A 67,581-nucleotide genomic window follows, 5' to 3' on the forward strand; every position below is an offset into this window, starting at 1 on the left:
TACAGGCAGAGTTGCGTCGTCGTCTTAATCCTCGACATATTTTTCTTCATCATCGGCAACACACGGTCGTTTCGCATACCTGGTCGGCGCTTTGGTTGACGCTCAAACGAGGGTCCTGGAGCACTAGCTTCTTCCAAACCGGCGGCAGCCTGTTGTGGAGCGCGCGATCGCTTTGGCATACCGTGAGCGTTACTTGTGCGGGACTTGTGTTTCCCCGCCTGCTTGAATTCCGTTGGACCCGCAGTTTCAGCGTCGTTGATGGTGAGAGAGTCGAGGTCGAGATCGGAATCTGCGTCGTCATCGCTTGGACTAGCCGTCGAAAACCCAAAGTTTGAATCGTCGAAATTGACATCGCGACTGATCGCCACTTGCCCAGCCTCGATGTCATAAACTTGATATGCCTTCGACACGGCTTCAGAACCCATGGTCAGCCCTGCGCGAGCCTTGAGATCCCACTTGAGTCTCTTCTCCCTCAGAGTTAGGACGTACGTCCGACAACCGAACACACGCATGTGCTTCACACTTGGTTTGAACTTGTACACGATCTCGTACGGAGTCTTGTTTTCGATCTTAAGTAACGGCAGGCGCTTCTTAGCGTAGATATCAGCCATCGCCGCTTCGCCCCAGAAACACCTCTCCAACTTGGCATGGTGCAACATGCTGCGACCAATCGTGACGAAGGTCCTGATAGCTCGTTCGGCAGTGCCGTTCGTCTAGTGCGCGTACGGAGCCGTGCTCTGCTGTTCGATGCCTTGATCTTCATAGAACCCCTTAGTGATTTTGTCGTGAGCTCTCGAGCTCCGTCATGGCGTACGAACTTAACCCACTTGCCAAATTGCGTATGTACCTTCGTGATGTAACTCTTGAGGCATTCTTCAGCATCCGACTTGGTTCGTAGGCAGAAAATCTTCATGCATCCACTGGCTTCGTCAACAATGAGCAACAAGTACTTGCTCCCTCCTCACGATTATTCTTCCATCGGGCCGCAGATGTCGAAATGAAGAAACTAGAACATATCGTAGCTGTGTTTGTCGCGCTTACTGGGGAACGGTCTCTGGACCATTTTCCCTTGCTGACACCCGCGGCAGATACTTTCTCCACTTGAACTCAAAGGTGCCTTGGCATCCTTGACCATGCCGTTGTTGACCATCTTGCCTAGCAAATCGATAGGAGCATGGCCCATGCGCGCGTGCAAGTCAACGTTCGACTTCGAAGTCACTGCGTTTACCGAGCATAGTGGTGTGCGCTGCCAGTACAGCCCGTACACGAGGTCTGCTGTAGTCGCCACTTCCTTCGAATCCTGGCGCGCAACGTGCATGGTTTCACCGTCGAACACCACTTGAAAATTGCCGCTCTTGTTGATCTGCGGCACCAATAGCAACTTCTTCTTCAACTTCGGCACGTAGAGCGCGTTGTTGATCTCGATCTGGCTCTCATCGCCGTTGGGAAGAACCACGCGCTCGATGATGGCTCCCACACCCTTGGTAGCAACGTTAGTGCCATCAGCGACCTTCGGCTCGCCTTTATCTCGTTCGCTCAGCACGACGAACTGAATCTTGTCATTGCAGATATAAGCTAATTGGGATCCGTTAGCTTGTACCTTTCTATTGACGGCTTACCCTACAGCACGGTGGTGTCGGACGGCTGTCGTTGTTGCTTGCAATTGGCGACGGGCAGCGTGACCACTTTGGCACTAAGAACCTACTGCAGCTTCCTGGAGGCTGCTTTCAAGCGATTTTATTTCTTGTCAGAGCAAGTACTGGGGGACGCGTTCAACTCCGCATACTTTATGCGTTCCTCCATGCGCTTCACGACAACAGCACCGCTGCCGGCGGCAAGGAAGATCTCGTCAGCAGCTTCGTCCGCTTTACCAGCAAAACGTGGGAGCTCAGCGATCTCGCACTGTTAGTAACAATGCATGACGTCTAGCTCGGATCAGCCAAGGTCAAAGCTGTTATCACCAGCAGGATCGAAGAAATGTACATTGCAAACACCAAGCCGATGGCGCGGTTCACCATGTCAGACACCACGCCCAGTACCGGAAAGCCTCAAGAGTTTTTTTATCACGCTCTACCAACGGACTGTGTGACGGAGTTACATGGTGTGGAGCACACAGGGGTACGAAGTACCCGGAGAGTTAACAAACTCTTAGTACATAAGATGGAGAGTTAACAAGGTCTCTCAGTACGTTGGCTGAGAGCCACACGTTATGCATTTGATTAGGTTTAACTATGATATACAGTTAAACAGATACATTTACCCCTAGGCGGCTTGGCCGCAATAATAGTAAATAAATCACTTCTGGTTTTGAAGCATAAAAGTTAAGGTATTAACTTTGAGCCCTGGTCTTGGGCTGTAAGTGTCCTTTGGATAAGGAACTTAGTATTAGTGACTCTTTGAGTCGAACGTCATCCTCTGACGCTAAAGCTACGGCAGTCCCGCGGCACTTGGTAGCACTTGTAGTCAATCCCGCTCCTGAGTCGGCTGACTATATCCTCTGCGAGGATGGGACACCCCGTGTTCGCGAATTTGCCCCCGGCGCAGCAGGACGCACTAAGCTTACGTCCTTGCTTGGTCCGAAGGGCGTGGCTCATCTTGCATCGCAAGGTCCAGATGCGGTCACCGCCAGGCTGGAATCGTTCTCCCGCTACGAGAACGCGCTCTTGGAGCACGTCCAAGAGAAGATGAGCGCCGCAACGGCGGCAGCGTCGATGACGCGTGAAGAGTCTATCAGACTGAAACCGCTCATGGTGAGCGTAAAACCCTTCGAGGGGAAGGATGGAGAGAATCTCCTTCTCTGGACCCGTGAGGTCGAGATGGCCATGGGATCGGCCCTGCTCCAGTCTGAGCATCAGCGCGTGGCGTTGGCTATCGCCAGGCTTGGCGCTCGCGCTCGCGAATAATCACTACCGTGCGGCACGTCTGTTGACGCTGCATTCCCACCTGGGATCAACTGAAGCAACAGCTTTCGCGCGTGTTCGCGCCGCCTAATCAGGTGTACCGTATCCGGTCGAAGTTCCTTGCTACCCGTCAGGGTGAGGAGGATTTATTGGACTATGTCCAAGAGCTGAGAACTCTTATCGCCGGAATGGCGGCGGACCCTCTTACGGAACTGGTCAGCGTGACCGTGTTCATGGAGGGACTTCGTGTGAGCGCAGCTCGAGCGGAAATGCTCCGTGTACACCCTAACTCTTTCGAAGAGACGGTGGATGTGGCATTAAATGCCGAGCACAACTTCAGGTCGGCTCGACCTGGTTGGAGCGCTGGTAGCGCAAGCTCTTCGAGCGGTCCAGAGCCGATGGACCTCAGCTATGCTGAAGACGAAGAAGCAAAGCTTCTTGCTGCGGAGCAGCGCGCTGGTATCCGCCGATGCTTTGTGTGCAATAGCACTAAGCACTTGCGGGCCTATTGCCCTCTGCGCAAGAAGCGCGAGGCTCCGGCGAGCCAACCCTCCGGGTCATCGCCAGGAAACGGCAACTCCCAGTAGGCGCGGGGCGGCCTACTGGGGAAGAACTGAGCTCTGTTGTGCCTCGAAGAGGTAGAGGGCAACGGGGCTCAGCCCAGAAGAAAGCTGAGCTCTCTTACGAGAAGAGTGTGTGCAAGCCGGGCTTGCAGGTCATTCAAGCGAGCGTGAAGGGCTTTGCAGAGCCATGGAGAGTCTTGATTGACTCGGGAGCCTCGAACAACTACGCCCGTCGCTCCACCCTAGAAGGGAAACAGCTGTATGCTGAAGCCCTGGAAGTGCCAACGAGAGATACGATCTCTGTCCGTCTCGCTACGGGGACACTGGTAACTGTGTCGAAGGTCTCTGTCGACCTTGGAGTGAAGTTTGAGAACTTCGATAGCGTGGAACGCTGTTTGGTCTTAGACCTGGATGCGAGGTATGACCTCATCCTTGGCATGGCGTGGCTGGAATGCCATGAGCCATGGATCGACTGGAAGTCGAAAACGCTGGGTGCGTCGCACCCTGCTCTTAGTGGACCTTTGGTGAGTCATGAACCCACCTCTGCTAGGAAGCAGAAGCGCTTTTGGTGCGAGCACGAGGCCGAGGCGGCCGTAGTACTTGACATTGGTACGTCCGAAATTGTTAGCAACGAGGTTGCTGTTTGCCCTGAGGGCGTACGTGGTGCGACACGTTATCCGCTGAGCGGTGCAGGTCAGGTCAATGACCAACGGCTGGGTCCTGGTGAGGACGAACGCGGAGTGGCGCGTAATCCACTGAGTGGTACGAGTCTGCTCGATGACCTACCGCTGCGTGGCCCGAGGGTCGTGGTTGACTGCGAGTCGACGCATCATGGGCGCGGCCTAGGAGATGCAGGTGAAGTGACACCTAGCTCACTGTGTGAGGGTCAAGGACCTTTTGGCTCTCAGCCGAGTGTCTTGTGAGACACTGTATCCTCTTCGAGGAGTGATGGTGCTGCTGCACCCGGTGGTGGTGATGGAGATGTCGCCACACCGCCCTCATCCGGCCGGGCTCGGTCACGGAGGGAGAGGGGAAGAGGACGCAGGGCGTCTGTGACGTCTTCGACGTCGGACGAGGTGCCCAACGTGACGAGCAGTGAGGCTCCACGTGATTGCTGTGAGCAGCTGTACACACTCGTGAACGGAGTGACGGGTGAGGTCGAAGGCTATATCAGCCTTGCCACTCTGCCCGCTGCAGACGCTCTGCTAGAGCTGGATGAGATGTCCATTGCCGAGTTTAACGAAGCCTTGAAGGCAGGCGAGCTAGCCGAGGTGGTCCTGCTGGGACCTGAGGAAAAGTTGAACTCCTCATCCGTCGTGGACGACGCGATCCTTGAGGACACCAAGAGGGCGCTGAGCGCGAGATGGGGATCGACGATCCTAAAAGATCCATCGGATCCCTTTCATCCTGTGGTGAAGGAGTATGGAGACGTTGTCTCGAAAGACCCACCGATGGGCCTGGCTCCGGATAGAGGCGTGTGTCATGAGATTGACCTAGTTCCTGGAGCCAAACACTGCGTAACAAGGCAATGGCCTTTGCCGAGAGAGCAGTGTGACGTCATTGACGCATTCTTCCGTGCGAAGCACGAGGCAGGGATGGTGCGTAAGAGTAAGTCTCCGCACTCGACACCCACTTCGGTGTCAGAAAGCCGAACGGCAAGTGGCGCATTTCTCATGCTTTAACAAGCTAAATCAGGCCACTATCCCGACGCAAACGACGATTTCTCGCAAGGAAGTTCCGCAGAGCAACATGGAAGGCTGTACGTTGTACAGCGCGCTCGCCTTGGTTGATGGTTACTACCAATTGCTCATGAGAGCGTGCGACATTCCGCTGACAGCAGTGAGTACTTCGAGCGGTATGCTTTGGGAGTGGCTGGTCATGCCCCAGGGGCTGTCGAACGCACCAGCAACGTTCAATAGTCTTGTGACGCAGCTGCTTAGGCCCCACCGGGCGTACGCTCAAACGTACGTTGATGATATAATCGTCCATATTCGTGCTGAGCACGGAAAGTCAGACGTGGAGAGCCACATTGCCACTTGCGAACGGTGCTTGAGTGCATGCACACTTATATAAGTTGTATGCCAGCTTGGACAAGTGCGTCTTTGGCGTGGAGGATATACCTTTGCACGGGTGCATCATTGGGAAGCGTGGCTTATGGACAGATCCTGCCAAACGCAAGGCCATCGTGGACTGGCCGGTTCCCAAGAGCCAAAAAGCCCTGGGCAAGTGCCTAGACTTAGCCAATTACTTGCACAAGTACAGCGCGAGCTACGCGGAGATGGGTCGACCATTATCAGATCTCCTTAAGAAGGACACACCATGGTGATGGAACGTCGAGCACGACAAAGCTTTTGAGGCTGGGAAGGAGAGCCTCCTACAGGCTCCGATCCTTGCGCTACCGGACCCGGATCGTCCGTTTAGCGTCGTCTGTGACGCCTCCGATTTTGCAATTGGTTGTGCTTTACTACAAGCAGACGCCGAAGGGCGTGAACGCGTGATTGCGTTTGAGTCTCGCTAGCTCAAAGCTGCAGAGAAGATCTATCCAGTTCATGACAAAGAGCTACTTGCAATGAAGTATGCTCTAGTCAACTTCAGGGTACACCGGCTAGGCTCTAAGCCTTTTGTGATCATTACTGATCATGCGTCGCTACGCACAGCGACACAGTCGCCTCATCTCTATCAGAGAATGGCAAGATGGCTTTCCTTCTTTGCCGAGTATAACTTCGAGGTGGGGTACAAGACGGGGCGGCTTAATGTAGTGGCCGATGCGCTCTCGCGCAGGCCGGACTACGAGTTAGCTCATGTCACGACAGTGACGTCGTCAGTGCCTGACTTGATACGCAGAGCGTATGCACAGTACGCGTAGCGCTGCTACGGGCTCTTAAGAGTGAAGAGTTTAAAGACTCTGACAAGGAATTGGCTGGGCGCTTACGCGCGAGGCTGCATCGATACTCGCTCGATGGCGGCCTGCTGTAATACAGCACCGACTCTGAGGATAACCCTCGTGTAGTCGTTTCTCATGATGAGGATCTAAAGTATCGAATCATCTATGAGGTTCATGATACGCCCGTGGGCGGGAACTTAGGTCGAGAGAAGACCGATGGCTCGGTGAGCTCGATGTACTGGTGGTCCAAAATGTATAAGTGGGTCGGCACCTATGTGCGCACGTGTGAGACGTGTCAACGGACAACGTCCGCGCCGAGAACGGCAGCGCCATTGGCGAGTTTGCCTGTCCCCAAGGGATGCTGGCAGTCAATGAGTATGGACTTTGTGTTTGGCCTTCCCAAGGATAAGGCGGGAAACACGGGTATTGTGGTCTTTGTAGACCGATTGAGCAAGATAGCTCATTTAGAGGCGGTGCCGGGCACCATTGATGGTGAAGGTACAGCTTTGCGGTTTTTAGACCGAGTCTTTCGCCAACATGGCTTGCCTGAGGCAATTGTCTCGGGTCGAGACCCGCGCTTCACCGCCTAGTTCTGGACGTCCCTCTTCAGAGTGCTCGGCACTCGTTTGGACATGTCCACAGCGGACCATCCGCAGACCGATGGTCAAGCCGAGCGCGTGAATCGCAATGTGGAGGATACCCTCCGAAGCGTATGCGCTGAGGCGCCAAAACGCTGGGGTCAGATGCTCCCACTCGTTGAGTTCGCATTAAAGGATGCAGTGCACGCCCCGACAGGCTAAACTCCGTTCTATGTGAACGGCTTGGTTAACCCTCGCGTCCCACTGACGCCGCCACGCAGTGGCTCAGGGCTTGATGGGGGAGGGATAGCCGAGCGGCTAGCTGATGTCAGCCCTGTTGCGGTTCGCAATCAAGTCGGTGACTTTGTCTCTTTGAGACTGAGCGTAATGCGTCAAGTACGCGACGCTATGGCTGAAAGCCAAGATACGCAGAAGGAACATGGCAGAAGCAATGCTGACAGGTTTGAGGTCGGTGACCAAGTTTTATTAAACGCAAAACCCCTACCTACTCATGCAGTGTATGCAGTCTTCAAGACGAAGTTGAGACCTCGGTTCATAGGACCGGTCAAGATCGTGGCCAGGAAGGGCCTAGCGTATACGCTCAACCTTCCGCAGAAGATGCGCACGCATCCGGTCTTCTATGTTGGCTTGCTTAAGCCATATCAAGATCCTGCTCAGGTGAGCGCGGAGGCGTTAGCGCCAACGGTGGCTGGACCACGGACACCTGCAGGGCAGCAGGTGGTAGAGCCACGGGAGGCTGAACGACAGCAAGTGGTGGACCCACAGATGGCTGATCAACAGCATGTGGCAGAGCGACAGGTCGCGGAGCAAAGTGCTCGAGATGCAGGAGCAAGGCAAGCTGAACGTTCAGCCGAGCGACTGGACGCTCAAGGTCCGAGACCTGGTTGTGAATCAACAATGGTGGCTCTTACCTATCCACAAGGTGGATCATCTCTTCGAGATCGCCCGATGGGCGGTGAACGTGAACGTTCGCGTCGTGGGCGCCGGCGTCGTATGGACGCAGACGCCGTTCCGGCAAGTGCTGATTCTCCCCACGAGAGCCCGGCTGAGGCAAAGCCTCCTTCCGCTCTGCTCGATGAGCATGGTGAGCTCCACTTTCACGTGGAACGCCTTGTGGCGCGGTGTAGACGGCAGGGTCGTACCCAGTACTTGGTGAAGTGGAGGGGTTACCCTCACTCACAGAACTCATGGGAGTTTGAGGTTATCCTCCGGCAAGATTGACTTGACGTCGTTGACGCTTACGACCGGGCAGATCATGTGCCGAAGCGCCACCATGGCGTGCGACAGCGTTGCCAGGCGCTGGGCGACTCCCACTAGAGTGGGGAGCGATCAGGTCAGTAGTTGAGCTCAGTCTCTGACCAGGCTGCAGCAGCCAGCTCGTACGTATGAGCGGTGCTCGCAGCGGGAGAAGGAGGTAGAGAGACCTCGTGGTGCTACGGACATGGTCCCGAAGGAAGCAGGTGCTTCGTGTTGTGCTGAACAAGGTTCAGGCACAAGCGTCTCGATAGACGCATAGTTGTTTTGAAGCAACTTGCTCGATGAGCATGATCCAAATGTGGATGCGCTGTAACAGCGAAAGTGGTGTCCCGGACGGGGATCGAACCACTGGCCTTTGGCTTGCCAGGCCGGAGCTCTACCATTGAGCTATAAGGGCGATGCCCGTACGTCAGTCCGAGAAGGGGCTACTCATGGTATGAGAGGGCTGCACCCGGGTGGATTTGAACCACCGACCTGTGGCCTCCAAAGCCAACGCTCGATCACTGAGCTAAAAGGGTGTTGCCCTTAAGCTTGTCCAAGCGTGGACAATCGCTCATGGAACGAGAGGGCTGTGCCCTGGTGGGCTCGAACCACCGACCTGTAGCTCTCAAAGCCAACGCTCAACCATTGAGCTAAAAGGGTGTTGCCCTTAAGCTTGTCCAAGCGTGGACAATCGTCGAGAGGGCGACGCCCTCGTGGGATCGAGCCACCGACCTATCGCTTGTGAAGCGAGTGTTCAACTGCTGAGCTGCTGTCGACGTCTTGGATGAGTCAAGAACATAGCTCTAAGCGGTTTGCAACTCTTGGAGTTGGCGCGGAGCGCGAGCGTAGGTCTGAGACCGCTTGAGAGCAAGATGCGCGCTGCGCTTGGAACATTTTGTCGCGGAGAAGTTGGGCATCAACGATGCGTAGGCGTTTGTGAGCTCATGGAGCTATACAACGCTGGTGTGAGGTGTAGTAACCTCCGCCGTCTTAACAAGACGTGACCTCGCTGAGGAAAGTTTCGAGAACGGAATGTTCTCATCTTAGTGGGGGAGAGTGTAACGAGGTTACATGATGTGGAACACACAGGGATACGAAGTTCCGGAGAGTTAACAAACTCTTAGTACATAAGTTGGAGAGCTAACAAGGTCTCTCAGTACGTTGGCTGAAAGCCACACGTTATGCATTTGATTAGGTTTAACTATGATATACAGTTAAACAGATACATTTACCCCTAGGCGGCTTGGCCGCAATAATAGTAAATAAGTCACTTCTGGTTTTGAAGCATAAAAGTTAAGGTATTAACTTTGAGCCCTGGTCTTGGGCTGTAAGTGTCCTTTGGATAAGGAACTTAGTATTAGTGACTCTTTGAGTCGAACGTCTTCCTCTGACGCTAAAGCTACGGTAGCCCCGCGACAGACTGAACGATACATGGCCTCAACTTTCTCTCATTGTTACTGGATGACATGATGGTGGATCTAGCGAACGGAAAGCAATATAAAAGGTGTCGCTTGTGCACTGTTAGTGGGTCATTTTCTGAAGGCGCTGCACTGATCAAGAAGGTCAGAATCTTAACAGCTTTTTTACTCGCCACAGAGGGCGGATCGTCTTAGCAAGGTCCAGCAATTCTTTTGTCTCCTCGAGTTGAGCCCCTCGATTGTGATACTCGCGCTCCATCAACGGTTACGCTACTCCAGAGAATCACTATCAAATACGCAGCACTTAAGGCTGATTTCCAGCATTGTGAGGCATAGACGACTCAGACGTAAACGGCAAGCTCGTGTACGTCTACTTATTAAAATGGCGTGCACTATTAATACATTGCGTTGAGTGATCTGGACCTAATCAACGTGCAAAGGAGCTGCCAGGTCTCAACCGAGCTAATGAAGCTCACGCTGGATTTGCTAGCTACAAACACTTGCCAGATCTATGAATTTGATGCAGTGATGGCTTCAACAATAAACGAGCTCTCGCTCCCACGCCACGCTGCCCACATTAGCCCACTGCCCTCAAACGCTAGGATACGTGTGCATCAAATTGAGGGTCAAGTTGCAAAGAAATTGCGTATGCACGCCAGAAGCAGTGGTCATCCTGCTATTGGATTCTCAAACGAATTTCACCGTGGCCACGCTTGCTCAGCCGGCTTGGCTCGAGGACACTACCACTTCTGGCAGGGTGTTGGCAGTGGAAAAATCAGCATGGGTACCATCGCGGTCGACAACTCATCAGCGAGGGCAAGGCAATACTGTGTGCACACATAGAGGCCTCCGTACCCTTCACTCCATCAGTATGAGAGACCGACTGGACCCTGATGTGGGCGGGTAGCGAGCGTTAGCACATCTTTGCTATTTTGAAGCATGTTATGCAACTCGTGTGAAAACCGCACCGTCAAATAATAAAAATTATGGGTACTCGGTGTCCAGGAGTGTAGTAGTTTTAATTTTAGTACATGAAGTACGTTAGTACAGTCCTGGTGCGGAGTTATACATGAAGTACGTTATAATAATACAGTCCTGGTGCGTAGCTTATAATTATTAAGCTTTTAATAATTACAAAATAATTAATCCGATGCTGTTTAAAACCGAAGATGCTGGATCAGCGGCACGCGTGTGCGCTTCTTCACTCGGCGCTTGCGAGCAAGTAGGTCGCTCGTAACTAACATGTATGAAATGTGAATTTGTGACCCTAGCGATATTGTTATTTTACTACAGGGGCCTGGACGTGTTAATCCCTTCGTCGGTGGAAAGCTACAATCGCTATTTGGCAGACCAATCGGTCGAGGCGGCGTCTCCACTCACACGGTTCCAGCTGAAAATTTCGGAAACAAATCAGCCCATTTGTTGGTGCTGGTGGGCAATTCCAGACTATTATGGGACCCATTTCTCGACTTTGTACATCTCGAGATGCAGCAAAACGAGGGTCGAGTGTTGAAAGACCCTGTGGACCGATACGTCCAGCAGACGGTGAATAACTCACTAAAGGAGCTGGCTACCAGGTGCACAACGTTCGAAGACGCAAAGGTGACCAGGATGAAAAGTGAAATGCTTAGTTTGGGTAATTTATTAACATGGAAATACTTGCATATTGTAGATATACTGGGTAGCGGACACGGAGCCGGGCAAGATGATTCTAGCGCAAAAGGTGGCTCTCGCCGCTCGTGCAGTTTCCCACTGCCCGGTAAGCTTACGTCCGGTTCATGTTACTTTACATAATAATCGTCTGAAACTAGTTGCTGGCTTCGCAGGCGTCGCAGCTTTGTATGCACCCAGAGCTGGGGGCAGGGCTCCCGATTATGGCATTGTTATATAATGGGAACCCTTTTTAACCATAAATAATGGCATTGGGCAGCTAGTGTCATCACATACATTATGTCATGTACTGCGCACAAACAATAAATAAGAGCATAATGTAAAGCAAACCAGCACCATGTTAATAATTAGCGAGTGGCCTCGTCGACAGTCTGAGCTGACCAATACTCACCATTTTGGCGTAAGAACAGCACCATTTCTAATGTAATAGGCTGCAAGCTGTGGCGCTCTTGCCCGTACGTCGTCCTAGTGACGCTAAAGAACCTCTCAACAAGGTTAGAAGTAGGTGGAATGCAACTAAGCAGGTTGTACCGCGGCTGAACTGCTGCTAAATGGCGACGTTTTTGTAGACTCGCCACGAATGAGCCTTCGTCTTCACTTTCCTTCGGTTTGCTGCAGTGCGTGCAGGTTCTTCTACTTCTTCCAGGCAGCGGAAGGGCTGCAGCACTGCCTTATCGGCCCTCGTTAGAATTTGGCTCCCTCCCAAGACACGCACACAGTAACCTGGGCTGGCGTGAAGGTGGCGTGGCGGGGGAGCGTGGCAAGGACCACAGTAGCTTAGCGAGGGGCTTTGTTCGAGTTGCTCAAATTAAAAAGTGAGGACGTGAGCAAGCTGTGTCGTATAGCTGGCTTAGAGAAGTGCTGGTAGCAGAGAGCTTAAGTACAGTAGTGAAAAGTCATGGTTGGTTGTGAGAGGTACATAATGATAAAGAGGTTTTGCTCATAAATTATGTCGGATGATTCCTTAAGAAAATAAATTATTAAAAACATCCAGGTAATCGAAGAAATAAATAATTTTATGATTTCATAAGAAATAATTGAAAAGACCATGCCATAATCGGGAGCCCAGCCTGGGGCCGTGGATGGCATTCCGATGTGCTGTGGTACTAGATATCGAAGGCGCGAATTCTATCGAGGAATTAACAAGCGAGAGTCAAACGAGTTTGTTGATTCGTGGGCGATACCTCAGTCGGACGCGTGCTCCCATGACGAAAAACTGCACGTACTTGCTGGGCAGATGGAGAAGGCGTTCGCTCAAAGTGCCGCTACTCCGAGGAACGGGAGTGTTCCACCAGATGCGTGGCGTGCGTGGGCTCTACCGCGTTTGTCGTTAGCTCCCAACCACCCTTAAATGTACTCATCCGATCAAATACTGTACCATTACACTAAGGACGTGCGGATCCTTCAGCGGTCTGTGCGTGCTCGTAAAGAGAATTTGTGTCTGGATTACGTCCGTGCACCACCGTCAGGGAAAGTTATCGAGTGCCGTCGATTGCTCCAAGAAGCTCTTCGTGAGATCCGTGATCGTTTTCCCGATGGTATCGATGCTATTTTGCTCAGCGCTGGGCTAGATACCTCGATCTTGTCCGAGGCGAGTGCCCAGGACTTGTCTGCAGAAACGGATGACGGGTTTATGACGATCTCACTCGACAAGGAAGGAAAGGCACGTCCAATACTTCGTTTTCGGCATGCATTGACAGTTCAGGCCGATCCCAAGGCCCAGGACGCTGCCTTTGCCGCTAACATCTTCAAACGCCTGGAAAGTGTGTCAGTTGAACAGCATCATGTGCTGCGACTAGCTTTGGATGATTTACTAAAGAATTCCTCGGAGGTAGCACAACTATTGTGTACTTGTGATCCGATGGAACTGCGCAACTCCCTGGTTATCTATGAGGCGCTGCGAGAGGCCTCAGAGCTCGGTGTCAAGCATCTTGTGACTGGAGACGCAGCGGATGAGGTGTTTTGCGGGTACTCGTTCTACCATGGAATGACCGAAGAGGCTTTAAGCAGATATCGAGAACGTATCACTGCCACTATGCAGTTCACTACGGCCAAACTTGCGGGGGAACTTGGAATTGAGGTAATCAGTCCATATCTCGATGCTCGCATAGTCAACTTTTCCAAAACCTTGAGCAAAAGTGACATGGTAGGTGGGCGAACTCCAGTTCCACTTGATGGAGAGCAAGGCGCTCATGGCAAGTTGATCCTGCGTCAAGCTTTCCCCGAGAGCTTCTCCCAGTGGCGCGCCAAAGAGCCCATTGAGTCTGGTTCGGGCACTACTCGACTACGTCTCGGGTTCTTCGACTCGCATTGGACCGATATGGAATTCGCAGAGCAGCAGCGCTTTGTCTGCCGAGAGCATAACGTGTACATTCGGGATCGAGAGCATTTGTGCTTTTTCCAGGCCTTTTTGCGAGCTTTTGACGGAGACCTTGCGAATGTGCCGCGTCGAAGATTGAGCGAGTCGACTCAAGTTGTGGAAGCTCACGGACAAGAGGAGACAGCGGGCAGCCCGAACGTATTTTGTCCCGGATGCGGATTCGAGCTCTCACATCCGAAACAGGACTTTTGCGTCACTTGCGGCTGCTGGCCAACGTGCATCTCACCCACCAACGACACGCGGGGATACGCGACAGAAGCACTTGCCAAACTTAAAACCGAGAAGGAGCGTCTCCTACAGCACTAGAAAGTTTGCCAAAGGGTAAGATCATTGGAGTATCAAACTGTTATGGCCAAGCTGGCTGGGCTTCCCGTTAGTTTTCATCTTTCTAGACGATCCCTTAATCTTAATTAAGGGAGAAGAACGACACTTTTACCGCACACTCGAAGCCCAGTACTGCTACAGCGACAATGTCGGAAGGCCGTTTTCCGTCACGTGGAAGAACCAGCTGAAAGCTGGCATGTTTGAAGGCTACTGGGCCAAGATTGCCTTTTACATGTATTCGGCGCATGGCTGCAAGGAAATCTGTCGAGCCTAGCTCACTACGGAGAAGGACTTCCCCGCAATTCTGGCGCTGGGCAGCATCGACAATAAGATCAAGTCGTTTATAATCGGGCATGGGAGCGACGACGTGGATGACCTCCCCAAGCGCGAATTCTTCGAACTGAAGAGTAAAATGCTCATCTCGTTGATTTCAGATCGACGTGGGCCTAGCAATAATGAAGTTGGCAGCTCGTCGAGTATATTTCAAAGAGGGAAGAGAAGGGTGTATTTGATTTGTCTTCAATGCGAAGAGAGCTCTACTTTTTTTTAATTGGAATGTTGCGGCCTCAAAGCGTAATTTCAGACTCCAAATTGCTGGGCGCAGATCTACCAGAATCGTGAAGGGGTGCGTCGTCTTGGCAGCACAGCTAGTCGCGCGTTACAAGGTGCTGCAACATGACGGGTTCCTTAATGACGATGCCCATGCTGATCGTCAACATGGGCGCCGAAATGATCTACGTGCTGGACCAACGTCTTAAAGCTCAGAACATTCCTCGAGACAAGAGCTCCAAAGGTACGAGCCGCCCCTACTTCGTGCATCGTAGCAAACCAAGTAGTAATCCGTTCTCCTTGTGCAGTACTGGAAGACATTGTCAAGACAATGCACAACGATACATTCATGAGTGAGCTCTTCAAGCCTCACCGCATGTATTCGAACGTCTCGACGCGCCAGATCTTCGATCGCTTGGCGCATTCGTCCATCATGCGACTCAACTCGAATAGTATGGATAAGGTAGTGTGACTGCAGCGTCAATTGACAAGATCTTCAGACACTTACTCTATTTTCTGGGCTCTGTCGCAGCTCTACGACCTCATGCGCATGGGCTTCAAGTACCAAGTATTGTCATGTGCCTCGGCCGACGAGTTACTTCAAGTGACTATGAACCATCTCGCCAACATGAAAAACCTCGTGGACTCGGCTGCAGTCAAGCGACAAGTGGACGAGACTGTCCAACTCACCTCGGACAACTTTGGCAGCATGAGTCCGGCAGACTTCTACATGCTCAAGCAATATCTCTGTCGCTTCTTCCAGGACACGCGTATCAAAGTGTCGCTCTTCCTCCAGAACGGCATTCAGGGGATGGACGGAACGCTGGCCATTCACTACGAAGGCTTCACGGCTACAGGCGGCAAAGTGCCGGGTAGAATTCGCTACTTTGACGCGTCGAACCGTGTTGAGGAAGAAAAAACGTTCGCTATTGCCAGTGCGGAGGGATCTGTTGAAGCGCCCGAAGGACCGGTACTGGAACGGGACCAGCTGAATGCTCATCTGGGCTTCAACATGTACGAGGCCGACTCCAAGGACGGCACTGGAGGCTTCTCGCGCTCTACTCGCCAGCTCTTCGCCGACAGTAAAGCTCGCGGTGCTGGCTCAAGTTCAAGTGCGAAGGGTGTAAATGCGCCAAAGCACCAAAAGACTTTTAAAGCCACCGCAGCGGATGGACTCAACCTGCTCGCTGATCTTGTGGGGAAATCTTCGTCCGCGAAGGATGTCGAAGGGGACAACAAGGCGTTGCGTATCAACCTGTTCCCAGACGACCCCACGAAGCCTGGATCTGGTGGAGATGACGACGACGATAAAGAAGTTCCTACGATTTGGATTGACGCTGCGAGTGACCGCAAGACTTCGACTGATGCGATACTGCAGGACTTCAAGATGGACGAGACCAAACGCGAAGGTAAAGGAGGAGGCGACGACCTGCTCGACCTCATGGACTCAACTGGCTGATGCTTGAGATACCTGCCCACTCACAAGTCTGACAAGATGAAAACAACGCGCAGTGAATCGTGTTAACAGAATATCAGCGACAGCATACTAACCACGCGGAAGAAATCTTGTTGATCCAGCCCTGCATCATTCTAGCCGCAATGGCCGATTCAGCGCGTTACGTACATAATCTCCCTTCGCAACACTAAACAGATGAGGAGGAACAGCCCCGTACTACGATAGTCGCGTCGTCTGCAGGCACTTCATACACTTGTACGCTCTGGCACCGGCAGGCAGGCTCAGCAGCGTGTTACAATTCTTGCATCGCATCATTTCTTGAGCTGGACGGTGTGCACAAAAACGGTTAGAAAAAAGAAAAGTGAAAGCACCATACTGCAGACGATAAAAAAAACTTACTCGTCGTGGTCGACAGCTTGGAGACTCCGTGACACGATGGACATTTCACTGCAGACGCTCCGTTCTTCACGATCAGATGTTTGGCGCAGTGTCCACAGCTCACCACCTTGGTGTCCCGCACGTCGATGCCCGATATGGACGGGTCTTTGGGCAAACTTGCTCCTGACTCCACAGAGTGCACCGACGACGCTGACGACCGTTTCTTCTCGCTACTAAACGCTGGCAGCACTGACTGGCTTGTCTTCTTGACAGACGCGAGCTGTAGACAGTGCGGACACACGATCTCGGAAGGGCCGAGACCATCGGGAAGTTCGAGCACATTGTTACAGTTGACACAGACAAAGTCGGATCCGTCTGAGGAGATCTTGGACAGTGCTCCGTCGTCGAGAGTGATGCTGCCATTGTGCTCCACGACGGACGGAAGCGTGTCGACAGCTGAGTAAGAGCTATCGGAAGCGACCGCGACCGCCTTCTGACAATACGGACACGGCATGACGCATAGATTGGCTAGCAAAGGGGCATGCACCACCTGGCGACAGTGGAAACAGCGCGTCGCGCACGTGGATTGTTCACTGTCGCGGTTGCGGAACGAACTGGCCGTGGATGCTTGTAGCATCGGCATCGTTCCTCTGTCATGACTCACATGTTCCATCGCGCCATCCTCTCCAAGTAACAGCAGCATACTCAGCGCATACTTACGCCATCGTCGCCACTTAGAATCTTGAGCGAAAGCCACCAAAATCTCCACAAGTCGATCGTAGTCCACGTGTTCGTACAAGGAGTTGCGAATCGTTGCAGACGAGCAGAAGCGTCGCAACAAAGTGAACAGCACCGACACATCCAGGTCGTCTCCAAAGACGTCGAAGTTGAAGAGCGCGTGGAGCACTCCAGCGACGAGCCACGAGCTTCGTGCCGGTTCCTTCTCCTCGTCTGGCGTCACGGCGCGAGCAGGAACCACGGCGACTGCGATCTCCAACAGCGCCACCACACAGTCCATCGAGTAGATCGCTGCCTTGAGAGACTGGAAAACCTGCTCCTTCAACAGCGTCTCCAGCTCCTTCTGTCCCTCCTCCGCCAACACAGACGCGGCACTGTCACTGAAGAAAAAACTCTTCAGTCCTTCGCACGCAGTAAGGAAGAGGTCCGATGCCTCGTGGCCATCTGCAAATGTTCTTAATGTCTTGCTGTACACACTCAAAGTGCCCTTGAAGAACAGCTCCTTGTCCTCGGACTCCAACAACGATCCTTCGACGGACACTAGAGCAGCTTCAAGGAAGGGAAGTCCCGACGCGAATATCAAGCCGAACTTCGCCTTCAGCTCCGGCGTCACGGCCTTGTCGTTCGTGGAAAAGATGGACGGGAACCATGCCAGCATAGTCACAATGTGCTGCATAAGAGCTGTTTCTTTAAACACTCGTTCACGGTATCCACCACCACGCGCGAGTAGAAACACCAAGAGACACAGTCCACACGCCACCTCCATGTTGGTGCTTCGGCCGTCGAAATCAGTTCCGAGAAGGTGTTCAGTCAACGTATCGTGCCCGTCACTGAGGTCGCCGCACACTGTCCTGAAACCTCTGGCTAAGCTGGAAAGGAAGCCCTCCGTATCCATCAGCGCAGATTTACCAGCTGAACCACATTCCACAACAGAGTTGAAGGTCTCCAGCATCTCAGCCACGCGCTCGGAGCCTTCGTCGCTGTCCTCGTCATGTTTCATGACAGAGTCCAGCAGAATCTCCACGCCATTACACGCAACAAGGCGAGGAACTTCGTGGACGCACAGCTGCTTCAGTAGACGACGCGTTTGATCGACCACCAGAGCTGACGGCTCTGTCGCCTTCTTCTGCTCGTTGAGCACAAACGCCAGCTTCTCGATCGCGTCCTGATGCACCAGTGTGGAGTGGAAGGAGCTGGATAACACCAGCACGGCCAGGAAATCGGTGATGACGAGCAAGAACTTCTCCCTCATCTTCTTCTCCTCAGCGTCTTCATCCTCATGCTCGGATTCATTGCCTTTCTCCTCCACCAAGTCGAGTAAATACGCACTCACCTCTTCAATGATTTCCATGCAGTCACTCGGCAACGCATCGTAATCAGTCTCTTGGAGAAGACCTCGCAGTAGCCTGCATCGCTTGAACAGCCCCTCAGGGTTCGACTTAGTCTCTACATCAAGCAGCTGCTGGCCCAGCTCCAACAAGAACGCGGTCTCCCGTTGCACCGACGGCGCTTGTAGCTGCTCGTAAAACTTCTTGAGAGTAGCCGGATCCGTCACGCCGTCGTGCAAGATCTTCACTGCGTTCTCTTGGTGGCGCTCTGTGCCCTTCTGCATCCAGTAAACCAGCGACACAGTGCCATCCACCGCAATCTTCTCCATCTGCTCGTCGTTTAGTGTTTGCCCGTGCTTGAGCAGAAGCGTCAGAGCGAGAACGCCCACCACAGACGTCCGCGGGTCGAAGTCGACGAAGAAATCGATCAACATGGACACCAACGAGCTCTTTTCTTCCGGCGACAAGCCCGACTCTTCATCATCGAGAATACCCGGGTGGGAGAAGACGATGTCAATGAGCTTTCGAGCTGCCGTGACCTTCACTGACGGTCGCTTTGCCACCACCACCACACGGAACACCAGGCGCACATTAGCGCTCTCGATCAGATCAACCCACAAGGGACACGTAGCGAAGTCCGACTCGACGAGGTTCAGCACGATCTCCTCGGCAGTCTCAGCGACCTCGGCAACGGGGGACAGAATGTTGCCCAGAATTGTGCTAGGTAGAACAGCTCGGTGGTCGTACAAAGTCTTGCGGAACTCCAACGGGTCACTGGACAAGTGGATGAGAATTCGGCCGAGATCCTGAGCGATCAGTTGACGTGCGGGCGACGACTCTGCGTAGTCGTCCGTTGTGGCCTCATACGCAGTCACTAAGGCGTCCAGGGCGGTGCCAGCCTCCAGAATGAGCAACCGAATCCGACGCGAGCGTGCCAGTAGGTCCAAAAGCTCGAGCGCTCGGGTCACCACGTACTCGTGACTCTCCTCGCTCTTCTCATCCGCCTCGGAGTCAACCGAGCCTTGTGTTTTCCTGATACTTTCTCGCACAGCGTTGTCCCGCAGTAGCTCAAGCAGCGAAATGTGGACACCGGCGCTAATGATCAGGTTGACAATCGCATCGTTGGCCATCGCAACGCCACCTTGGTCGTCGTCTTCCTCGAACTGTTGCGGGTCTTTGATGAGCTCCTTCAAAACAGCGACCGAGTCGTCGAACACTGTGTTCTCACTGTCCTCTTTCGCCGTTATGCTGGACTGTTCGATGCCGTTCATGAGCGCTTGCAAGAACTTGAGACCCGTCGAGGTCGATTCTACAGCATACAGCGCAACAAATGAATCTTTCCACGCAGCGTGCGTGATAAGAAGACGGATGATACGGATGCCCATGACCAGTCGACTGGGCTGCGACACGATGAATTCCGTCACGACAGTCACAAGGTTCGTCACTTGGTCCTCGCCCATGGACGCGATACGTGAAGACGCCATCTTCAGCACCAAGTACAAGAGCTGCAACAGAGCCTTGTTTAGCTGCATCTCCACGGGTGTAAGTTCATCTGCCGGCACGTCCATCCATCGACGCAGACCCATCCAGAAGGCCCGCAGCATCTCTTGGTCGAGCATGCGAGCAACGAGCTCCTCTCCGCCTCCAACAGCACAGCTTAGACACTTGATAGCATTGCTGCGCATATCCGTATCGCCTGAAGAGCACGCGATAGTCATCAGAACGGGAAAATACGCCACACCAACGACGCGTTCCTGTAGTTTCTGCACCATTTCCCCAATTTCCGGAGTCGGAGGCTCCTCCAGTGGCTCGAGCACAGCTTCAATGGATTTGACACCGCTCAGATGGGCAAGCACGTCCAGACTGCCGGCCTTCAGTACCTCGTCTCTCCCGGACGCCATCAGGAAGAGTGTGTCCAGTACGCCAACAGAGAACGGCCGCTTGTTGTCAACAAGAGCGCGGAAATAACGTAGAGCTGAGAGCCGATTCTCGTCGGGAGGTGTCTGCAGTAGACGATGGAAGAAATCTGACACGTTTCGGTCGTACAGTTCGTCGAAGATGCTGGGGTTGAACTCGCAGAGATTCATCAAAGTCTGCGCGCACAGCGGGATCAGTCGCTCCTTGCGGGACAGCAAGAAGGCCGACAGAGTGGGCACACAGTTGCGCGAGCAAATGAAGTCCACGTACGCCGCAGACTCAGCGCTGTAGCTCATTGTAATTCCAAGTAAATTCCTCTGAAACGTGATCTCACCCACAAGCTGCTTCTCGCCCACAACGCAAGCGTTCAGCTTCTTCAGCACAAGATCGAACACTTCCAAGTCGTAAATGACCTTCAGAACCTGCTCGTGTGCGTCCTCCACGTTCTCTCCAGGGGCAGTATCGCTCAGAGACTGCTTAGGCATCGTGGAGCAAAGCCCGCACAGAATTTCCGACGCGACAGTGTAGTCTTCGTCACTATCGAGCATCCACATGATTTCCTTGATAAATTCCTGCTCCTTGGCCAAGATCGTAATGAGCGACGGCTCCTTCGACACCTGAATCAAAACTTGTGACGCCAGCATGCGGTTCACGCGATCTCCCTTCTGCAGCACCGTAACGAACGAGTGGATGCTGTCCGAAGGAATCTGCTGCACGCCACGTTGCACCTGTGACGCTCCATTGTCTGCAAAGTGGATACATTCACAGATGGTGCTCAGAATGGCCTCCATCCCGACTTCATGCGACTCATCTCGAGGCACTTCAACTCCGCTATTGCCTAAAGAGCTGCCAGCGCGCAGCTCGATAAAGTCTCCCAGTAGAGTACACAGCAACGACACGCCCTTGTTTTGAGTCATTTCGGTGATGTTCTCAGCATTCTTCTGCACAAAACGCTTCAGACAACGCGCCGCTTCCACGCGCATCTCCAGAGACGAGGGCGAGTCTACCGACAGCAATTCCAGCAATCGGGAGCCTCCACCAGCTCTGCGCAGTGCGTTCTGGCACGTTGTCGACTGACAGAGGTGGTACACAAGACGAAGAGCCATGCGCTCCACCTCCGGACGCACGCTGCGGCCTAGCTGCTGCTCCATCACGCGGTTCCCCATGACTTTCACCAATTGCGCACACGCGCCTGAGTTCGCAAAGGCCTCGCCAGCCGACAGTTCATTGCCGGCGCTGTTCTCAAGCTCAATCAGGTTCGCCAGCATCTCCAGTGCAGCTTGTTGCAGTGGCTCAACATCAGTCTTTAGCAACTGGCAAAAGGACGCCACACCTCCAGCTGCTTCCACGTCGTTGAGCTGTGCGACGCGATGCAGTCCCATGTTCCCGTCCGTCTCCGGTCGCCCAGCCGACAAAGTCATGGCCAGTTGCATGATCTGTTCGACCCGGTCATCGACAGTAGACGACGGATCGTCCAGCTTGTGACGTAGCCCCACAATACTGAAAAAATCGCCTGCTTGCACGTTGCGGAAGCAGCGCGTGCACACTGGCTGTTCCTTGTCGTACGAAGGAGCTTCAATGGGAAGCTTCACTTTGTTGGTCGTACAGTCAGCACAGTAAACATTGCCGCAAAGACGACAGTGGTGACGGCGCCGAAAGGTGCCGAATCGCATACTGCACTGCCGACACGCCGGGGATTCGTCGTCGCGCACGAAGTTCGGCGCGAAATAACGTCGCAGCACCATCTGGACGTCGCCCGTGTTGAAGCTGCTGCCTCGCGCACCCGACACTCGCAACTGTTGCTGTTGGTGGTGCTGCTGGTGGTCGCTCTGGGCCAGATCCTTCTCTTCCTCCACTACAGAGGACGATGCAGCCGTCTCCTCTCCTTGTACGTCCGCAGACGACGTCTCCTCCTTCTCCGTCGTCGCCTGTTCCAGCTCTGATTCCTTCTTCTCTCCACTGGAGCGCCTCGACAAATCCTCCGAGTGGGCTGTGAACCACTCCTCAGCATCAACGGGCAGCGCTGTCGACTCGGTGGTCTGCATCACCGCTGTGTCGCCCAGATTGGCCTCGTCCCTGTATCTCTCCAGAAGCGTGGACGTGTTCATCCGGATCGTTTGGTCGGCCGTATCCCTCGGAGCACCCAATGACGACGGAGAGCCCGCCGATAAATTGCCTCCACTGCTCTTGCCGCTGCGAGTGAAGCTGTTGCTGGCGGCGTCTGAACGGGATCCGGCGCTGCCGCCGGACGCGCGTCGCGGGTCCTCGTACGTCGGTGAGCGTTCTCTAGCATTGTCAACCGGAGGAATATTATTCCTTAACGGAGTTCGCGATGACGCCACCGACTGGCCGCGTGTACGGCGTCGGGCGGCGGCCACACGGGGGTCCATCCACGTGGTTGTACGCGAGTTGTGGTTCGCAAAATAGACTCGTCCCTGGCCGTCAATGAGCTCCTCCCAGCCCGGTGGAAGATCAGCTGTAGGCAAGTGCCATGACGTCTCGCGGGTCGCGTGGTTCACGTAGAAATAGCGCCCCTGCGCGTCCTGCACGCGCTGCCACTCGCCTTGGCGGCTGCTCATACTCCCAATGTTTTTTTTTATACTGACGCTGGAAGTGCACAATGCCAAACGGGACCTTCTCTGTACCCAACTCGTGTTGTCTGAACGAGCGGACAATCTCGATAGTTTAATTAAGATAGACGTGGCAGTAAGATAGACACAGATGTGTACTGTACATGAATTTGGACGGTGGTGGACCTGCAAAGCTCGACAAGACGACGGCGATGTTCGTGTTGAAGGCGCATTTGACTTTGGTGTCGCTGACGCCGCCTCTATCCTGCCCAGCGTACGTGTTATAGATCGCTGCGGACAAAAAGTTGCAGCACACTCGGCTGGCGCACACGTTTGAGCTTTGCGCCCGTGCCAAATTCGAACTGGAAGCCGGTGAGTGCGAGCTCCGTCGCCAGAGTCCAGGCTCCCGCAGCACCGTCGAGATCCTCAAGCTGCTTCAACGTGTTCTCGACAAATTCGCGCCGTGAGCACCTTTCCGGCACGATGAACGCGATGATGCGAGCTCGCCAAGTTCTCGCGGCGTGTCGGAAAAATTGATGCACGCGGTCGCTCCCATCGCCGCCTTTTGCACCAAACGGCGGGTTGCCAACCGCAACAACGAACTTGTCAGCAGGTACGTGACTCTTGGACGCCAGGAAATCTCCCACACAAACGTGGGCTTGGACAGTAGAGACTTTGTCAACCGAGGAGACGTCAAAAGCAGCTTGTTGAACATTCTTTTTCGCAACTACGTGCAGCTTCTCGTCAATCTCGTAGCCGACGACGTGCTGCGCTCTAGCTCGTAGGAGTGTCGTCAGGAACCGGCCGTCACCGCAGGACGGCTCGAGCCACACGACTTCTCTCTGCTGCTCCACATTCAAGTGCATCATCACCGTCTTCACCACCAGATCCACAAGCTCGGCGCTGCTAAAATACTGCTGCATATCACGAGCGTGTTTGCTTTCCGCACGCTCGGACGCCCATTTGCGCTTGGTCGCGGTGTACAGGTCGTCGTCTAGGAATTCCTGTTGCAGCGCTGACGGTAGGTGCACGACTGCAGTGTTAAGCCAGTCCTCGCACACGCTCACATTCTTCTGCAGCTCTATGCGCCATCCAGATGCGCGATCACCGCGCACCCAATTACTGGACATCAGCTTTCGCAGACGCTTGGTGGGTAGTCGCTGCAGACCGGAGGGGCCTCTGTTACGTAGCTGACGGTCCAATCTCTGCAGGTCCACTAGGTCGCGCTCCAGTACGCGGATTGCCAGTGCATCTCCTGAGCACAGGTCCTCGCTATTGTTGCTAGAGCCAGTAGTGGTGCGTGGCACAGTCAGCAGGAAGCGGCCGCGACCGGCACTAAAGCCGTGCAACTCCAGCCAATTGACAGACATCTGAGCGAAAGGAAGGTACGAATAGGGTACGGGACGTGTACCCCATGTACCCCCAAAGGGCAAGTTGAAGCTCTACTAAGGATCCCCCATTTCAACTACAGTCTGTAGCTGACCAACTTGTTCAACATGCGGGCACGAAAAACTTCCTGCAAATGAGAACCTTGAGCACTGGAAAACTTCAACCTAAGTCTTGAGTCGGCATGGTCTGTGATCCTGCTGTCTGGGCTAGCGGAAGTCGATGGGGACCGTTTCGACCCGCAGAGGTTTCATCACCATACGATATCCGCTTGACGGTCGCCTCCCACTCTCTAGCCTAAACGCCAACGGATCATGGTATCTGCTCGTCGCGAACTGCGCTGTTTGCTGGAGCTAGCGGTGCCCAGCGCACTGTCCACCTACTGCTTCTTCGCCGTCTCCATCACTGAGTTAAGTGTTGTGGGGCATCTAGGTGTGGACGAACTGGCGGCCGTGGCGTACGCGCAGATGTGCATGGACCTGTCCATCCTTGTGAGTATGCAAGGCTTTAATGCCGGTATGAACGCGTTGTGCTCGCAGGCCTTTGGCGCCAAGAACTATCACCTGCTGGGAGAGTACGCACTGATGACGAGTCTTCTGCTCACTGTGGCGTGCGTTCCGCTGGCAGTGCTCTGGTGGAACCTAGGTGATATCCTCCTGCTTGCAGGCGTCACCGATCGGGTGGCAGCGCTCGCCGGCATCTACTGCCGATTGTCACTGCTGTGGCTCTGGCCGCGCAGTATGTTTCAAGTGCTTTCGTGCTTCTACCAGGCGCAGCACATTGTGCAACCTACGGCGGTTTTCAACATGCTAGCAGTAGCGCTCAACGGCTTTCTAGTGATCGGGTTCACGCACGGGCACTTTGGATTGCCGGAGCTCGGACTTGTCGGGTGCCCGATTGGCACAGCGATGGCGTTGTTCGCCAGACTCGCTGGCTATTTCGTGTACATGAACTTGTACCGCAAGTTCCACCGCCGATGCGCTTGGCGCTGCGACGGCAGCTTCTTGGATGCCAACATTCTTCGCAGCCTTTTGTCTGTGGGAATTCCACTCGCGGGTGGCACGCTGTTCGAAAACGCACAGCTCATTACCATGACGCTTTTCGCTGCGACGATCGGTGAGGTCCAGCTAGGCACACACAACGCGATGATGGAGTTGTTCTTCTTTGCGACCTCGCCCCTTTATGCTGTCGTAAGTGCGGGGGTAACGCGCATGGGCATGCACTTGGGGGCAGGCAAACCATCGGAGGCTCTTCTCGCAGCCCAGATGTGTGGAATATGCATTGCACTGCTCACCACAACCAACGGCGTGATCGTGGTGAGCGCGCGACGACAGCTCGGGTGGCTGTTTTCCAACAACCCGCAAGTCATCGACACCTTCAGCGAGATATGCGCGCTGGCCGCGTTGGCATACTTTGTTCTGGCGTTCTTCTACTACTCCTTCGTAAGTCTCCATTTCCAGCATAATGTACTTGCTCACTTTGGTGATCAGCTACTAAGCACTCGTGGCTTTCTATTGTAGGCGGTGCTGAAGGCGCAGGCGAGACCCATGCCCATCATGATGGGCTTCGCCATTGGGGCGTGGCTGGTCGGCGTGCCCACGGCGTACATACTGGGCGTGCACCAGACGCACCCGAACCTGCTGGGCGTCTGGCACGGCATTATATGCGGCTACGCTGTAACGTCATTCATTGGGTTTGCGGTAGCTTTTGGGCGGCCCAATTGGCAGCTTGAGGCAGACAAGGCGGTCGCGCGCTCACACCTCAAGGAGAAGGAGCTCGCGTCGCCGCAGGAGTCGGACATGCTGCTCGCCTAAGCCGCGATAGAAACCGCGTAGCACAACGGTAGAGACCCCCAAGTTGCCGAGATACGCAGTGCTCAGGAGCCAGCTTGTCACGTCAGATTCGCCTGATTCCGCTGAATCGGCGGTCTCCCACAGCCGAGATTCTTGGGCGGTCCGCTTCACCGAAATCGAAGTGTGCATGTAATGAACCACTTATCGGTAATCACCGCTGTATCTTCAAATAACCTTGTATATCTGCTAGTGGACTTGACAAACACAAAGACTACTTTCCATTCCAATCGTGTACCGAAGTCACGGTACTGTTGCCAAGAGTGTTGGCGTTAAGCAAGAGTGATGACTCGCTAGACGGCCGAGATCGCGATCGCCGTGCTGCCACACTATCACAGTGACTATGGCCCACAAAGATCTGGTTTGCTTGCGGCCACTCCAGCCTGAACACCGTTCGCACAGTGAACAACTCTGTACAACACTGTACAAGTTGTATACACGTAATCCCAAACGGAGAAGACGAGTCCCGCGCAGCAGATCTGGCGGCCGCAACTTGCGACTCGCGAGGCAACTGAGTCTCACTCTGAGAGTCTGAGAGACCGCAGTGCGGTATAATTTCGTACACCCGCCACACTGTGGCGCCCACTGCTTCGCTCCTCCAACAGTTCAACGTTGCCCGACATACAGTATGGATTTCAGTACATGCACCCTCAAATCATGCAGGGATCCACTTAGTCAATACTACTCACGATCGAATCTGCAACTGGTTTACTCCTCCTTGTCGAGGGCCTCGAGGCTTGTTCGCTGCGGGTCGCCCGCCGGGTGAGTATGCATGGCAGTACCGTATCGTGTCTAACGTTCTGGCGAGCGGACACAGTTATTGTATTTGCCGTGGGCTTCACCGCTCGCAGCCGGCCGGTACCAGGTCACGATGACCGCCACCAGCAAGTTGCCATCTTCCCTCGCGACATGAAGGCTTGAAGGTTGCGCCGCGCGATTTTAACGTGCACTTGATCAGGGATTCTCGCCGTGCTAGTGGTACTATGTCGGGTGGACGCGGATCCCACCCGGTGGGGCCCACCGTAGACACTGCGCTGGTCCGCCCCGAGTGAGTGACTTGCTGGCAGCAAGTTGCTGCACGCCTGCAAGGAGACACATCGCTGTTTTGCATCGTCCTTCGCCATCACCTCAGCATCAGGCGGGCAAGGCGTCGTCACCAGTTCATTGTGGTGGCGATGGAACCTCCAACCATTGAAGGTCTTGCAATGGAGGTATCACACACAGCACTTTGTCACAGGGTCTGTGCGCGTCTGAAATCTTGTAGCGGCATTCATTCCCGGGCGACGTGCTTTTCCAAAAGCAAGGGATAGATCGGAGATCGTTGTGCTGGACTTGCGAGCGTCAGAGCGCAATACCTCGCATTTTTGTAGCTTCTGTATTGAGACTCACCACCGGCCACAGACTGCTGTGCCACAGCGCAGTAGTGCAATTTGCATTGCAAACCGAATGACGTCGCGTGCTTGTGCTAAAAAGTCAAGAGGGTCCAACTTCATCTTGGCACTCACAAGATGACATCGTCGGGACGCGCCACAGCGATGGCCACCGCGGCCACACACCCGCAGCAACCAGCATAGTGTGGACGCCGGCTAGCTCTCATCTCTACTGTTAAAGACTCATCGCAAGGTCTAACGTTTTGAACGTAAGACTTAAATGCAGTGAGTGACGAGGGACAGCGCGACCAACACCACTCCTGGCAACATGTCAGCACTTCTCGACTCCAGAGAGCTGAAGTCCCGCTGCTTTTCCAACAAATGTGGCGTTCGAGCGGGCCGTTATGCCGGACGCCGGCCGACGTGGGCGATAGCCATACGTTGTTCCAGTACGCTGGGAAGCGATCCGGAGCGATTGACCAAAAACTGAGCTAATTGAGCAAAATCTACTTTACATGTGCGCGCCACTTGAGTCAAGCTAGACTGTACATGTAGTCTGCAGTATTTACATGTACATGTACAGTACTACATGTACCAAACTTCGAAGTAGCTTGTACAGGTACTGTACCACTAGCCGCCTGGCTATGCCTCTGTGGTCATAATCGTCGGCGGGGCTAGGGCGGCTACAGTGGGTTTCCAGTTGGACTCCAACTTGGAGGTCCAGAGACGCTGCCGGATTCGCCGGCCTTTTCTTTTCGAACGGCCCTCGCTCCCGCGCTGCTCACCCTTCCGCTCATTCGGCCATTTGCGTCGCGACGGCTACCGCGAAGCTTCTTCGGCAACCAACAGCAAATATGGACATTACCGTTCGAGTGGAGGTGCAATACGTGGCGCCCGAGAACGCACTGATCCGAGACGTGCTGCAGATGTTCCGCACGCCCGCCTGGGTGCGCTTCATGGTGCGCTACATCTCGCCGCACCTCAAGAACGCGGCCCCCGCCGACAAGTCGGTCATGGACAACCTTGCCTCCTGGACTGTCAGCGGCGCAAAGACCCCCAAAGTGGGCTCTAAGCGCTCGATTACCAGCGTCTCTCCCAGCTCTTCGTGCGCCCAGGATTGTGTCATTTGCCTTAGCGAGCTGCAGAACGGCGACGAGCAATTTGTGTCGCTGCCTTGCGGCCACGAGTTCCACCTGCCATGTATCCGCTCGTGGCTCAAGCTGCGCAGTACCTGTCCGAGCTGCCGTTTCCAGTTTCGCAAGGCGTTCTCGGGCAGCTACGCTGTGCGCACGCTCAACTCGGCGCTGCTGCTTAAGCAGGAACACCGACCACTGCCCAAGGAGGAGATTCTCAACACATGTGTAGGCCGCGAGACGGTTCGCGCCGTCGTTAATGTCACACTCAGCCAGATTGCCGCGCATGCCAAGCAGAGTCAGTACCCGTGCGTACTCAACGCCCTCATGATTCACTCAAACGGTGACAGCTTCACAGAGGCCGCTGCCTCAGATGCCGCCCTAGCCAAGAACAGTAACAGCAGCAACGGTGACAAGGAGACTGAAGACGGCGGTAGCAATGAGCCTCGCTCTAAACGAACACGCGTGGCTTAGATACCTGAGACAGAGAGATGTGTAATTATGAGCAGAACAAAGAACCATGTAAAGTACCCCGTGTACCCGCTTATTTGAGGGCGTTGTTTTGTACATCGTGAAGTAGTATTATACATGGTACATGTACAACGTTTGAAAATGCTGCATCGCAATTTCGAAAGTGGCAAAATCGTTTACAGTAGATAACAGTCTCAAAAAGTGTGTCTTAGCGTATGGTGCTTGATTTCGCATAAAATCTAATTTTATGCGAATTCCATGCCTTATCCCGGAAAACATGATTCTTGGAAAAGCACATGCTTGTTTTTTTGCATTTACCCTGCTGTTTTAAGTATTTTCGCATCTCATGCTACTTCTGGTATAAGTACGATCCTATGAAATACAGTTGGCTACATTTGTGACCCAAAAATTAAATTATGGAGGCTTCTACCCAAGAGTCGGTCTATTTCAACGACACCTGGGTTCTGCCGATACCTTAGTTATGAATTACTCTTTGTTATCAATACCGGTACACTATTGTACTGGCGAGATGAAATGCACCACCATTTTTTTGTTTTGCTCATAAATACAAAAGTAATTATCGGATTAATGCCGGCAGACCCGCAATGGAAACAGGGTAGCACAGAGATCACAGACAAACACACGTTGTTTGACTTTCTTGTCTTTTATTAAAATGGTGGAAGCTCAAACGTCTGCGGGAAATTGATGCTGATCATGCATGCACAGAACATTTCTTGCGATATTTAATAAACAAAGAAGCCTAAAGTGACAAGCTTTACGCCAGAATGCAGCTTGGAATGCAACGCATCTGCAGAAGTTGGTTTTAGCTACAGGAGCAGCGTAGGGATTGCTGCATGCAGTGTTAAACGCATCGCCGACAGCCCCACTTCCTAGGATCAAATGTGCATAGAAATGAGTAAAAAGGGCATTGTTGATTGTAATACTAAAGTTTGTAAGGACCAAAACATCTGATGCCGTATGTCAAGAACATAGCCTCGATTTTTTGGGCGGAACGAAAGACACGCACTTTTCGATTAAGTGTAGCATGTGAATTTGAGCAGATATTCAAGGATGATTATGACTACTTAAGAGAAGAAATCATTATCTTTCCAACAAAAAAAAGCCCATATAAATTGGGTAATTGGGTGAGAAGTTGTGAAGGGGCAATGTTTGGTGTTGCATTTCATCTCGCCAGTACAATATCAGGTACTCTACAAGTGCAAATACAGCAGCGAGACACTTCATCTTCCTCACTTTCCAACTTGCCAATGAGGTTGGAGGTCTCGTCCTCCCACTGTCGGTTGAGGCGGTCGAACACTTGGCTGGCTGTACTGGGCATCTTGGTAATTGACAAGTGAATCTGAGCTTCCTCTCTGTGCTTTGACTTTTTTCCAACAGGATTTCGCGAAAACCAGATATATTATAGATAATACGATGTCGCACTAGTTCAGATACATATTTTTGCCAATGATACCACGCTGTTATGTATACTTGAATATTACAGCTGCAGCCTAGTTATATTAAAAGTGATTGAGCTATATGCGAAAATATCGCAGCTTAGAATTATTAAGGCGTTTTAAATTTGAAACTGTATTGTTTGCGCCAGATAGCGTTGTATCGTGAGCAAATACTGCTATATAAGGTACATGCACATAACTGACGAAAAATTCACTTTTTTAGCCTGTGGCCTAGTGTACTATTAATACACTACATGTAGTACTGTAGTACTAAATGTTTGTGTTTTGTACGTTCGACATACGGTAAAACAAATTGTGTATTGTACAGTACTGTACACTCTTTAAAAAAAAACGCTCAAGTTTCATCTCGACTTGACAACGATTGAATGGATTACGCGTGTTGACGCCAGCCGTGCGTAAGACCAGAATTGCAATGTGCTTTTCAGGGCGATTTGCCAGCCGAACGACTTGGGTTCACTACCGTACATGTACATGTACTTCAAAGTTTTTTACTTACTGTAAGTACAAGCAGAGCGCGGCAACATTGTACTGTACAGCATGTTCGCACGCATTAATACAAGTACTGGAGGGTTCGTTACGGCGGATCCGCAGTCGCAGGTCATGGTCTCCGCATTGCGTGCACAGTCCGCAGGGCGTACGGCCCGTAATTACCCGTACTACGGGTACCGGTAATTACATGTATGGTTGTAGTCGCTCGTCGCCTGGATGCGACACCCGAAAGTAAGGCTTCCTTGGCAAGGACCTTGCCGCCCAAGACGAATCCGTCTTCGCCTGCAAACTCCCTCGGATGTGTCGGATACCCTCCCTCCCTCTCCGCGACTGATTTTCATGTCATCACGATGCCGGCTGGTGCTGATTCAGCACTGCTGAAAGCAGCCCGTGGCCATCGTGGCCATGATGGCATTTATGCCAGGCCATCCGACTCGACTTTGGCGTGTTGTCCGTGTTGACTGCGCAGGACAAGCGAGAGCGGGCTCCGCTGTCCGCGCGGCTTGTCTCTATGCAGTGGTCGTTCCCACCTTGTTGGTGGCGGTGACGAGCAGAGACCGGGGACCGTCGTCGCCAATCGATCAGTCCGCTCCGTACCACACATCCGCTTGTCGTTCACTGCGCGCAGCAGGTCGACTCGACCTGTCCAGCCCTTTATTAGATTCAAGGGCCTCATTCTTGCCACCTACGGCCTTACAGCATACCGTACTTGCATCTTGCACCCCTGAGCAGGCTTACAGTAGCGACGAGCAACTTACTCGGCGCAAGCCGCAATACAAGTGCGTACGGCCATTGCTGCATGCGACCAGTCAGTTTCCACCATCCGCCGATAGTGCCAGGACTTGAGGCGAGGCGATCGACGCCGTGTGCCCCGTCTTGGCGTAGCGCAGTCATCGCCGCGCCCGTTTCTGCTTGTAAATGAAGCTCGTCAACACGCGCTGAACACGCGGCAAATCGGCGCCGGTGGTTCCGGCCCCAAGCTCAAGCTGGAAGCGATCGAGCGAGCCACGGACAAATGCACGAAAGCCTCGCCGGGAGGACAGCAGCCAAGTGATCATTGCAGCTGGGTGGTCTTCGACTCAAAGTTCGAGTTGAGGTCTAGAAGATTTGCGCGCAATCGCCCGCCACCAGCAGCTGAAGGGTCAGGCGACCGTGGACGCGGGAGGCTCCCCAGCGGGAGCCAGCAACAGCGCTGATTGAGCCGAAAGTGCTTCCGTAGTCGCCGCTGTAGCTGAGGTCGCGTTTCTCGCAGGGAACTGTGCCGGGCACTTGACTCCAGTGTACCTCTGTTTAGTGATCAGCTTCAACGTCATAGAAGCGAGTTTGCAGTGAGGCTCACCTCACTGAGGTAATCTCAGTGAGGTCACACGGCTGAGTGCAGTGGCGTGTGGCAATAGGCGCTCAAGCGACAACTCCAGCTCCCCGAGCGCGGATCCTTGCGCTTCACTGCTGTCCGATGTCCTAGATGTTACCAGTAGCTCCAGTGCTTCCAATAGAGGCCTCGTCGACGACCCCGGGTCAAGATGCGCCTTCGATCGACCAGCGGTTGGCTGCGCCGTGTCCGCCGTAGTCCGCTTCAACGCCGACACAGCACACCGATGCATGGATTGACTACTGTGAGGTGAAGGAATCAGTCGAGCCATGGCGAGCCCCATCATGTGCGCGTTAGTGTCCGTTGCCTCTTCGCTTGACAAGTACGTTGTTCGCTTCCACACACTCGAATGGAAACCTGAGCTACAGGCAACTGGTAGCAGCCGTGTCCACGTGGATCGTCGGTCGGGATCTTGCTGGAGCTCGCGGAGAAGCCGAGGGGCTACACGACCTTCCCACGCGTCTGACGTATCGTGTGGGCTGTGGTCGTGCAGCAGCTGCAGTAGGAAAACTGCTGTCCCAATCTGGACGAGTAGAGTCGCGATGTCGTCTAGAGCTCGGACTTGGGCTGTAGCGAGAACAACATCGGCATTTGAGCTGTTATTCATTGCCATGTCCATGAACGCCAACACGGCGTGCTCTGCTTCAATCAAAGATCGTAGCTTCAGCGTTTGCGCTACCACCAGGTTGGCGACGGTCGAGCATACGGACTTAACACCCGTCGAACCGATCAAAGTTTTGAGATGGCGCAGAGCTTCCGGATCCGTGTAGTCTCGTGGGTCCACCTCGCTTGAGGCCCCAGGAGCCAATACAAAGCAGTGTTTGCGCACAGCAGCCAGAACTGAAGGCGATGATACCGTTGTAGAAGGTAGAGGATGACACCATGTCGTCACGAGAGAGACATAGAGCCACGAAAGTCTGTCAACTAGTGAGCACTGCTCGAACTCCTTCTCAGACACACGCGGGAACTCAGTTGTCCATTCTAACAGCCTCTTGTCCTGGGGGAGAATCGAAGTCGAAGCACTGCACTCGTCTGCGAGATCCTTAGCAAGGGCGTTCTGGACCGCTTCGCCCAGCGAGACGTCGCTCATATCGTTCAATTCGCTGCTGCCTCCAAGCAATCTTTGGCTAGCCCTGAGGAAACATCGAATTTGCACACACGCGTCTTGAAGGGAGCAGCGCAAAGCTACTCCATCACTTGTCTTGCCTGCCCCATTGGAGTCCGACGTACCCACGATTCCCCTCATGAAGCGGACGAAGCAACTCCGAACACGGCAAATAATCGCGCTTCTCATGTTGTTATCCAGCCGGATGTGGTTCAATAAGGCACTCGTAAGCCTCAAACAGCGTTCTTCTTCACGGATATGCTCGAGGTTAGCAGAGAACGACGAAGCATTGCTGCGACTGTCGGGCTTACGGCTCAAAACTGAGGCAGTTGGGGACGCTAGTCTCAATTCTGCACTGCCTGGCCGCAGTGCTTGACTCGACTGCACGCGTGAAAAGCTCGAAAGCCTTCGGTTGCTCGCAGTGACTTTGTGTTCCGCTGGTTCATTCTTTTCTTGTACGAGAGCAGACACTTCGTCTCTTTGGAGAATGGCGTCACGCTTCACCACTGACACGAGCCCCAGCTCCACTTGCTCCACTAAACTCGTTCGCATCCGATCCATGCGTTGAATCATCCGCTCCGACTGCTCAGTCGCTTCTTCGGTTTCTACGAGTTCATCGAGAACGTAGTTCCCCGCCGCAAGACTCGACAGGATCTCCAACAGTCCAACTGCAGACGACGGTGCTGTGGTCAATACCTGCTCAAAGCACTGGTCGAAAATGATCCTGTGGAACCACCAGCACTTGGAAAAGTTCGCTGTCTGCTCGATTAGCTGAGCATTCTTGCAGATGTACTGCGTGTGTCTGACTGCGCACTCCATTCGAGCACGAAGCGAGTCCAGCAGCGGCAATTGGGTTCGCCTTGCCAAATGAGCATTCGCTTGACGCCATTCCCGCACCCACGTAGCCCGAGGCGCCGACGAAGTGTTGATACGATACCGTTCATTGTCCAAGAACCCTTCGAGCAGAGACCGGAACTCTGAAGCCGACTCGTTCGCTAGGAGAAGTTGATGAATAGTGTACGCGATCCCTTCAGCGTCTCCATTCAAAAGGAATGTCTGATAATACTCGGCTAGGAAATGCGAGTTTTGTTCTAGAAGCCGTCGGAGGTGATTGCAGTGAGTCAACAAGTCCGCTATCTCCCGTTCAGCTCCACTAAAGCTCGTTTGTACTCGCTGCAAGTGTTTGGCTTTGATGTGGCTTGGAAGAAGAGACGACCTGGCGTTCGAGTTGCCAACTCCGTGGCACATTGCCCATTGCGTCTCATCATGAGCGATGGCCAAAGCTGCTAGAAACAGCGGAAAGGAAGGGGCCACCAGTCCCGGATTGTGTTGCATTAGTTGCACGCAATTCTTTGTGAGCCAAATTGCCACTTCTCGTCGCTGGCGATGGTTCACGCCACAGTTCCTCAATGCGTACTTACCTAGTGAGTTCATAGATCTCTTCAAAGACACAGCCGAGCGGTTTTTTCCAAACGAGGGAATCGAAGAAGTCTCGGGACTGAGAACCGCAATGGATAGCGACGACGTGACTTGCTGATAAAGCAGATCGTGGAGATTGACGACGTGGTTGCGATGAATAGTGAACACCATTCGGTCTCGAGCGACAGTCTCCATGAAATCCCACAAGAACGACGGGGAACCGGAAGAGGACGACGGCGATGATGGCGTCGACGGAATAGATCTGGGAGACATTGAGGCAGTTCTGCTGTCTCTTGCGAAGAGTTGGTGAGGGACGCATAGTACCACACAGATCACCCAGTCGACAACGTCAGCAGCGTTAAGAAGGTCTGGAAGACTGGAATGTGACGCGTAAGCACCACTCACGGGTGGCTCGAGGTCAAACACGCCTTGTTGTCTGAGTTTGGCGAGATCTCGACACGCCTCGAAGCGCTCGAAGCACGAGAGTGTAAGTGCAGCAAGAGATGCTCCTTTGTCAGCGACTTGCAGGTGGAAGTCATGCTGGATCGCCAGCAGTGGCGCCGTACCAAAGTGAAGCACGAACTCGCGCACACGATGATCAGTGTGTTCCAGTGGCGAATACACTGCGATTGGTGTTGCGTTGTCCCCTCCTAAAGTCTGCGCGTGATGGAGATAACAGTAGACTGCAAGCAGCGCTGGGATGATACTGAACGAGGTCCACAGCAGATTCACTTTGACGTACGTGGTGACAGTAGCGAGTACGAGGCGGGTGAGCTCCGGGTGGCTGTCAAAGGTCAACAAACACGAATCACTGCTGCTGTTGTCCGAGAAAAGCCTCGTGAGGGTTTCCCACGCTGCCTGCTGCCAATGATGTAGGCGCTTCATGAGCTGGTAGACACTGGCGGCAACATTGTACAGTTCTTTGCGGTCGAGATCAGCAGCTGGCAGGTTCGCGTTCACTTTTTCGTACGAAATGGACTGCATTGTCAAATATTGTCGAGAGAAAAACTCGACATCGTCCAGAGTCTGCCGGATGTTCGCATTGCTTGGGCTTCTCTCGATTGAAGCCGAATGTCGAGAAGTCGGCTGCGTGAGATCTTCTCTTGACACGTCGGCGGTCAAGTCCTTTTTCTCAGTAGAAATTGACACTGTTGCACCCTTCCGTTTGGTCTTCAATAGCGTCTTGTGGCTACCGAGACGTGCCATGAGTTCGCCCGCTTCGTCGATAAGACATGGCAACTCATCCAACAGAGCCGACACCATTTTTTCAAGGGACTCCCTAGTAGACAGTCACGTAATGATCAACCGGCAACCGTCGAGTATTTTTAACGAGCTACCTTACCATTAGAAACTAGAGCTAGAGCTCTTTACAAAGATGGCAAACCAGCGTGAAGATGGAGATTTTGACGAGATGTGCGTGAATTTTCGAGGTCGCGGAATGACTCAGGTCCCGTCGAGTCTCTTCTCAATGGAAAATATTCGACGAGTAGATTTATCGTCGAATGTACTGACGCGATTCCCTGGATCTCGAGTGAGTCAAGAGTTGCCGTACTTGGAAGTGTTGGTGCTGAGTAACAATCTGCTTCATGTGCTGGAAGATATCTTGGCTTTGGCTTCTGCGCCGCGGTTATGCGAGCTAGATTTGCGTGACAACCCCCTTCGATTGAGTCATAATCGACTGTACTTGTTGGAGTCTCTACTTTTCAGTGATACAGATCTCGATGAAGAGATTCTACGCGAACTGCATCGAGATGAAAGATTAAAGAAGTTCTCGAGTGCTTCTCAACCTGCACGAGAAGTTCTGTATCGGTCACGGCTTCCTCGTCGACGCGTGTTCCCAATGCTGCAGCTACTGAATCGCGAGTGGATCACGGACTCGGAGTCTCGCCAGGTAGAGCTTGAAAGAGGCAAAGCACTGGAGTACTTTAGACCGCAGCATCAAGGCGACAATAAGAGTGAAGGCAGTGGTAGCACACTAAAGCACAAGACAAGGAGCGTCGACAGAGGCAAAGGGAATGAGAGGAGCTTCGATGGGAGCAGAATGACTGTCAAGCAAATGGTAAGCACTTGGTAGTAAATGAGTGAGTGACGTCTCCTTTCAACAGGACAGCGATCATTTAATAGCGCTTTTTGTTTGCAGCTCCGAAATGAAGCACGAATCACTGCTATTCCGCTGCCCCAAGTTCTCAAACGGTACCAAATTGATGCCGAAAGCTGTGAGGAGATTCGAGACACTAAATCAGCTGATACACCGCCACGAATTTCGACAAATACACCCGAGAAGCATGCAAACAGTGCAAACAGCGAGCTTCTAGATGAAAGTGAAGAAGAAGAAGAAGAAGACAGCCAGCATAAGCTCTTGCAACAACTATTTCGTCCTTTGGCATCGAGTACTCCGGAAGATCCAGCGCAGTTTTCCCCAGAGTGCAAACCAAGTTGTGACTTGGAGCCGTGGAACTATCCGATCAGCACTTTTGACGACCTGCACAGCGACGAACGACACTACGTCCGGTACAAAAGCAAACATGTTGCTGGCACTCTAGAGCGCGACGATCACTTCTTTGAATCGACGACATTTCTTGACTGTGTCGCGCAGTGTGAACGCTCTCGTCGCTTGACTATTCGAGCGGTGGATCATCTAACGCAACCTCTAGGAAACAAGAGAGGGGTGTCCAGCAATCCCAACGCAACTAGGCGAACCAAATCAATACCTGATCTTCCGATTTCGGAGGCGACAGCCAATTTGACTGACAACCTCACGGCCAACTTCAGCAAACGCCAGACCCTCGAGAGTTTTAAGGTTAGTTTTTTTCTTCTTCTAAAAAGCTGCTGGTTAACACACCCTCATTGTTTTTTGTAGCGTGTAAAAGATTTTCAGCGGAGACAAGTGGTTGTAGGCGAGTATCAAATTGAAGCAGGTCCGTATTTCATGTTGAAGCTTTTGAGTTTGCGTCGACTCAGAACCTCTCCATGTCTTGGGTTTGCCAGAGGTCAGTGACTATTTGTTGGCAGAGCAAGTTGCACTACGGCAGAAGACGAATCAATTGCTGAGTAGTCAAGCAACAATCGAGAATCCTTGGCAAGAGAATCCTCACACCATTGAGGCAGGGTTGGAGGAATCTCTCAGCAAAGTGAAACTTCGCAATGCAGTGGACTTGGCTAACACGTTAGGAGGATCCAAAGAGCACAAAAGGTTGTTCCAGGCTCTGATCGACGCAGACGCCAAGGTGATTGAAGAGGAACGCGTCACGGAAGAGCACAAAGCGCATCGGCAGCGTCTTCGGCGCATCAAATCTCCGCAAGAAGTGAACACTAAGACCAGACGAGATGTCGAGCTCGCCAAGAAACTCGCCAGCCTGCATGCCGTACGAAACGTGTTCTTGTTGTACACTGTGAGGTTTCCATGACGTATACGTAAGTAACTTGTGTTTCGCTTGGCTGGTACGCAGGAATCGCCATGGCAAACGCGCAACTGGAAGGCCAAAGTGAAGCTCGTCGAACGAAAACGAGATGAGAACGACCACGTTGCGCATACTGTTCCGTCACTTCGACGAGGGGAAAGAATACTACAACCAAGTCGAACCCAAGCAAGCGGTAAACCACCCCCGCAGTCAACCTTAGCGACTGCAAGGTTTAACTCGTCGAAGAATGTTCCAGCTACGCAAGCTGCGAAATTTCGCACCATTGAGACTGTGGAGAGAGCGGCGCAGGATTCGTTGGTGGAAGTGAATTCACACGATCTGCTTGTGCGTTGCTCGGAGATCCGTCAGCACAAGGACAAGCACGTGAAAGCATTGGCCACGTATCGTGATCATTTCCTCCATGAGGAAGCGGAATGGCAACACATGCGTCAGGACCCGATCAACGTCGTACGCCGACACTTACGTCGCCAACTGTACCAAGACGTCCAGCAGATCCAGATCGGGAGTGTGGAGTACGTCTACTCGCCAGTTTTCCAGTAACCTAAACGACAACGACAACGAACACTGGTGCACAACAAGAATAAGTTGCTACTTCAGTGTTAGTAAGCAGACCCCGCACAAGCGTGGAGCTCTTCGTGTCCCACGAGCTTTCTATCGTACTATCGCTTGCTCCAGGCAGAACCCGGGAGCAGTTGCTCATGTGCACGGATCAACCGAGTGGTCCCCACGAGGGAAGACTGTGTCATGCACTAGGAATCTGAGTCTCCGTTTCAATCTCTACATATCTGGCCAGATTGGTGTCGCTCTGGAGACGTGGGTTGCCACCAAAGATCGGCTTAAGGTACTTTTCGTCCAGATCCACCCAACGACCGTGCACGCTGCGGGACCCAAGAGGAGACAGAGACTGTCGTAGTAGCGGTTGTTGCTCGTCAGCTTTACCCGTGTAACTGTCTTCGCAGTTAACGATATCTCGCTCAGGCTGAGGGTCTCCCGCCAGTCCAAGCACACGCAGTAGAGGACCTGTCGCCGCACCGAAGAACACAGTCGTGAACAACACCAGGAACAGTGTGGAGCTCTTGAGAATCGCCGCGTGGATGGGGTTACCCGTCGATACATTCAGCACCAATGCGAAAGCAATAGCACCACGCAGACCAGAGAACCAGATGACAATTTGGTACGTGAAGGGGATTTTTTGCTGCTCTGAGCGCCCAAGGTTTGCGAGAGAGCACAGTGGAAAGGTGTTGAGCGCTCGAGCCAGCAAACACGCCCCGAAATTGGCAAAGATAAACTTCCAGTCCCAGACGAAGGAGTCTCGATACGCGAACACGCTGAGTCCAAGATACAGGTAGATGAAGTTCTCGGCCAGAAACGCCATTGTGGACAGTAATTGCTTGAACGCGAACGCACTGGCCTTGGAGATGTTGTACATGTGGTAGTGTCGGATGAACACGCCACTGAAGAACACCGCAAGCAGTCCGCTGAGCTCGAACAAATCGGCCGCCAAGTAACTCGCGTAGCAACTGAGCAGAATGATGGACATCTCGTAGATGGGGTGCTGACGCAGTGCAGGGTCTGAGTGACGTAAAAAGTAAGCAGACGAGTAGCAGATGGCTCCAGACAAAGCCACAGAGCCCACACCGATACTCAGCAGTCTGAACACCATGAACATGGCTACTTGGGCATTGACGTCGGTGTTACCGCTCTCCACGAACCGCTGGAAGAGCGTAAAGATGACGATAGCCACTGCGTCGTTTAGTACACTCTCTCCGAACACCAAATTGAACAGCAGAGAGGGAGCTTTGCACTTCTTGAACACAAGCAGCGTCGCCACCGGGTCGATAGCAGAGATCAGCGATCCGTAGAGAAATGCCTCGGCGGAGGTGAGATGAGTGATCACCCCCATGTTGCCTAGCCAGATGAGGATTCCTCCCGTGGCGAAAGTAGCCACTAAAGTGCCAGCAATTGCCAACAACAAGATGGCAAAAAAGTTGCTGAAAAAGCCTTTGCGTTGAGTATTGAAGCCTGCCTCCAGGATGATCGGGGGAAGCAGTCCAAGGAACAGAATCTGCGGATCTAGCCCCGCGCCTTGCACGCGCTGATACAATTGAGAGCCCAAAATATTCAACTTAGCAGATAGATTACTAGTACAATAATTGCAATTGCGGCGACCTACCACTTCCGAAACAAGCGCGAGCAATGCACCGCTCAACAGACCAAAGAAAATTGCCCACGAAGACGTGGACAACAGCGGAGCCTCGCGCATACGATCGATGCGGTAGGCTACGTTCACTAGTAGCAGCTGGATCACGGCACACACCAGCAGCTCAGCACCCGCCCAGCGCTGCTGCTCCGCTTCGGCCTCGGCCGCCAAAAGGATCGGCATCGTCTTGGCAAATTAGGCAATGTTGCTGTCTCTACCATGTCAAACACAAAACTGCGAGAATTTGTTTTTTTTTGACAGTTTCAATTTGAAATCCCTCCATGTAATCAAGTCTGACAGACAAATTGAAAGTGAGGATGTGCTGAAAAATATCCTGTCAGAGATTATTTTGTTTGACACACAGCCATGGTGCTTCGTATCCCTGTCATCTCTTCCATCGAAGGACTGGGAGCAGCCGTTCGCTCGCGCCTCGCGGTGTCCTGTGCCGCCGCCGCGCAACAGGTGGAGGTCGTTGACGTCCCCGTCCCGGCCCAGCAAGTCTGGACGCTCACTTCCACGCAGCGCCAGACGCTCGAAGACGCCGAGTTCGTCCTGGCCGACGCCAGTTTGGGCGCCAAGTTGCTACTAGACCGCGCAAACTTCCTACCGAAGGAATCGCCCAATCTTTTGCAATCTGTCAAATGGATCCAGTCCACCTATGCCGGCGTGGAACCATTTTTTCAGCAACTGGCCCAGGCGGACCGAAATGAATTCCCAAAGTTTATCCTGACCCGCGCTGGCGGCATCATGCCAAATGCCATGGCGCAATACGTCTTCGGCTGGGTCATCGCGCTCGAACGCAAGTTCATCGAGGTACAAAAGTTCCAGAAGCAACACAAATATGCTAGGACGGAGTTAAAGTACCGATCTTTTAGGCCCTTGACCGTCAGTATCCTCGGACTTGGCGAGATCGGCCAGGGAATCGGTCGGTTGATGAAGACTGCGGGGTTTAAAGTCGTGGGGTTTAAGCGCCGCATTAGCAAGGAGGATGCTGATAAACTGAAGGAAAGTGCTGACCGAGTGTCGTGCGACCTTGACGATGTTCTTAGCGTTGCTGACTTTGTCGTTAACGTCTTGCCAAGTACCGATGCCACGAGAGGGATACTGAATGTGGAGCGACTGCAGGCTTGCAAGGACAAGAAACCAGTATTCATTAATGTCGGACGCGGAGATGTGATTAACGAAACCGAATTAGTGACTGCGCTGGATGAAGGACTCTTATCCAAGGCCGTGTTGGACGTATTTGAGAAGGAGCCATTGCCTAGAGAAAGTCCGCTGTGGAGCCACCCATCGGTATTCCTCACCCCGCACGTGTCAGCGCTCAGCCTCCCGGAAGAAGTGGCGGATGTGTTTGTGAAGAATTTGGATCTGCGTATGAAGAACGAACCGCTGCTGTATTCAGTGGACTGGGCAAATGGGTACTAAGGTCAGATTCTGATACTGAAGGTGCACTACTTGCGAGTTGCAGTATCGCTTTTTTTAGAGTTGAGAGAAGAACGTCTAATGACTCGTTCCAGCATTTTATGGGCGGACATTCTCATTGGCGTCCGTAGAGTGCCAAATTTAGGAGCTACTCAATACTTCGAAGTATTGCCCCAGCCACTACTGTAGAGAAAAAAAGATTTGTATCTTCCTGCCTTCCTTCAGAAAGTAAGGTACTAGTATCCGTGTCACGAGCACATGAAGCAAATGGCGACAGGGTGATCGTGGCCCTGTACTGACAATCATTCCGACCCGTGACGTGGGGCCTCAGCTAAAGATTTTGCGTGGTGGAAAGCGCGTGATGGAAGGGCTTCCCGATTAATAATTTCGTCTAGCAACCGCATTGGGTCGCGAAGCTCCAAGCGCAGACATTGAGATCTCTGCTGCCTCTGCCTCTGCCCACAGCGCTCAGCCGCAAAGCGACGACATTCTGAAAGAAATTAAAATTCCTGAAGTTGGCCACAAAGAGAACCATCAGCCGCTGATTTTCGTGAACTATCGTCTGAAAACTAATCTGGAAAAGATCCAGCACTTCCACCGAATTGTCCAAAATGCGCTGTACATGTACTAGCGATTCTGAAGAACGAGCAGAATGCGTAAGGTCGTTTTTTGGTGATAAGCCGAATTCTCGAACATTTTTGCCGGCGCAGAATGGCTCAAGATTAAATTGTGCAGGGCCAGTTGATGCATTTTCGTGTGGTCGATTCGATTCAATCAGGTTTGTAGGCGCATTTTGAGCAACGGCACGCCATACACGCTTCATCAGCAGTTCAAAGTACTCGTCGCTGGGTGCTTGTGCAGCTACGCTCTGGAAATACGTGAGCCACTGGGCTCAGTGTGTACATGTACCGATGCCGCGGTCCGTCGTGACGAAAATTGTTGACGTTTTAAAAGTAGAAGGAGCACTAAAATGAGCGGAATGGATTGCGCGAAAGAATAGAGACTTCAGGGCCGTTCTTAACGAGCAGTAGTTTAAGAACGGTCAGAATTCGAGAATTCGCAAAGGCGCATCCGATTGACGCGTGCGAAAACTGTCAAACACTGCGCCATGCGGGTTGGATTGCGAGGGGCGACCCTGTGCAAGCAGACGATCATGGAGTTGTTCGGAAGCCAAAAAATATCTTCGCTGTCGAAATGGCTACAGTTTATAATACATGTACCCTCGCACTATCCAAGCGCCTTTTTCTTCTTCAACGGCACGACTGCCAAACATGGACTCGACCTATTTAACAGCATGTTTCAGTACATGTACCGGGTAGGCTACATTGTAGCAGATCAGTTCTGGAATCTCGAATCCCTCGCGAATCTGTTTTTCAACCAATGTCAAACGGCCAGCGCACAAACATTTCATCGACCTGGTCTTCGAGAGCAGTTGGCATTTGGCTATTTACTGCACACATCGTTCCTAAACCCGTTCGTTATGCAAGGAATCTTCACGCTCGCGTTCCTGGTGCTCAACAGCTGGCTGGGCACCGGCGTCGAGGCTGTAGACGCCGCACATGCAGCTGGCCCTGCCTTCGTGGGTGGCGCCGTGGTCGTAAACAACTGCAAGAATTGCAAAAGCGGCCCCACGATGCACCCGCTCCTGAAGCACGCAGACGACAGCGACCAGAACTAAAAGAAAAATATAAACCTGTCAAGAGATGAGAGGAAAATCCAGCGACTCGACTCCCAACACCACTAGAGACTCGGGTTCAGTCTGTAGGAGGCGTATTCATTAATATATTGTCCCGATGTTGTCAAGTTTTCTTCTTATGCCAGCCCATTTGTCAGTGCTTATGTGTATCTGTCGTATATCCAGATTTAGGGATGCGCGTGTCTGAAGTCCATGGCTAAAAGCAGCCATGTTTGCGGAAGCTCTGTATTTTTGGCGAAAACTGCAGCTGTCTCGGCCACTTCACCTTCCAGAGCGATCAAACTGAGCGATGGCGCTATCGACACAGGGCTTTAGTGGTACGGGGGAAAGCAATAGAGAAATGTCGTCGCTAACTCAATGGAAGGAGCGACAGCAGCAGTGCGCCGAGCAGGTGGATCTGCAAGCGCTGCTGACTAACATTCGCGCCTCGCTTCGCTCACAAGGCCTTGTGTAAGTCTTACGAATCGGTTAGAACTCTTCTGATTCTTAATTTACTTCTCTTTGCAGTGCGTGGGTGAACATGAGTCTGGCGCTGGAGAAGGCGCAGAGCGAAAGCGGTGGAGTCACCAACGGCGTGCTCAAGCGCTTACTGAATGACTCTCGGGTGTCGACTTCGGACGTGGTAAAGTGGCTTCACACGTTCTCCAGTGTAGTGAGTTTTGCATTCTCAAGAACCGATTATAACCTATTTACAGGATGCACGAGCTCTAGTTCAGAGGGTCAATCAAAACGCTGAAGAAGACGGCAGAGTGACAGCCGACGCCGTGAGAAATCTCATCTTCGTACGTGCTGCTTTTGATCTACGATAAACTCGGTCTTGGTAACGGAAGAGCTGTGTTGTAGGGGGCTTTGTCCGGTAGGAAACTGGAATTCGTACAATCGGCATTCGAAGCACTGGATCGTAAGGGAGTTGGATATCTCGCTCTTCAAGACGTGCTAGCTGCACACGATGCCGGACGACACCCGGCTGTTATGTTCGGTGAGCAGACAACTGAGCAAGCGGCTCGAGAATTCCAGACCTCATTCATGACTGCTGCACGTCGGACGGGAACCGCGTTTGTGAGCTGGGCTCAGTGGCTCACGTATTTCCAGTGCGTGGCTGCACAAGCACCCAGCGACGAGTACTTTGAACTGCTGATGAAGCGTGTATGGCGTGCCGACATGCGGCGATCTCTCCAAGAAGCTGCCGGGGCTGCAGACCTCAATGCGCGAATGGACTCGATCCCACCACCACCGACCCCAGCGTCGGTAGTCCCGGTCTCGCTATATCAGGCACTTCAACAGAACCAAGGAACTAGCAGCAAAGCGAAAGTAGTTCTATCCATTTCCACATCGGCATCCCCACGAGAACAGCACCGTTCCAGCAGCTTGATACTATCGCCAATGGATCCTGATGCTTCACCTCGAGGAGCGGCTGTTCGTTCTACCAACGAATTTCTCAAAGGCTCTCAACTCGCTGCTTGCCTCACTGAAGTCACGTCACCGCCAAGTACTCGCTCGGGGGCTGCTGGGCCATCCGTTGAGACACTTGATCCTGGAGCGGCTTCGGTACTACGAAAAGTGCAGACTGGCCTTCGTGCTCGAGGAATCCAGGCACTTGTAGAGCTTGGACGTTGTCTACGGCTCAGTGATGCAGACGGCAATGGAAAACTTACACTAGGCGAGTTTCGCCGTGCTCTTCAGAGCTCACACGAAGCTACAAGTCCAACAACTGTGAACAACCCACCACTCAGCGATGCCGATCTTCGCGGGATCTTCCTTCACTTAGATGTCGACAGAATGGGGATTGTGCCGGTAGAGGCGGCGTTAGATTTGGTACGCGGGACCATGAGCTCTCGTCGATTGCGTCACGTTCATGCAGCGTACCAAACCTTAGCACGAGAGACTGGAGCATCTTTCCTAGCTGCCTGTGACGTAGTTCAGCGATACGATGCCAGTCGACACCCAGACGTCATTGCACAGCGCAAAAGCGAAGAGCAATGCTTTCGCGAGTTCGTTGAGAATTTTGACATGGACGAGAACAGTGGGGAAGGTGCTGGCAACATCTTGCCTCGACAATGGGAAGCCTACTACCACAACGTAAGTTTCCTTGTCCCCGACGACGATCTGTTCGAACTCATCGTGCGTAATACGTGGCACTTGCCGTCCACTGGTGATCCAGCCCACAAGAGCCGTGCACCCCCGCCAGTCCACATCGAAAGTCCGCTTGGAAGTGCTTTTGCTGGAAATTCAATACGTCACCTCACTCCGACTAACGTTAATGGCGAGGTCACGTGGCGCGGAAAACGCAGCTTCGGGACAGGAATGGCGAGTCAACAGGCTTTTGCAATTCTCCAGCCAGATGTGGTTGACCGTTTGCCAGTGTCAGGTGTTGTTAGTCCTTCGAGTGCCATGAATCTGGCGCCACCCGGATCTCCCGGTGCCGCTAACAAGCAGTCTAAGGAACTACGTCGTATGATTCATTCTCTCCGCTGTGAGCTGAAAGAGCGAGGCCTTGGAGGGTTTATCGCACTACAGCAGCAACTTCGACGTGCAGCCGGACGGTCAGATGAGTATTACGGCGATGAACTCAACGACGGGAACATCGGATTTCACGACTTTGTTCGTGCTCTCAAGAGCAGTGGAGTACATGTCACTGGACGAGACGCACAAAGCTTGTTTTTTCATTTCGACAGCAACCACGACGGCACCATGAGCGTAACTGAGTTCCTCACTGGTGTTCGTGAGCCCATGAACACTCAGCGTCAGCTTGTGGTTCGTATGGCATTCGACGCCCTCGATCGCTTGGGTAGTGGCGATCTTGCTGCCGCTGCTATCGCTGATGCATTTGATGCCAGACGGCTACCCGAAGTCACGTCGGGCCGGAAGACTGAATGTGAGGCGCATGCAGAGTTTCTCGACACGTTTGGCCTCGTTACTGAATGTCAGCGCCAACGTCGTGTCAACTTCGATGTGTGGGAACGTTATTACGCTAATGTGAGTGCTGCGGTAGACGAAGACGAACAGTTTGAGCTAATGCTGCGCAATTCCTGGCACTTGGGGCCTAGCACCGGTGGGCGGGTAGCCAGAGCTGCGCCGGGTGAAAAGATTCGAGGAATTCATCGACAAGATCCTGGACGCTCTAGCGTACACGAAATTCTGGATCATACAGCTGCGTATACCAGCAACCCCACTTTATCCAGTTCTGGCTCGAGCCCAAGTATGACACTGCGACGAGCGAAGAACAATGTGAGCAGCTGCATTGCTGCTTGTCTCGGTAACGCTCCGTCAACACAACCGCCTATCGAGACCTCTGGGTTGGCCTCTCCCGGAAGCCGTGAGTTCCACTTACACCCTGCAGGAGTGCAAGCCATACTATCCCGACTGAAACAAGTGCTGCAAGCTCAGGGAGCATCAGGCTTCTGCACTCTGAATCGGCGTCTACGGGCAGCTCGAGGCAATGCCATGAATCTGCAGGATCTTCGTACCGCGGCTGCTGACTGCGAGTTGACTCTGCCTGGAGGTCTCACAGACGCCGATCTGCGTCTAATGTTCCAGTATTTGGATAACGATGGCGATGGACGAATCGCACCGGATGAATTGATTAATATCGTGCGACCTGCACTAACAGGACGTCGACTCGAGTGTGTTCGAGAGGCTTTCGCGAAATTAGCGAAAGTGAAAAGCATTCGCGACGTGGAGAAAGCCTCGCTGGAACCTAGCGACGTTGTGGAACAGTTCGATGCAAGTGCACATCCCGACGTAGTGGCAGGTCGACGAGGAGTTGATCTCGTCTGTCGGGAATTCCTTGAATCCTTCGACATCGATGGTAGCGCTCAGGACGGGAAGGTGACGTGGGAGCAATGGCGAGGATATTACCATAACGTAAGCGCCAGTATCCCTTCGCACAGGGAATTCGAGGAGATGGTATGCAGTGTATGGCACCTCGATGGCAGTGATATCAAGTCCGATGCCGACGTTGAACCACCAGCTCCACCTCAACAACAAGATAACCAACGTAACCGAGGAAATGGAACAATCTCGTCGTGGAACTTCTTACAGCCAGCAGCGGCAGGGGCTCGAACGGCATTCGCAACGACGGAGGCTCCTGTGCAGTCGGTCAAGGAGAGGAAAATATTGTCGCTTAAAGAGGTTGCTGCCGGTACTGCAATGATTGACGCAAATCGGTTGACAACGTCGAGAGGACCACCCCTTGGTGTTGAAGCTGTGCCAACCTACGCCGGGGACTCGGTTCTTCACGCCATCCGGTATCGTATCCGACAGAGTAACTCATTGGCCAACGTCGTGCAGCTTCGTACTCGACTCAATCAATCGACTGATCCTCGAACGGGCATCATCACGAGTGCTCGTTGCTGTGAAGCCTTAAACGCCGCTCTGGGTATCTCTCTGGGCGAGTTGCAAGGCCACACCCTGTTCGAGCACCTCTCCAATTTCTCCCAATCTAACGGCAATGGTAGCACTACTAATGGACGTTTCCCTCATGAGCACCGAGTCAATGGCCTTCCGTTGAGACTGATTCTCGACTGTCTACTGGAGCGACTCAGTCCCGCGAGTCTTGCTAGTGCCACAAAGGTGTATACAGCGTTGCAGTCGTCGGGCAATGGTCGCGTGTTTCCTGCAGCTTTGGCGTCGAGTTTCCAGGCTGTTAAACACCCAGACGTCGTGCTGGGGCGCTGTTCGGCAGCGCAGATTTTCCAAGACTTTGCTCTCAGCTTCGAGGTCGCGGGAGGAAACGGTGTTGTGACGTTCCAACACTTTGAGACCTACTGCGTGAACTTGCGTGCTACACTCGGCAGTGAGGAACTGCTGCAGCTGGTGCTGCGTGATTGCTTTTAATTTTTAAAGAGCTGCAATAGGTTTGGCATTTTCCGGAGCCATTTCGGCAATCGACAGTTGAAGTTGGTGCCGAGTGTTTCGTTGGAAACGCGCAAACCCTCATATATCAAACCACCTGTATTATCACATTCTGTTGAGTGCTGCAAGAAATATCGATTTTGTCCTGTGACTTAATACCCGGTAATAGTAGATTTGGGGCATGTTATTTGCAGCCGTTATGGCGCGAAATCATTTCAACCGTTGTGGTGAGGGTCAATTGAACACAATCGAATTCGTAATTTTTACCTCAGCCGAAGCGCATCGTCGCCTCTAGAGCTTTGGCAACTTTTGATCTATTCAACAAACACCGTGCAACCAAGGTAGCAATCCACCGCCTGACTTGGCATTCGCCGAAGTCGGTTGTCGATCGCCTGTCAATGACCAGGAAGCGGCAACGAAGCGCATCGGTCCGCCACGTGGACGACCACCCGACGCCGCAGCGCCGCCATAATGCAACGCAGAACGATGTCAATGGTGAGGCGGATTTAACGACTCCGCCGCGTCAAGATAACGCTGAGAATGCCAATAATAATGGTCCGAGCATCACCAGTCCGACAATCACCGTGACGTCGTCTCTCAATGTCCTCGATGGTGAAGTGACGACAAAAGTGGAGACTGTCAAAGATGATGATGAGCAAGCCAAAGTGAATGTGGCTCTCCCCAAACGCCGAGCAATCGTCTGGTTCCGTCGCGACTTGCGGATCCACGACAACTTGGCGCTGGACGCAGCGATGCGCGCGCAGATGCAGCTACAGAAGGCTGGCGACGAGGAGATGGCGTTGTTGCCCATTTACATTCTGCACCGACCCAAACGCCAACGATGCGGACCCGTGAGGTTCCAGTTTCTGCTGGAAGCGATCGAAGACTTGGCTAGATCCATCGCAAAGCTGGATGGACGGTTGTTGGTGCTATCTGGAGACGCCGAGGAGGTGCTACGCACTGTAATCGCAGCGTGGGGCGTCACCGATCTCTTCTTTGAGGCTGGCGTAGCGCACTACGCCGTCGATCGCGATAACCGCGTCCGTGCCATTGCGAAGTCTCTGGACGTCAATGTCACGACGATCCGAGGAGTGACGCTGTATAATCCACATGAAATCATTCGGCTGAACAGCGGCCAGGCGCCAACGGACTACGAACGGCTTCTGGAGATCACCGAGAAGATGCCACAACCAACACAACCCATTCCTGCTCCAGTGAAGCTCTTGAACGCTGCATGCTTCAGTACCGACAAGTTGTTTTCTCTACTGGAGGATGTCTGTCAGCAAAACCCCAGTGAGGCAGATGTGATCGCTGGAGTCGCCGGTGATGTAAAGAAAACCGAATCCGAGCTGTTTGTGGCTCCACCGCTCACCGCTTTTGGATTGACACCGCCAACCCCCCACGCACCGTTGATCGGAGGTGAAAGCGCAGCGATGAAAAGACTGGACGATTTTTGCGAAGACGAACGTCGCGTGGGGCAGTTTGAGAAGCCGAAAACTTCTCCCGTGTCAATTGATGGCCCCTCCACCACAACGCTGAGTGCTTACCTGAGTTTTGGGTGCCTGAGTGCGCGTGAATTCTTCTATCGCATCATGTTCATCCAGCTACAGTACCCTCACCGCCCCGGTTTGCCGACACAGGTCACACTTGAAGGCCAACTCATGTGGCGCGAGTTCTTCTACTGCTACATGTGTGGGACGCGAAACTTCGATTCACAGGAACTGAATCCGAGCTGTAAACAGATCGACTGGCGCTTGCTCAACGAATACTACGTATCCCACCCTGAATACGACGAACAGGAGCCAAAGAAGGTGACGGAGGCAGACGAGAAGCTTGCGATGCGCCAGTTGCAGTGCTGGAAGGACGGACGGACGGGGTTTCCCTGGATCGACGCCGTCATGCGGCAGATCAACCAGGAAGGTTGGACGCACCACGCCGGACGCCATGCTGTGGCGTGTTTCTTGACACGCGGAGTGCTCTACATTTCGTGGCTTCGAGGAGCGACGTATTTCCAAGAGAAAATGATCGATTTGGATTGGCCAATTAACGTTGGCAATTGGCTCTGGGTGAGTGCGAGTTGCTTCTTCACCAACTACCGTCGCATGGCGTCTCCATCCACGTTCCCGCAGCGATGGGATCAGCAAGGCCAGTTCATTCGCAAATACATCCCAGCGCTCCGCAATATGCCAGACAAGTACGTTTTCGAGCCTTGGAAAGCGCCGCTGAAAGTGCAGCGTGACGCTGACTGCCTCATCGGGAAAAACTACCCTTTTCCCATCGTGGACAGCAAACTTGCCATGTCGCGATGCATAGCTGGCATGAGTAGATCTTTCTCGGACAGTGATACGGAGTCCACAACTTCATCATTGACGAGTACACGCACCCAAACTGAAGACGCAGAAGCTGACGGTTCCTCTCCGTGGAGTGGCGACGATATGTGCTACAACTACCGAGTCCCTGGATCGATCTCGCAGCCCGAGTGAGCAGCATCCTGAGACGGAACGTCCGTTGACTAAAACAACAACTACTTCTCAAGTTCTATCAAGTTTAGAATGTTTGGACAGTAATTCTTGAGAGATACCGCGTGCCGTTCGTCGAGCCCCCTGCCAATAGAGAACTTTAGCTGTTGGCAACGATTTTTACGGATATGATCTGAATAAATGACGGTATAGATTACCAATGGATGCTCCAATACTTAGCTTCAGTGAAAAGCGAATTGTAAGCAACAATATCACTACGAATAGTAATTATTACTTTTTGGAACCATTTTAGTACTTTTTCTTAAGTATTTATAGCATACTCGCCCAAGTAAAAGCCCCCTTCGAATAGAGTCCTCTTTGATTGTCAAGTTTATCAGTACTGGCTTCAACGACCGCTCTGATCGCGCTGCATGGACCTCTATGAGGCCAGTGAGAACGGGAACGAGGAGCGTGTGGTGGAGTTGCTGGTGTTTGGCAAGTTATCTCCAGCGTCTCAGCTTCGCGCTCGAGGAATCGCAGGTAGAACAGCTCTACTTGCTGCGTGTCTGGGTGGCCAATCAAGCGTCGTTCGTCTGCTCTTGGGCAAAAAGTGTATCGTGCACTTCACAAGTCGGACGGAAGATGAGGTTGTGGAAATGCTGAAGCCGCTAGTGGAAATGCTCCAGCCCATTCCAGACTCGGACTCACTTTTCAAAGTCTCCATGGTAACGAAAGATGGAAGCTCGGGTGTGGTTCCAATGGCTGTAGTTCAGCTGCCACCTCAATGGGCGATCCCACCGAGCGACTTACTGGAAGGCAAACAGCACGTGGATCACTTTGGCAACACGCCACTGCAATGTGTGAGCTGTTTCGGTTGTGGCTCCAGTGTGAAGCACATTGACGACGGACTGGACATGACAAGGCAGCTTTTAATCCACGGAGACCAGCCTAATTTGCCCAAGAAGAGCAACAAGTGGACACCACTGCACTGGGCTGCGTATAATGGAAACCACGAGCAAATTAAGATGTTGTTGGATCCAGTGTTGCATGTTGGAGATGGAACACGGCGCTTTGCTAAGACTCAGATTGCTATTCCACTGCTGATCGATACGGACGATCTCTTTGCGGTGGATATTGCAGGACGTCGTGGCCTCGCACTTGAAGACGAAAGGGCCACTTTACAACGACAACTGAACTCGGAAGACTGCGACGGAGCAAACGGAGAATACGCTCATTGGCGTCTGCGACTTGATCATATCGAAGCTGTACGGCTATTTATTCACGAGTTTCTTGCAAATGGAGCGCACCTTACACGATACGTGGCCGAAATGAACGCTCGCAACCCGTTGCATTTTCAGAAGAACAGGTCCAGATCTGTGACGGCCCAAGACGCAGTGCGATACGGACAACATCTTCTTTATTGGGCAGGTTGCTTCGGTCTTGTCAGTGAAGTGCGCTCTCTGCTGCAACTAGAACTGAAAATGACGGGGGTTGGTGGAAGCAGCAGTCCTGGGAAGGCAGCGGTCAAGCCATTGGTAGCACGGAGTATGGACGACAGCAGCCTCGACATCTCTCTCCGAATGCTGTACACATGTTCGTGTGAATATGGCAAGAGGCAATCTGTGCTTCACGCTGTTGCAGCTCACGGCCAAGTGAAAATTCTCAGGCTTTTTCTCGCCAAAATGCTCGACAATCAACTGCATCCTTCGGATTTTTCTTCTCCAGTGGGGAACTCCATGACGAGCTTCTTGCGTAAAGCAGCCAGACCAAGGAAACCCGTCGTCGTTCCTATTTCAGACCCTACGGAAATGACAGACTCGAGCGCAGAAAGCGGGAAATATACGGATCAACTCAACATTTTGGAGCATGTGAATACTGGCTGGACAAATTATCGCAACGAGACTCCGTTGTTTCATGCAGTGTTGTATCTGCAAGAAAGCGCAGTGAGATTTTTTGCGAACGTCCTCTGCTCGACAAGTCTGGCGTGGGAGCTTGCAAACGTCAACGTCGAGGGATCCTTGCTACATCACATTTGTAGTGAGATTTCTCGACACACCCTCGGCATAGAGCACCAATCTGCACGACCTGAATACGTAATGCTCTTCGATGGAGTGAAAAGGAAACAGTTTAAAGAGACGGTCATTGAGACGATGCACGAAGAAAGCTCTATAGCTCCATCGTTGGTCGTGACTCGGTCGGGTGTTCGTGACACAGTATCTGGAATTTGTAAGGCGATGGGAGAAATCGACTATCTTGTTATTGGCGCTACAGATGAAGTGCTCATTCAGCAGGCTCAACGTCTACAACTCAAAGTGAAACATCGTGGGTCCTCAACGCGTTCTATGTACAGCGCCAGCTCTCCGGAATTGTTTGAGAGCTTCCGCTCCTTACAACGTCAGCAAGTGATCCTCAGTATTATTCAGAGGAAGATCGACCTGCAGAAGCATATCAAGAACGGCAACATCCAAACGATATTCCCACTGCACGATGTCATGGGGTGTCGAAACATCATTCGGCAATGGGGCTACACGGACTCCTCTCAGCGCATTTTTCAGCCTTTTGCAGGCAACAGTCTCGAGCAGTTTTTCTTGGAGCGTAAACGACATCAGTATGAAATGTTGTGGCCACTGCTCACGTATTTTGGAGAGAAACACGCGTTCTACTACGCCTTTGTGACGTTCTACACTGCGTGGCTTCTCCCGATAGCGTTGGTTGGAATGGCTTGTCAAATGCTGTGGTTAGCGAACAATGTGAGTTTTGTGCCGCCTCTTTTTGGTATTGTCGTGTCCATTTGGGCCACGCTAATGGTAGAACGCTGGAAGCGCAAGCGTAGCGAAATACAGAGAAAATTTGGTCACTTTCGACGCAATCGGAGTGAGGGAACTCCCGGGTTCTATGGAGATTTCTTGGTTGAAACTGCAATGATACGAGCAAAACGTGCTGTCGACGTGAGTTTTCCGAGAGCTGTGCAGCTTGTCAGAATTTATACGGGTATTCCTCTACTTCTGACTATGGCAGTAGCGGCAGTGGTGATTTTTGTTGCTGTCAAGACGAACAGTGCATCGTCGGCAGTTGTACACAACGCCATGCCACGGCTGCCAGTGGTATTAGTCCCGTACGTCGTTCCGTTTATAAATGCGGTATCAATGCTACTACTTGATAATTGGTACACGCGACTCGCTCGCTCCCTCACCACTTGGGAGAATCATCGTACTGTGTGGGAATTCGAGAGTATGCTGGCCACTAAACTGTTCTCGTTCAAGTTCTTAAATGCTTTCATCTCGTTGTTCTGGATTGCGTTCGTGGATCAAAACGCTACTGCTCTTCGCAAGCAGCTCTTGATCATTATGGGAACTCGTCAGTTGTGGAACTCAATCCAGCGTGATGTTTTACCAATGTTCCATGTGCGATTGCGATGGAAACAAGCTGGGTTTCGCTTTCAGCAGCCATCTACCCGAGCCAGAAAGTACTGCTGGTCCATGTCAAGTCACGAATGGTACGATGCAGAGCTTTCCCATCCGCTTACATCAACGTCACTAAGAGGGGTAGAACGTCCGTCTCCTCCTCCGATGATTCTCCTGCAAGAGCTCATGTATCCTCACGATTTCCTAATGGGGAAGCAGATGGAAGTAGTTCTGCAGTTCGGATACGTTACCATGTTTGTCTCGGTACTACCTGTAGCGCCCTTGTTTGCTCTACTAAGCAACGTCGTGGCGATGCGTCTGGATGTACTTAGTTGCACGCAAACTAAACGACGTCCACCGTTTGAAAGCGAGACCGAGGTGTCAACTTTCACGAGTATCCTCGAGTTTATGAGCTTTGCTGCCGTCGCTGTCAACTGCGCTGTGCTCTTCTTCACTACCAGATCGGATTTAGAAAGCCTAATTCAAGTGGTGCGTCCAAGTTGGAGGGCGGAGGAGTCAATGACTGATAACTCGAGCGCATACGTCACTGAGCTTTGGCTACTTCTAGTAGTCGAACACGTCGTTCTAGGTACCAAAGCGCTTTTGTCACTCGTAATTGATGACTCGGCGTCGTGGGTGCGTCTTGACGAAGACCAAACAGATGAAGAGGAAAAGAAGAGAATGCTCGGCATGAACACCCCTGAAAATGTATCAACTACAAGAAGGTCGACGGAAGAGCTAGAGACGATGCAACGTCGAGACCGTGTAGACCAGTCCAAGTTTAATCAAGTCCTGGCAAAGCAGTACATAGCGGCTCTTGGTGAGCGAGATGAGGCCTTGAAGCGCGAACAAACAGCTCGACGACTGCTCGCTGAATCGATGAAATACGCAGAGCAGGCACATGCCCAGACTGTCGTTGCTCCTGGCTTGAACGATTCGTTGGTGACAGATTTGACACCTTGCGATTCCAACTCTGGCCGTGTTTCAAAACTTACGATAGAAGACGAGAGGAATGTGGCCTTCAGAGCTCAGGCTAACAGCAGTACTGAGGTGGGACGACGGCTGTGCTTTATATGCTTTGCGCTGAGAAATCTTCAAATTCCAGCCGGGAAGCGATGCCTTTCGTGCCACATTGCGTTGTGCCCAACCTGCGACGGAGTTGTCCACCTGGACGACTTGGGAGTAAAGGAACCTCAGCATTTCCGAGTCAAGGTATCTGTAGATATGCCATTCAAATCGATCTTGGGCGAGGGACAAAACGTCGTTAAAGAGGAACCTGACAAACCTGACAAATCGACTCGACGCTGTAGCAGACATGAAAAGAAACAATTGCGAGAATTGCGACGACACGTCGAGAGCTTTATTTCGTACTGCGGTCTCTCTCGTGGACAGCAGCGGCTGACATGCGACGAAGCGTTTAAGCGATGTTGCGCCAGCGTTCGCATTGCAATGCGCTATCTTCGCAACTACGAGCAACAGCGCCTGTATCTCAACAGCTCGAATCCGACACTTGCCCCAGCCACAACAGAACTTTGAATACATTTTTACACAGCAAGCGGTGGATTTCGAGCGTCGGCCCGGCAAGTTACAGCAGCTGACGGCTGGCAAAGTACTCACGAATAGCGCGAATATCGTCAGGAGATGTACGGCAGCAGCCACCAAAGAAGCGGGCACCAGCATCGTACCACTTAGGTAGATACTCTTCCCAAGAGCTGGGACCGCCAGTATTATCGGCTGGAAGCCACTTCTTGTTCACTCCATCCCAACCTTCACCGCTGTTTGGGTACACGGCCTTGGGCCAGGGGCAGTCAAGCTCGAGGAGCAGACTCTCCACGTACTGTGGAGGCGTACAGTTAATGCCAATGGCCAGCAACTGTGAGGGGTTATTGAGTTTAGCCAGGATCTCCGGAATGCGAGCGATTGGCTCGCCGCTGTTGAGCTCTTTACCGTTGTGGCAGGCCACGGCAACGATTGCGTGTGCGGTCGGGAACTCGTTGAGAAGATCCACGAAGGCTTCCACCTCCACGAGACAAGGAATGGTCTCACAGATCAAGAAATTAGCAGGGGCGTAGCTGGTGAAAAAGGCGAAGCGGTGCTTGTGCCATGCCACCAGTTCGTTTTTTGTCTTGCCGTAGTCACCGCGGTACTCCTGGGCCATCAACGGAAAAGTTCGCTAGTAGTGAGCGCACCATCCCATGGATACAAATCCTGATAACAACTCACCGATCCGTCCGCAAGTGCAGCGCCGTAGCAACCAATACTGGCACCTACGAGGGGTTTGATGCGTTTACTCTGTTGCAGTTCATTCCAGGCGGCGTCACGAGCCTGTGCTCCGAGGTCGATACTCTTAGCGAAGAGTTTCTCGACGTCCTCGAGGGCTGTGACTCCCTCACGCTTAAAACCGTCGACTGACGCCTGATAGCTGACAGTGGTGGCCACGTCAGCACCCGCGAGGAAGTAATTTGTGTGTGCATTGACAACAACATCTTGGAGGTGCTGGTTCTGGTCTAGCAGCAGCGACCCGGACCAGAGGCTACTGGCGCTCAGATCCACCCGCGGATCCTTCTCTAATTCGGTCGCAAAGCCGCCATCGAGTACGACAACGCGGCTCTTGTCGGCCAGAAGCTGCTGCAGACCAGTCAACGCGGGGGTGCTCATGGGGACGGGTACGCTGGTCAAAAAATAATCTGACGTACGACGAAATTCGATGGCGGCCTGATTACAATGATTTTCCGCGAATGATAGAACGGAATTTGGATATGAATGAGGATGATTGGTGGAAAGAGTTTGTTCCGTTCACTGTTGTACTATGATGTGCATAAATTCAAGAGTGTGACATCTGTCCTGACAAAGTATGTTTTTTTTAAAGAAAGGAACGATATCAGGAGGGGGTGAACTTACACATCGGAGACGATGCGCATGTAGAGGAATGGGCATTACTTGCTCGTTGTGGTGAACCTCATTCGACAAGTTTCAGGGCAAGACGCAGTGTTTGCAGCCGACACAACCGTCGTCGCTTACGTCGAGTCTCTGTTGGCCCATGTGTCAGGCGAAGGTGACGAGTAAGACGCCGCTGGTGGCGCCGACAGTGCCCAAGCACTCGCTGTGGCAGCCCAAGCTTATGTACCTTGTCAGCAACGCGTGGACGTCGGCACAAATGAATTTCCTGAGCATCTTCTACCAGCAGACAGCACAGTTTTCCAAGATGCAGATCGGCGTCCTACAAACGTTGCCCTGTGTGTGCACCTTGCTGGCTCCTCCGCTCTGGGGAGCAATCGCCGACCACATTGAGAACCAGCGACTCATCCACGTCTTCTGCATCGCCACGGCCTCGCTGTTCATGTTCGCCGTTCGCTTCTTCTATTGGTCTTTTGATTGGATGATCGTGATCGTCGTCGTGGCCAACTTTCAAGTGGCCCCGACCGGTTCGCTGCTGGATCACACCGTGTTAAACCTCCTCGACAAGGTCGGTGGGGAGTACGGCAAGCAACGATTGTTTGGCGCGCTCGGCTACGGTGCAGGAGCCTACATTACAGGCCTCCTCGTGGCCATCGCTGGGATCTCGTGGTCTTTCAACCTGAGCCTGGCGCTCGGACTGACGTCTCTACTGGTGCTGCGCACAATCCCACCAATGCAACATAGTCGACTACTGCAACAAGCTGATCTGGAAGGTGGCACCTCAAAAGCCCCTACATTCATGGACAATGCTCGGCTCATTTGTAAGAAAGTAGACGTACTGGTGCTGCTTGGTGTCGTGTTCTTGATGGGGCTCATGTACGGCGTGCTCTCCAGCTTCCTCACGCTCAACCTGTACAACCTCTCAGGCCAGAATGCCCAGGTCGTGGGTATTGCCATCATGTGCGAGACAGCATCGGAACTGCCCGCATTCTTCTACTCCCACAGAATTATCAATCGGCTCGGCATCGTGAACGTGCTGCTGTTGTCCATCCTAGGTTATTTCCTGCGCGTGTCCTACTACGCTGTCATGACGAACGCCTGGTGCGCCATTCCGCTCGAATTCCTGCACGGGGTGACGTACGGATTGGCATGGGCGGCGTGCACGCAGTACGTGTACTCGGCGGCTCCTCCCGGCTGTCAGGGCACGATCATGGGCGTGTTGAACGCGGTGCAGAACGGTCTTGCACGCGGCGTCGGCACGCTCATCGGTGGCTACTTCTACCAGCATTACGGAGCCCGTATTATGTGGCTGGTCGCCGACCTGGGTGTGCCTCTCGCTCTCGTCGGCCTCGGTGTATTCGCGCGTCTTAAGAACAAGAGCGAAGTGGTGAACGAGAAGTATCTGGAGGAGGCTGAGCTCTTTTCACCCCACGCGGGCAACCCGCAGGCGCTCGTGCCGCGAGTCGACCAGAGGTTCGACGAAATCTAGTAGAACCTCTAGAAGCTTTGCACTGCTTTCCTATGTAATAGACGTACGAACTTCATAAAATAATGTAAGAGCACCATTCTTCTCCACTTCAGCCTGATCTCGGATTGGTTCTAAAACGTCATTTGAGCACCTTGGATTAATGTAAAAAAGCTCGAAATAAATGATTGCACGGTGCAATTTGCACCTTTGCAGGTATTTGTTGCAAATTGAAAGAGTCTTTGCTCATGACGGATCGCACTCTCCCGCTTTCTGCGCCACTGTTGCCCACCGAGGGCACCAATAATGACGCGGCTGACGATGCAGATCTCGTCGACTTTGCATCCTCTTTGCTTGACGCCGCTGATCCTGACTCGGAACTTCCAGAATCAACGCTAGACGCCGCGACGCTCGACGCAGTGCACGCAGCCATCAACGCTCCCCGAGAACTTGCCTCGGAGGCGATTTCGACGTCGGATCTGCCCGTTGGATCCCAGCAGCAGCAATCAACAGTCGAAGAGGAGAAGAAGGAGTCGATTCCGAGCGAAAGCCTCCCAGCAACGGACTCAGGAGGGGGCAGTGATGACGAGATCAGGATCCTCGTATGGTTCCGACGCGATCTCCGCCTCCACGACAATCTGGCAATCTCTGCAGCGCTGGATTGGATAAAGCAGGAAGAGGAAAAGATACCGGGCCGTAAGGTGGTGTTCATCCCGCTTTATATCGTGCACCGTCCAAAGATCATGCTGTGCGGCGTCAACCGCTTCCAGTTCTTGCTCGAGAGCGTTTCAGATCTGGCCGACGCGTTGGCTGCACGAGGCTCTCGACTTGTGGTGGCCAGAGGAGACGGGGTGCAAGTGCTGAGGCGTTTACTGCCCGCTTGGCGCATCTCGCACCTGTTTTTTGACGCAGCCAGTGAGCCATTTGCTATCGACCGAGACAACCGAGCAGTGGCGTTAGCAAGACAACTGGGAGTCGAGACTCACGTGACGCATGGGTACACACTCTACGACCTGGACGCAGTTATTGCTGGAAATAACGGAGAACCACCGAAGACCTACACCGCTTTTCTCCGTGCATTAGCCATGCAGCCGAAACCGCCCAAGCCGCTCCCGACGCCGGAAAAGGTGCCGGCACCTGTGTATCTGCCCAGTGAGCTCTACCAACAGGTGATAGACTACTGGCAGAACCGCTTGAAACCCGATTCGGTGACACAGTCTGATGTGAAGGAAGAAAAGACAGAAGACGAGACAGTCAAACAGGACTTTGAAGCGGACGACGATCCCCAAGAAAAAGCAAAGCATCTCGATGAGATCGCTGGTCCTGAACAGCAATTTACACTCCCAGAGGTAACAGACTTTGGCTTCGTAGCCCCTGAGCGACATCCTTTCATCTACGGCGGCGAACAGATTGCGCTGGGTATTCTACGGGACTATTGTCGCAATGAAGGTCGCGTGGTCAAGTTCGAGAAGCCGAAGACGTCTCCTGCACAGACGACCCCATCTGCGTCGACAACTTCGCTTAGTCCATACTTGTATTTCGGCTCTATCAGTCCACGGACCTTTTTGCATCACGTCCGAGGCATACAGGAACACCACGCCAAGGCTCTGTCAGCTACCCCTGTGAGCTTGGACGGACAGCTTCTGTGGCGTGAGTTTTTCCACTGTCACGGCCGAGCCAACGCGTATTTCGACAAGATGGAGGAGAGTCCCACTTGTCTGCAGATTGACTGGCGATGGCACACTATTCCAGAGCGGGAGGAGGATATGACTGATGACGACAAGCTTGCTCGCTCGCAGTTCCAAGCCTGGATCGATGGTCAGACTGGTTTCCCATGGATCGACGCTATCATGATCCAACTTAAAGAGGAAGGCTGGATGCATCATCTAGCACGTCACTCGGTAGCGTGCTTCCTTACTCGTGGCGATCTGTATATTTCATGGGTTCGAGGACTCGAGGTCTTCCAGGAAAGACTGATCGATCACGATTGGAGTATCAACTGTGGCAACTGGCTGTGGCTTAGTGCTAGCTACTTCTTCTCTGCTTACTTCAGAGTGTACTCTCCGTCGACTTTCGGCAAGAAATGGGACCCGGAAGGCTTATTTATCCGCAAATACGTTCCAGCACTCAGCAAGATGCCAGTCAAGTATATCTACGAGCCCTGGAAGGCGCCGATGACTGTGCAGCACGCGGCGGGGTGCCTTATCGGAAAAGATTATCCGTTCCCAATTGTGGATCACAAGATCGCTATGCGTCGAAGTATGGCAGGCATGAAGAAGTCATATGCCCTCAACGAGTACGGCACCCCACCGGCCCCAAACCCACCAAGCAGTCCACGATTTAAGCGTCCGCGTGAGAATTCGGCTAGCTCATCCGAGACATCCGAAGAGTCTACGCAGTAGTGGGGAAGGTTACGTTACTGAGAGCCGATTGCGTTACTCGATGTCGAAGGTTTGCACGCTTCACGACTGATTCTGATCTGTAGGTGACTAGGAAGAAAGAAAGGAAGAGGTGAGATTGATGGACGATATAAGATGTGAAAAACTTTGAAGCAAAAGACACTTGCTCTACTTGCCAGGTAATTATGCTGCTTCGGCTTTTGGTAGTGGTGGTGGCGACAACGGGGGCAGTACTGGTTGCGATAGCTGTCACCTCGATGCGGAGACGTGTAGTATCGGTCCAAAAACATTCCTCCTGGTGCCGCACTGACAATAAACATCGCTTGGTTGGCGTTGGATATCTCGAGAACGAAAGGATTCTGCAAGATGCGCGTTCGGAGGAATCGTTAGCTGCTCCGTTTCATGATGAGAACCGTGCATGGTCCCCTCGTGAAGACCACCTTGATCATCACAATCAGGAGAGCAATGACGATGACGACGACTCGGGCGATAATCCTAACAACAACGACGACAACGACGAGGAAGACAGCGAGGACGACAGTGAAAGCAGTAGCCAGAGCGGCAGTAGTCAAGAAGCTGCGACTATCCAGTCGAGTATCGTCACGAATTTGGACGGTGTGAATATTGGCAACACCATCACAATAATCAACATTGGGGCGAACGCCAGTGAACCTGGAGATGGAGGCGATGAACCGAACGGGCAATCTTCAAACGGACTTGCTTTTAACGACACTGATCGTTCTGCTATCACCTCTGCAGCTGTCCGGGCACTTTGCAACTCTATCGGCTGTAATCTCTCAAACGTTTCTGAGACTCCCACAGACCTAGCACCTAACTCGATCATGCCGCCGTTTGACAGAGACAATGTTGTACACGGTAATGAGGCACAGTATGAATATCCAGGGATTATCAGTAGCAGCAGCGTAGTAACTATGGGAAGAGCAAAGTGGCTGCTGGTAGTCTCGATCCTCGTGCAAGTTTGCTGACGAAACGAGAAAAATAAACTAGTTCAAGTTGTACTCCCAAGTATCCAATACATAAACGTAAGCTTGTTTCCCCCTTTCAGTCGAAGATCGGATACCCGTCGCTATTAATAATCAATGTGTTGCAGGGAGCGTCTGTACGTGTCAAGGAGCGCCTCGCAGGCACGGCGATGGGAGATCCAGCCAGGAAAAAATCGACTCATGCGGCGATGGACCATGTGTCCATGTGCACAAGGCCCTTGTCACAGCTTGTCAAGGGAGCTGCACCCTGCTTTCACTCGACTGGCGTGTGCAAGTTCTTTCACTTTCCGCGGCATCGTCATCGCGGGAGTCCATGCAGATTATGCACCGCGTGTCATAACGATAACCTGCACCTGCGGCTGTCTGCCATGTTCTGTTAAAGCGTTCCAGCACCGAGGCGTCGTCTCGGTGAAACTCTCACCGTGATCGACGGTGACTCACCGTCACGGTCCGTGAGACCTTGCCTGGTCATAAAGGCTACCCATGTCTGCGAGCGCAGCAGGCGCAGAACGTCCCCAAAAACTGTATCTAGTGGTGTGCAGTATTAATACCGGTAGTGATCCTCCACGCGCACCGCCACCTCCATTCGTTATTCGTGTTGCCTGGTCCGAGATTTGCTTTGGCGAGCTATTAATACAGGTCTGAGCGGGGGAAGGAGCAAAAAGCAGAATGCGGCTGCCAACGGCAAGGCAGTGTCGCGTAGCTCCGATTTCTTTTTCCTAGGGCGTGGACTGCCCATGCAGTGCTCATTACCACCGCACAGCGATGTTTAAATGAGTAATGGCACGTAATGTCACCTGCAGCACCGACCACTTCAAGGCGTGTACAGTACTTACACGCGCCGACCAGCATAGACACAACCTGTCCTGCTCGGAGGAACCACCGCGATGACTCAGTCACCTCGCGAATCATCATTAGCCAACCTCCGTACTGCGCCCGTTACGTACTGCGCTGCAGTGCCCAGAGTCCGTGACAGCTGCTGGATGAAGAGTATCTCTGCAAGATCATTATGCATGTACAGTTCATGTACTTACCTGTAACTCTAGCGACACATGCTACGGCCGCTGCGCAACTCTGATGAAAGCAACGACTGCAGGGTCGCTTGAAAAGTTGAGATTATCTCAACTTATAAGTCGCGATCTTCGCCTACGCTTGCACCAAATTCGGCCCACTGTGATCATTACTCACGCGCAGGCAACTCCAACGTTGCGACCTCAACTCGAATGCCAGCGGCGCGCTGTCACCGGAGACCGCGTAAATTACGAAATGGCTGCACTCGCTCGAAGTTCGAGCAGGAGTCCTGTTACAGGACCACTACAGTACATGTATGACAAAATATGGCCTGGACAACTGCTCTTTAAGATATAGATGCTTTTGATACTCAGGTTACATGAATTAACACTGTAAATCTCAATCACCGCCAGCAGTTTAAACGTTTTGCAAAACAAAAGGCCTCAAAATTTCTTATCAAAGTTCTTACTTCAAGTACGGCCCATTCAGCCGAATTGAAAATTGATATTGGCAAATCATGTACGACAATATAATATATTTCGCAAGCTTTGTTTTTTCTAAGGTGTCAGCGCAGAAAAAAACTCCATCAAGTCGTTGAAGCAGCTGTTGGCAAAGTCGCTTTCGAGCCGTCCTGGGCAGCTAGCAATACTTCTGCAAATGGCCATGGGTCATGACTCCTGGCTTATCTCTCGAGGCTCAGCTTGTACATGTAGTCTACAGTAAAGTATAAAGATCTACATGTATTACAGTAAGACGTCGCGAAGCAAGCGAGCCCGGGCGGCGAGCGCCGTCGAATAGGTCCCACTCTTCTGCGCGGGTTTTAAACCCGTTCTTTCGAAACTGCTCGACCCGTCCGTCTATGGTCGAGCAGGAAAAAGCGCCACTCTCGTCTGCCGCCATGGTCGCGCGGTGGCTGCCTATCGCTCACTTTTGTTTTTTCAGAGGAGCAGCAGACACTTTTGCGCATCGAACATATTCGCTGGTCGACGTCGCCCCTCCCGCAACAGGATCCACCTCTGCATACTTGCAGAGCACACCACAGAGAACACGAGCGAGTCACAGCCGGACGCGACCCTCCCCATGGACATCACGGTGCGCGTCGAAGTCCAGTACCATGCGCCGGCGAATGCCGTCACGCGCGATGTTCTCGAGATGTTCCGCTCCACGACTTGGGTGCGCTTCATGATGCGTTATGTCTCGCCGCGTCTCAAGACCTCGTCGCCCGCGGACCAGGCCATTCTTGACCAGCTTGAGAGCCAAGAGGCCGCTGAGGTGCACGAGGGCGAGGAGTGCGTGATCTGCATGAGCGAGAACCCATGCGACGGCCACGTAGCTCTTCCCTGCGGCCACTCATTTCACTACCCGTGCATCTCGTCGTGGCTGCAGAACCAGAGCACATGCCCCGTGTGCCGCTTCCAGTTCCCCAAGGCCTTCACGGGCAAGTACGCGGTGCAAAAGCTCAAGTCGTCCATGGTGCTGTCGGAGGAGCAGGGCAAGATGCCTCGCGCGGAGTTGCTGGCGCTAGACATCGGCAAGCAAGTTGTGCGCGCTGTCGTAAGCGTCACACTTGTCAAAGTCGCGGCTGGGGGAGACGACGAGGAGTTCCCATGCGAGCTGAGTGCGTGGATGCTCGACCCCTCGACTGGACAAACCTTTTCCGAACTGGATTGTGTATGATGCGCCGTCCATCAGCAGCAGTTAGACAGAGGCACACTATCATCAAGCCTAGGAGCAGGACGACGACATCCACTGCTCGACTCATTCCCCCTCGCTGCGAAAGGAGGGACAACATAGGTATTTATCAGAGACAAAGGAAGCGAAAATTGAACAAATGTAACACAATTGTATCACACATGAGAGAATTTGGATTCTGGATCGTTTTTGCCATTCTGCAGCGTTGAAGTTGCCTTGACTCACAAACCACCGACTTATTAAAACGAGTTAGCCAACGTGACGTTGAGCTGCAGCCTGAAATGCCCCTAACTGGACTCTTCTTGACCGAAAAGTGATAACGTGGTGCTGGCAATCACACGCCGACATAAACAAAAGTAACGCTGCAGTTGCTGCGCTTTGCGCCATCGCCAAGCGACTCGCTTGAGGCAATTACAGTGAATCCCATTTCATCGTGCTATACTGTACACTGTACAGTGTACAGCCTCGGGCGCTCGGATTTTTACATGGCGCAGTTGCTGATCCTGGAAACTCAATGTAGTTTGTGCAGGCTACCTCAGAAGCCGACAGCGAAGCGTACAGTGATAAAGTTGGTGTTTACTCCTAGAACAAATGTCTGAAACAGTACGTTACTGAGAGGTTATGTGATTATAAGTCACTACAAATTAGCAACATGTACAGTATACGCTTTTAAATTGGCCGATGCTAAAGTATTGTCCACCCCATGTAATGTCCATGTATCGAAATAAATTACTTACCGCGTTTCCTAAACCCTTAGTGAACTGAAGTGTTTACACCAGGGTACACTTAGGGATACGTACCCCGTTACATCCTCTCCCACTTAGGTTCGGTTTACCGACCAATCAGAATGAAGAGATGTTCGTCACAAACTCTCATTCTCAAAGTCGAAAACCATCGACTTGGCCGCGCGAGCGCGGCGGAGGCTCACTTATCAGTTAGAGCCTCGACCAGCAATCTGTGCGCTCTTCGTCTAGGTCTCTACTTCGACCGTTACCATGCCTCGTGGCACAGCAAAGAGCGGTGCTAAGACACGCTCCAAGGCTGCGGCCGGTAAAGCGCAAGCCAAGAGCACTAAGCCTCACGGCAAAGGCTCGGAGCTTAAGGAGGCTACTCAGGTGGCCTCTGAGGCGATCGGTTCCTCTGGTGACGCGGCTGTGGGCAAGCGGGCAAGCAAGCGCCGCAGCCCGTCGCCCTCGGCCTCAGACAATCGTCCGATCCCTCGGTTCGTGGAACGTGAGTTCAACTCTGGCAGTGAGGACGAAGCCGAGTCCGAGAGCACGCACGATGCTCCTGCGGGCTCTGTGGGAGGGCACAGCCCAGTGCCCAGTGAGCACAAGGATGACAGCGTGCAGTCGCTCGCAAGTGATCAAGGTGATCACAGTCCCAGGACTTCTGTGCGCTCTGAGAGTCCGGCCGTCAAGGCTAAGGGCACTCCCAAAGCTGGTGGCGATGAGGAAGAGAATCCTCGCAAACGTCTCTCGCTTGCCGAGGGTCTTGCGCGTGCTAAGGCCTCTAAACCCGAAGGCGCCAAGCCCTCAAAGAAGCGTACAGCCTTTAAGTCTCCACTCCGCGAGGAGAAGGAGACTCAACACTCCTATCAAAGTATCTTCGACTCCTCGGATGAAGAGGAGGAGAAAGAGGAAGAAGAGGGGGAGGAGGGTGCTATTTCTGAGCCCCTGGAGGTCACGAATAACCTCGACCAGCAGCAGGAGGATTTCCAAGCTGCCCAGCGTGTGCGTGGGGGTTCGGTGGTGGCACCCGTCAGCCAGGGAGCTGCCATCAACTCAAGAGGGTATTGGCCTCCCGAGGAGAGCTCTGAAGCTGGCCTCTTCTTAGAGCTTCTCGTCGCTCCTCGTGGCCTTGTGGGCGGCCACACTTCTAGGGGCATCTACAAACGTGCCCTTGTTCAGAAAGAACAGTTGTTCGTTGACAACTTGAAGGCTGCTCGGTGTGTGCTTCTCGCGCCACACCGCATCCCTCTTAGGGACTTCACGACTTGTCGTAAGAAGCCCGAGACCTGGGGTGGTCTCTATCCTCTTTGGGGATACCCCTGGGTTATGCCCGAGAATTGTCTCACGTGGAGTTCTTGTGAGGACATGTTCTGGGCATGGGTGGAGTCTCTTAAGTACTCATCCACGGAGTTACTGGAACTCCATGAAGATCAGCTGCTGTCCCGCATCCTGGACAAGCGTGATCTCCGTGTGAGGTTTGCCCACTTGATCAACAAGCACATGCTGCCAAGGGACATCCTGAAGCGCGCGGCTTCCAGCGCTCACGATGAGCGCGGGTACGGAATGTATTCATCATCCGTACCCCGTTCGGGCAAAAATCTCCGGATTCTGCCGCCGCTTCTGTTCCCAGATTGCGACAGCCTTCGGACAGTCAATCAGGAGTCGTTCAATCGGTTCCCACGAGTTCTCGGAGTGAGCATAACCCCTCCACTTCACGAGGACCTGTCGCTTACCGCGACGCCGTTGCTCCTGGAGGATCCGCTCCACGTGGAAGTGGACTTCTCCATTCCGACAAAGCAGGGGCGGAGGTGCCCTCGTACGAGTACGAGTACTCGGTGCCTCCCGAACGCCACTCTCGTCCGAGTGCTTCGACTGCGGGTCCGACACAGGGCCCTGAGGTTGACCGCCTCCGTCAACGTGTCCTCGTGCTTGAGATT

General features: G+C 52.9%; 18 protein-coding genes and 1 pseudogene across 19 annotated transcripts; 12 read left to right on the forward strand and 7 right to left on the reverse strand.

Annotated features, from left to right (window-relative positions):
- Positions 1-8,649: 8,649 nt before the first annotated feature.
- PITG_28743 lies at positions 8,650-8,721 on the reverse strand (annotated as a pseudogene). The gene has a single exon. The product of its transcript is annotated as a tRNA-OTHER (tRNA).
- Positions 8,722-12,320: 3,599 nt separating this feature from the next.
- On the forward strand, positions 12,321-14,010 carry PITG_16088 (uncharacterized protein; the record flags this gene model as incomplete). The annotated part of the gene is made up of 1 exon (XM_002897814.1): positions 12,321-14,010. The coding sequence occupies one exon, from the start codon at positions 12,626-12,628 to the stop codon at positions 13,958-13,960; it is 1,335 nt and encodes a 444-aa protein (XP_002897860.1).
- A 643-nt stretch (positions 14,011-14,653) lies between these two features.
- Positions 14,654-16,087, forward strand: PITG_16089 (uncharacterized protein; the record flags this gene model as incomplete). Its single annotated transcript, XM_002897815.1, has 3 exons — positions 14,654-14,771; positions 14,836-14,990; positions 15,060-16,087. The coding sequence occupies 3 exons, from the start codon at positions 14,654-14,656 to the stop codon at positions 15,984-15,986; spliced, it is 1,200 nt and encodes a 399-aa protein (XP_002897861.1).
- Positions 16,088-16,199: 112 nt separating this feature from the next.
- PITG_16090 (uncharacterized protein) lies at positions 16,200-22,923 on the reverse strand (the record flags this gene model as incomplete). Its single annotated transcript, XM_002897816.1, has 3 exons — positions 16,200-16,306; positions 16,383-22,158; positions 22,237-22,923. The coding sequence occupies 3 exons, from the start codon at positions 22,921-22,923 to the stop codon at positions 16,200-16,202; spliced, it is 6,570 nt and encodes a 2,189-aa protein (XP_002897862.1).
- A 272-nt stretch (positions 22,924-23,195) lies between these two features.
- PITG_16091 (uncharacterized protein) lies at positions 23,196-24,044 on the reverse strand (the record flags this gene model as incomplete). Its single annotated transcript, XM_002897817.1, has 3 exons — positions 23,196-23,537; positions 23,628-23,756; positions 23,799-24,044. 3 exons carry the CDS (start codon positions 24,042-24,044, stop codon positions 23,196-23,198), a joined length of 717 nt encoding a protein of 238 aa, XP_002897863.1.
- A 570-nt stretch (positions 24,045-24,614) lies between these two features.
- On the forward strand, positions 24,615-26,114 carry PITG_16092 (Multidrug/Oligosaccharidyl-lipid/Polysaccharide (MOP) Flippase Superfamily; the record flags this gene model as incomplete). The annotated part of the gene is made up of 2 exons (XM_002897818.1): positions 24,615-25,742; positions 25,821-26,114. The coding sequence occupies 2 exons, from the start codon at positions 24,615-24,617 to the stop codon at positions 26,112-26,114; spliced, it is 1,422 nt and encodes a 473-aa protein (XP_002897864.1).
- A 2,212-nt stretch (positions 26,115-28,326) lies between these two features.
- On the forward strand, positions 28,327-29,127 carry PITG_16093 (uncharacterized protein; the record flags this gene model as incomplete). Its single annotated transcript, XM_002897819.1, has 1 exon — positions 28,327-29,127. One exon carries the CDS (start codon positions 28,375-28,377, stop codon positions 29,125-29,127), a length of 753 nt encoding a protein of 250 aa, XP_002897865.1.
- Positions 29,128-31,506: 2,379 nt separating this feature from the next.
- Positions 31,507-31,985, reverse strand: PITG_16094 (uncharacterized protein; the record flags this gene model as incomplete). Its single annotated transcript, XM_002897820.1, has 2 exons — positions 31,507-31,733; positions 31,850-31,985. The coding sequence occupies 2 exons, from the start codon at positions 31,983-31,985 to the stop codon at positions 31,507-31,509; spliced, it is 363 nt and encodes a 120-aa protein (XP_002897866.1).
- Positions 31,986-32,431: 446 nt separating this feature from the next.
- On the reverse strand, positions 32,432-35,971 carry PITG_16095 (uncharacterized protein; the record flags this gene model as incomplete). The annotated part of the gene is made up of 2 exons (XM_002897821.1): positions 32,432-33,648; positions 33,880-35,971. The coding sequence occupies 2 exons, from the start codon at positions 35,969-35,971 to the stop codon at positions 32,432-32,434; spliced, it is 3,309 nt and encodes a 1,102-aa protein (XP_002897867.1).
- Positions 35,972-36,362: 391 nt separating this feature from the next.
- Positions 36,363-38,949, forward strand: PITG_16096 (uncharacterized protein; the record flags this gene model as incomplete). Its single annotated transcript, XM_002897822.1, has 7 exons — positions 36,363-36,907; positions 37,010-37,046; positions 37,128-37,203; positions 37,396-37,787; positions 38,002-38,352; positions 38,437-38,511; positions 38,635-38,949. 7 exons carry the CDS (start codon positions 36,363-36,365, stop codon positions 38,947-38,949), a joined length of 1,791 nt encoding a protein of 596 aa, XP_002897868.1.
- A 202-nt stretch (positions 38,950-39,151) lies between these two features.
- On the reverse strand, positions 39,152-40,792 carry PITG_16097 (Monovalent Cation:Proton Antiporter-1 (CPA1) Family; the record flags this gene model as incomplete). Its single annotated transcript, XM_002897823.1, has 2 exons — positions 39,152-40,504; positions 40,583-40,792. The coding sequence occupies 2 exons, from the start codon at positions 40,790-40,792 to the stop codon at positions 39,152-39,154; spliced, it is 1,563 nt and encodes a 520-aa protein (XP_002897869.1).
- A 183-nt stretch (positions 40,793-40,975) lies between these two features.
- On the forward strand, positions 40,976-42,164 carry PITG_16098 (D-isomer specific 2-hydroxyacid dehydrogenase, putative; the record flags this gene model as incomplete). The annotated part of the gene is made up of 1 exon (XM_002897824.1): positions 40,976-42,164. One exon carries the CDS (start codon positions 40,976-40,978, stop codon positions 42,032-42,034), a length of 1,059 nt encoding a protein of 352 aa, XP_002897870.1.
- A 1,903-nt stretch (positions 42,165-44,067) lies between these two features.
- On the forward strand, positions 44,068-48,563 carry PITG_16099 (uncharacterized protein; the record flags this gene model as incomplete). The annotated part of the gene is made up of 5 exons (XM_002897825.1): positions 44,068-44,177; positions 44,235-44,349; positions 44,423-44,509; positions 44,571-47,724; positions 47,773-48,563. The coding sequence occupies 5 exons, from the start codon at positions 44,068-44,070 to the stop codon at positions 48,561-48,563; spliced, it is 4,257 nt and encodes a 1,418-aa protein (XP_002897871.1).
- Positions 48,564-48,959: 396 nt separating this feature from the next.
- Positions 48,960-51,064, forward strand: PITG_16100 (cryptochrome, putative; the record flags this gene model as incomplete). Its single annotated transcript, XM_002897826.1, has 1 exon — positions 48,960-51,064. The coding sequence occupies one exon, from the start codon at positions 48,980-48,982 to the stop codon at positions 51,062-51,064; it is 2,085 nt and encodes a 694-aa protein (XP_002897872.1).
- A 407-nt stretch (positions 51,065-51,471) lies between these two features.
- Positions 51,472-55,980, forward strand: PITG_16101 (anoctamin-like protein; the record flags this gene model as incomplete). The annotated part of the gene is made up of 5 exons (XM_002897827.1): positions 51,472-51,670; positions 51,758-54,930; positions 54,997-55,356; positions 55,495-55,662; positions 55,768-55,980. 5 exons carry the CDS (start codon positions 51,472-51,474, stop codon positions 55,978-55,980), a joined length of 4,113 nt encoding a protein of 1,370 aa, XP_002897873.1.
- A 49-nt stretch (positions 55,981-56,029) lies between these two features.
- On the reverse strand, positions 56,030-57,102 carry PITG_16102 (homocysteine S-methyltransferase, putative; the record flags this gene model as incomplete). Its single annotated transcript, XM_002897828.1, has 2 exons — positions 56,030-56,593; positions 56,668-57,102. 2 exons carry the CDS (start codon positions 57,100-57,102, stop codon positions 56,030-56,032), a joined length of 999 nt encoding a protein of 332 aa, XP_002897874.1.
- Positions 57,103-57,484: 382 nt separating this feature from the next.
- PITG_16103 (Major Facilitator Superfamily (MFS)) lies at positions 57,485-58,831 on the forward strand (the record flags this gene model as incomplete). The annotated part of the gene is made up of 1 exon (XM_002897829.1): positions 57,485-58,831. One exon carries the CDS (start codon positions 57,485-57,487, stop codon positions 58,829-58,831), a length of 1,347 nt encoding a protein of 448 aa, XP_002897875.1.
- Positions 58,832-59,055: 224 nt separating this feature from the next.
- PITG_16104 (cryptochrome, putative) lies at positions 59,056-61,209 on the forward strand (the record flags this gene model as incomplete). The annotated part of the gene is made up of 3 exons (XM_002897830.1): positions 59,056-59,279; positions 59,358-60,015; positions 60,121-61,209. The coding sequence occupies 3 exons, from the start codon at positions 59,056-59,058 to the stop codon at positions 61,207-61,209; spliced, it is 1,971 nt and encodes a 656-aa protein (XP_002897876.1).
- A 3,092-nt stretch (positions 61,210-64,301) lies between these two features.
- PITG_16105 (uncharacterized protein) lies at positions 64,302-65,072 on the forward strand (the record flags this gene model as incomplete). Its single annotated transcript, XM_002897831.1, has 1 exon — positions 64,302-65,072. One exon carries the CDS (start codon positions 64,302-64,304, stop codon positions 64,896-64,898), a length of 597 nt encoding a protein of 198 aa, XP_002897877.1.
- Positions 65,073-67,581: the final 2,509 nt, after the last annotated feature.

This window comes from Phytophthora infestans, genomic scaffold (genome assembly GCF_000142945.1).
Source record: "Phytophthora infestans T30-4 supercont1.41 genomic scaffold, whole genome shotgun sequence".
In the NCBI taxonomy this organism is placed as follows: domain Eukaryota; phylum Oomycota; class Peronosporomycetes; order Peronosporales; family Peronosporaceae; genus Phytophthora; species Phytophthora infestans.